The sequence below is a fragment of the Sinohyriopsis cumingii genome, chromosome 2, assembly GCF_028554795.1.
Source record: "Sinohyriopsis cumingii isolate HCF-2022 chromosome 2, ASM2855479v2, whole genome shotgun sequence".
NCBI classification, from domain to species: Eukaryota; Metazoa; Mollusca; class Bivalvia; order Unionida; family Unionidae; genus Sinohyriopsis; species Sinohyriopsis cumingii.
This window is the reverse complement of record NC_142962.1, coordinates 44,879,669-44,951,757: the sequence shown is the minus strand read 5'-3', so window position 1 is coordinate 44,951,757 and position 72,089 is coordinate 44,879,669. Positions and strand designations below refer to the sequence as shown.

At 36.7% G+C, this 72,089-nt stretch overlaps 1 protein-coding gene across 2 annotated transcripts; it reads right to left on the bottom strand.

Annotated features, from left to right (window-relative positions):
* Nucleotides 1–30,577: 30,577 nt before the first annotated feature.
* LOC149804750 (uncharacterized) lies at nt 30,578–58,629 on the bottom strand. 2 transcript variants are annotated; one of them, XM_089943899.1, is made up of 2 exons: nt 58,467–58,555; nt 30,578–39,774 (listed from the first exon to the last, which is right to left on the bottom strand). In XM_089943899.1, exon 2 carries the CDS (start codon nt 39,725–39,727, stop codon nt 37,190–37,192), a length of 2,538 nt encoding a protein of 845 aa, XP_089800025.1. In that variant the 5' UTR covers nt 39,728–39,774; nt 58,467–58,555; the 3' UTR covers nt 30,578–37,189. The 2 variants fall into 2 exon arrangements, 1 of the variants encoding a protein (XP_089800025.1); XR_016416557.1 differs by lacking the exon at nt 30,578–39,774 and adding an exon at nt 43,569–43,700 and having other exon boundaries at nt 58,467–58,629.
* Between the last annotated feature and the right edge of the window lie 13,460 nt (nt 58,630–72,089).

Below are 72,089 nucleotides of genomic sequence, written 5' to 3'. Positions count from 1 at the left end.
CATACGACGCGTGGAAGTGAAAACCTTCACCATTCCCAAGGGACAGCGATCCATGATCGAAGATCATCTGTTCCAAGGACAGTTACCCAAACGTTTGATCGTTGGTATCGTCGAGAATACAGCCTTCAACGGAGCTGCCGAAAAAAATCCTTTCTACTTTCAACACTTTGGCGTGTCCAAAATCGAAGTCAGTCGCGATGGCAAGACCTTGTGTACCCGACCTTTCGAACCTGACTTTACCAAGAAGAATTACTTGAGATCGTACTTGTCCCTGTACGAAGCCACCGGACAGTTAGGAACCAATACCAGTCACGGTGTTGCGTACGAGGATTATGCAGGAGGCTACGCTTTGTGGGCTTTCGATTTCACTCCAGACCAAGGCAGCGACGAGGGACATTTCCACCCTATAAAATCCGGCCAGATTCGTGTGGAAATTCAGTTTAAAGACCGAGACCCTGATGAAACGGTGAACGTCATCCTATATGCAGAATTCGATAATACCATAGAAATCAACAGTTTGAGAGAAGTCATCCTAGATTACTAGAAACCATGGAAGACTGTTATCCCTCTTTACCTAGTGGAGAAACTTTAAAGATGGAATGTGAGGAGACTGTGGAAAAAATGTTGTGTTTTGAGAAAAAAAATTGTTTGATGTTATGATGTTGGATTATTGTTAAAAATGTTAGAGTTGTTGTTTAGTGTTAAGTGATTTTTGAATAAAAAATGTTGTGTTTTGAAAAAAATTGTTTGATGTTATCATGTTGGATTATTGTTAAAAATGTTAGAGTTGTTGTTTAGTGTTAAGTGATTTTTGAATAAAAAATGTTGTGTTTTGAAAAAAATGCTTTTGTGGTTTGTTTAGCTATAAGAATGTTGGATTGATGCTCTTTCATTTCTTACTATCCCTCGCATGACACTCACTGAACGTTGCGGCTCGAAAACCGTGTGGGGGATGTTTTCCTTCACGTCCGCGCTTTGACTTTAAGAACCGGGGTTGTTTCCAGTCTAACCATCCATTGTCGACTCATCCTCCTAAGAAGATGTGTTCCAAACTAGCTAAACTCAACGAAGCCTACGTGAATTTGCATAGGGTCAGACACAGTCTGATACCGAAGCCAGAAGAAATAGAGAATGTGAGAATGTTAAAAATCACTGAAGACCTGATAGAAGAGCTCTTCAGAGAAGAAATGAACAGGGAGAAAGAAGAATGGACGGAGAAGTACAGACTTCAGAGACAGCAGCAACAGCAGCAACAACAACAACAGCAGCAGCAACCTGAAGCTGACAGAGGCTTTGTCGATTGTCGGATCGACACCAAAGAGTTCTTCTTCTCTTTTCGAAGAAGCAGACCTATCGTCAGAAAGTCTATCCTCAGAGGACATCGCATTCTTAGAAACTAAAAAAAGAATGCCATAGCAAACAAAAAAAAACAGCCCTTTTCAGGGCTACCCAATACTCTAGAAAAGAAATAACGATCGATTTGCCAATGTGTGTAGGTAGAGTAGTGTGAAAATAAACACTAACTCTTTTTTAAAAATGTGAGGGTATGTGTTTGTGTGTTTGTGTTTGTAAGTGCTTAAGTAAGTTGGTATGGATAGTAGATTAAAATGATGTCTTTTTTTTGGTGTTTGAGGTGTAAATTTGGGGTTAGATTGGATTGCTTTGAGTATGTGGATAGTCTATTGAAGTGAGTTATAAAAAAATTTTAAAATAGTGATGGGTAGCATAAAAAAGTGAGTGAGTGTTTCTTTTAGGTCCGCGCGTTGTTGTTTTTTGGTTATGATCTAGGTAAGATCAATTTTATGTTTTTAGGGGGATGTTTTCCATCACGTCCGCGCTTTCACTATAAATTGAAACTCGCTGGGCAGTCTAGCTACCCTTGTTGATTGTTCAACACAAGAATGAATAGCAGAATAAGCAAACTTCTTGAACTCCAGATACATCTGGAATATGTCAGGCGCCTTTTAAATGAACTGGCCGCGGAGGCTATAGTAGAAGAGGAAAGAATGAAGAACGAAGAGGAGGAGAGAAGACAGAGGGAAGAGGAGGAAAAGAAACTAGAAGAGAGGATGTCGTACAATATTCCCGAGACAGAGGATTGGGGTGTTGAAGCGAATCATCCTCCCTCTGCGCTCCCCAGAAGAAAGGTGAAAGGAGACTGGGGAAGAAGATGCGTGTGTGGCGCCAGGCCAGGAAGGTGCAACCATTAGATAGGTGCATCTGGAGTTAAAAAAAAAACAGCCCTTTTAAGGGCTACCCAATACTCTAGAAAAGAAATAACTATCGATTTGCCATTGTATGTGTGTGTGTGTGTGTGTGTAGGTAGAGTAGTGTGATTATAAACACTAACTCTTTTTTCATAGTGCGAGGGTATGTGTTTGTGTGTTTGTGTTTGTAACTGCTCACGTACGATTGTGTGGATAGCAGATTATGGATTTTGTTTATTGTTTCTTAGCGTATGTGGAGAGTATAGTTTGGGTTTTGTAACCGCTCACGTAAGATTGTGTGGATAGTAGATTATGGATTTTGTTTATTGTTTCTTAGCGTATGTGGAGAGTATAGTTTGGGTTTTGTAACCGCTCACGTACGATTGTGTGGATAGTAGATTATGGATTTTGTTTATTGTTTCTTAGCGTATGTGGAGAGTATAGTTTGGGTTTTATTATATGAAATGAGAAAAGTAGGGGGATGTTTTCCTTCACGTCCGCGCTTTCACTATAAGAACCCACAGTATTCGTCGTTCAAACCATTCTACAAAGAAGATGGCTTCTAACCAAATGGACAAAATACAAACATTGCAAGACGTTTTAGACAACTTAGGAATGATGGAACAGATGTTAATAAGACTCGTTGAAGACCATTATTCCTATAGTCCCCATCGTGTAAAGATGGAAATTAATAACTTAAAAAAGGTAAAGGACAAGATTAGTGGTGTCATGAAAGAGATAAAGGAGGAGAAGGAGGATGAAGAGGAAAGAATAAGAATAAGCAAATGGAACGAATAAATTGAAAAAGAAGAAGAAAATGAGAAGAGGAAGAAAGAAGAGGAGGAAGAGAAGAAGAAAGAAGAGCAGGAGAAAAAAAAGAAAGAGAAGAAGAGAAAGAGTGTAGGAGATAAAATAAGAACTTGGTGGAGAAAAAGAAGAAATTAGAAGCAGAAGAAGAAGAAGAAGAAAACCCAAAGGCCCTTTTCAGGGCCAGCCATATTTCTCGAAAAGAGATAGCCTTTCCATTGCCTACCCTTTTTTAAATTTAAATTTAAATTTAAATTTAAAAAACTTTTTTAAAAAAAAAAAAAATCCCAAAAGCCCAAACTCTATTCCCCATGTTAATTTCCCCTTGTCGCTAGACAGACCCACACTATAGTTCCATGTTAAATTCCCCTTGTCGCTAGAGTGACCCACGATTTATTCCCATGTTAATTTCCCTTGTCGCTAATCTGACCCACGATTTTTCGCCATGTTAAATTTCCATTGTCGCTAATCTGACCCAGGGGTCTCTGTAATGCTAATTCCCATTGTCGCTAATCTATCCCCATTTACTACTTACGAATACCGGGACCCATAAGGAGAAGTGCACACAGAGTGTAAAGTGAAAGGATTGACTCTGAATTATCGTACCAGTCGTGTGGTCAACTTTGGCGTATTGAAAGAAGCATTGCAGTCTGGAGAGGATGCAAACTTTAAAGTGACCACCTACCAGCCGAACAAGATTGTACGTTTACCCACTCACCACATCGTCAGTCGACCCTTGGAAAAAGTCTATCAAATCGTGTACCAGAAGCGAGTGCGACTTCCCAACCACTTTACTTTGCCGTACGGTCACATCAATATTGGTCAGCATATAAAAAAGGACAACGTCCAAGACCAACAGTTCATTGTCACTACTAAGACCAATTGAGAAAAAATGAATCCCTTCAAACAGCAAGTATAGAGCGTAAGACTCAAGTCCAACGAGAAACTCGGGTGTGATTCTTTGCCTCACTATCACATCACCAATGCAGTAACACATCTTAGTTATTTATGTACTAACGCCATGACAAACTACGTGCAGCTAGTGAAACTTCCAGACCACAAAACGTTACCTTATGGACATACTGATATCACCCAGTATAAAAAGGGACGACTTCCAAGAACGACACTTCATTGCGAGGACAAGCAACGAGAAAGATGAATCACTCTACGCAGATGAAAAAAGAGAAGGAACAAACATCACTGACCTCTTTCACTACCATACCGTCACAGCAAAGTGCGTCCAAGAAGGGAAAGGATTCAGTAGACCTACAGGAGTATTTTAGCATCCAAATGACTCAGACAGTGACCTCAAGAAAATTTAGAACGACAACTTACACCTACACGGTGAAATTTAGAGACTTCGCGTCTGACATTTCAGCCGAGGAAGTAGCAGGTTTCATTACGGACCTACTTGACTCACTGTTAGAGGAACTCAAATGTCATTGCCAAGTCAAAGATCGAAGTCGTTTGAGCCTATCTATGTATCGCGACAGTTTGAACTCACCTGTATGTCTCGGATTTAGCACACCTGCAGAAATAACTTCGTCCAAACTTTTTAGGGCTAATGAAGACGTGCAGTCGATGAGAGGAAAATTTGACATCAACGAAGGAAAAGTAACCATTCATATGGTATACATTGTACCTCCATGGGAAGAAGACGATGACTGCACTTGATCTGCTTACTGATAAGTGTACCTAGCACGATGGATATAACAGCCGATTTATGAATGAAACGGATTAAGTGATGGGAAATATCTACGCTGGGACACAAGTGCTAGCTGACCAGATTTTTAACAACGTGTGAGACGAATAGAGAGAGAGAAACATGAACTTTGTCCTATTTGATTGCATGTTACTTGTTTTGTGTTAGCTTTTTCTTATAAATGAACATTAAATGTAAACAGGTTTACTAGAGCCAAGAACTAAATAACTAGTAAATAGGTTTGTTTGATGTAGAAATGTTTATGTATTAAATGGATAGTGCTTAGACCAAAGCACAGGCCAGAGAGCCCATGTATATACTTGAATAAATGTTTTGAACCCATACAATAGACTTTTCTTTTTTGAGCCTCTATTCTCTCTGTGAGGTTTGTTTCAGAACATTTCTGTCGTCTTTTCTGTGTGTTTAAATGTGTATTTGTATGTTTGTCCCTATCTACCCTTTGTCCTTACAAATACATTAAAATCCCTATAAAATGTTTTGACCCTATAAACCTCATGACGTCACCCAAAGTTCAATTCCCATTGACATCCAGGTTCAATTTCCATTTACGACAAAGTGCAAACCCCATATTTTAACGTTAAAGTCCCATTGACGTTAAAGTACCGGTCCTGTTCAATTTCCATGTTCAATTCCCCTTGACGCTCTACAGTTCCATCCATGTTAAAATTTCCCATGTTAAATTCCCCTTGACGCCAGAGTGAATCGACTGTTTTTGCATGGTAAGTCCACTTGACACTAGGGTGACCCCATATACTACTATGGCATGAGACCATCGTGTGTATTTTACAGTATTCGTAATGATATCTTCTGCCGCACAGTTCGTTTTTTCCAAGACAGACAGCTTTGCACTTATTACGTCTCAATGTCGTTGGGCTTTATATACATGCACGCAAACGTTTATCAAATTGTTAGAAACAAATGCGTCCGTGTGTGAGCACATAGTGGTCTTCATAGCTTTTTCCACTTTCTTCAACCAGTCTAAGTATGAATGACGCTCGCTGATCTAATATCTCCTTCTCTGAATCAGGCTGAGCACTGATTTCAAAGCTAGGCGGAAAACAACTTCACAGAGTATTTCACGAGACAATATGGCAACTTGAAACTTTAAATCAGGTTTTCTCATCAATAATGCCGCGTTCTTTCCTATATCTCGTTATGAAAGTTTGTTCTATAGCTGTAAAGTGCTCTGCAAAGTCGTATAAGATCAATTTCAACTTAGCAACAGTCCAAATGAGCTAAAAGGGTTCATCAATAAATACTGTACCAACTCGAACACGACCAGAGTTTGAACGTTTGTATCTAATTTCAAATGTCCTGTAACGCTGGCAATTTACTCAACAGTTTTAAGCGACAGCTTCATAAAATTCTTCTCAATGCGTGCCTGCTCTTCTTCTTCGTCCTCATAATACTTGTTGTATATCCACTGAGTACGGATGCCATTCTTATTTTTACGGCCCAGAAGCATTTAATTAGCCTGCTCTTGGATACATTCATCACTAACATCATCAAAATGATCACTCGCATTAGACGCAGTGGGCGATCTATTTCTCTTTTGTGATTGTACTTTTTCATGCAAATAATCTGCAGATTCTTTTTAGATTAGTTTGCATCAATACTCTGCCCAAGTTTGCAAAAGTCACTGCCAGATTACTCAATTATCAGTATGTTCCGTCTATGGTTCCAAGAACGCATCGAACATTTGTGTGCCTTCCTTGGTAAAACTATATGATACATTCAAGCGTTACAGCTATTTCAGCTTATTCGTTACAGCTTAACGTTCCGATCATTTGGTAAGTTAATGACGTTGTTTGAGACCTAAACAAATTCGCTCAAAATATTTAAGAAGAAAATAAATTGTATGACAAATTTAATTGATAATCGCATATGGGCTAAGTAAGTCATGGGGGTAGAGGCTACAACGGGTGGCAGGGACACAAAGAGGAATAAATAAATGCAAAAAAAAAACACTTTAGGGAATAATGCATTATGATTTTTTGTAATGAAAACCTAAACATACAGAGTGTAAAAGCGCTGTAAATTAACAGATTTTCTGTATAACTATATTATTTAATAATTGTTACTCTATTAAAATTGTCCAAAAATTTGCCGGGAAGTGCAGTTTGCTTGTGTATTTAGTAAGTAGGGCAAGGAAATGGTTTACTTACAGGTCCAAAACCTCTGTTCAATTTGCAAAATAAGGAAAATTCAAATTGTCCGTGATTGCAGTTTCAATTCATAAATACAAAACTACATAAGTATTTCGTTCCTATTTGGAGTAAAGAATGTGTTGGATACGGCGAAGGAATATTTGTCTCAACCGACACGTAGGAGTATACGTCTCAACCCGACGGCATCAAGGTATTCCTGCGCCGTATCGAACTCGTTCTTTCCGTCACCCAAGAACGAAATATATGTCACTATGTATGTTATTCAAATCTGTATGGCCATATTTAGGACAATATTTTGGAGGGGTGGGGGTGGGTTGGCTAAATGGACTAATGCGGACGTCTTTACAGATCACTAGCACATCCCACCGCTGTCTGACAGAGTTCCAGTCTCGTAGATATTTCAGAAATCTTGCCAATAGCTTCATGTGGGGATGGTGGTTCTTCCTGGGTTCTTCCCCCACCAAATATATTGACCGAAATTTTTAGCCTATCACGTGCTGAATAAATAGCGTTAAACCCCACAAAACCAAAACCAAAAACTTGTTTCTTATTTTTCACCTTCTCTCTCTCTCTCTCTCTCTCTCTCTCTCTCCATCAGGATGTACGGATCTTAAAATGTGTAATGCCTGTAGACCCTCTAGTATAAATTTATGTAACCAATGAGGGGGCTACCCACATTGCATAAAACGAATTCCAACCAACCAAAGGTTGGCTTCAATTATTAGTTCGAATCATCATACTTGTCAGTTCGTGAACTTACATAACTTTTTTCTATTCAATACTCCCTGTCTCTTATGCAGTATAGTATACATGTAACACTCTACGGCAACTTTTACACGTTTTTCAAGAGAACAAACTGTTAATTAAACATAGTAAAAAAATTATTTAAGTATCGTGTTTAACTCTCAGCAAACATACAGATCATATCAAAAGAGGGATCAATCAAGTATTGAAACGTATTGATTGCAAACAATATTTAAGCGACAATAAAAATTTGTGTGCAGCGTCAGTTGCAAATACAGAAACTGCAAGCTTGCCAACAACAAAAAAAAAAACAGTTTACGTTTTAATGCAAAACTAAAAAATATATAATCCAAATCCTTACAAGTCAACTCACAACCATTCAAATATATTGTTTAATTGTGTTCTGTCGTGTTTCTATAGTATAACACCCTAGTAATGCTCACTATATTAGCCCATTCAATAAACATGCTAACGTAACTCAGATAGTCATTAAAACGGTAAAATAGTAACTAATTTGACAAAATACTGTATTTAAAGGATTATACATACAGTCGTTGTGTTAAGATTATTGTTAAACTTCCGCACTTATATACATTGAGGAAGAAATACAACCGTAAATATCATTCACCTTGAATGAAGAAAAAAATTCAAGCACATCGACGTTTTTGCGTTTAAAATATATAATTGAAAGAAAATCTATATATATCCCTCAAAACAAGGAAAAACTTAAAATCTAACTGAAGCAGATTACTCACGCTCTCCTTCTCTCCATGACCAGCAGGTGCGTGTCACAAGATGTATATAAAATAAGGACTGTTCATAGCAAGTAATATATGGACTGTTCATGGCCAGTAATATATGGACTGTACACGGCCAGTAATGTATGACTGCTCATGGACAATAAATATATGACTATTCATGGCCAATTATACATATATCTTGGGTTTTAAAACCGATGAGGAAAACTTGGTGAGACAGATACAAAGAAATCATCAGCTTGGCAAAGACTGAGGAAAGAAACAAAAGAAAGGAGGAGAAAAGATTCAAGAAAGAAATTAGGAAATTAAATTGAAATGATAAAAATTAATTTCATCGACTTACCTCAAATACGTGCCATTGTTTTACTTTAATAGTCGAGGCGCTCTGATAGAAACTGATAAACTGTCATGTACTTCCAGAATAAACTTCCTTATATGTGTTTATTCACGCAACGTGAGTAGTGAACAAGTGGGAGGTTTGAGATTTTAATTACGAATCCTCTTAAGCACCCTCTACCGCCACAACCCTTGATCTTACTGTACCTTCAAACATCAGTGTAGAGCGTACGATTGCCTCGAGCGCATAAAAGCAGCAGCGGCAATTGGATATCGAAAATCAAAACTCGCATGTTTTTGAAACCCCAGCCATTTTAAACCTCAACACCGCGTCATACATATATTCAGCTCGTATGATAGCTACCGTTATTAGCTTGAAAACTCCTATTGTTTCATCAAAAATGCGTATGATTTTCAAATGTGTATCTAAAGCACCATGAAAAATTAACTGGGTTTGCATTTTCTTTGGAGCGAGCACGTCAAAAACGTGGAAGGGAATATACAAAAAAGTAAACCGGTGAAAACATCAAATTCACTGACGTTGAGAATGTTACCCAGCGATTACACTGAAATTAGTAGTGAAGTTTGTGAGTTTTCGCAGCACGGCAGCGATATCACCGCCAAACGTTTATTTTAGACCCTGTGCGCCATAGGCGTTCGAGTCCACCACGAAAGTTAAACATTATTGCTCCACATCGGGAAACTATGTTTTCGCGATTGCCTCTGCTATTGTGCATCTGAAACCGATTGAATTTCCGGCACTTGTTTTTGTTCGTTATCGCGCGTAAAATGAAGATATGATGATAAGTATACAACCACTGAGGCTCAATATGTCATCAATGCGAAGAAGAAAAAAAAATCAAATTTCTCCCTCATTGACTTTTTAACGTCTGCAAAACCTCAGCCGCTCAAGCACAGAGACGTGTTTCCAAATTCAGTTCTAACGTTGATCATTGTCCGATTTGGATCATTGAAAACTGTTTACTATTCGTAGGATGAATTTCAGAATAAGTTCGAGAAAGTCACCCGTGTTTCACATAGTTTCCTTACATTCGAATTCATTGGTGTGGAAAATATATCGCGCGAGTCTTTAGATGGATATGAACTTGTCTCACGCGAATTCATCTGGTAAAGTAATTAAACAACCATGATAAATATATTAATGACGACCACCGTCAGCGATACGAAAGCAGAAACTGCTGATCCACTTAACAAAACTTCTTGCGAACACCTGGAACTTATCATTGATTACACATATGTTTGTCATCCATTAAAAACCGTGCGGACGCTCTCAACAGACCCTTGAGCTGGACAAAACTCATGCCTAAATCACCAAAGATGAAGAAGGTCATGAAATGGGGGGGGGGACTTTCCAGTAGGGTGGGTATCGTCTACTAAATATGGAAAAGCGGAAGAAGTCACATTGTGTCATTGCCATTAATAATTGCAGTGCGTTCGTGGACGAAATTTAATTTACTCGCGATGACAAATCCAATCGATTGCGAGCGTTGGAAACCGGCATCGTCAACTTGGATTCGTCACCATTATCTGGAACTGATTGCGTGGCAAACATGGTGACACCTCGACAGCTTTTGTATTTTGATTATCACGGACTTGCACCGACACTTGAAGTTGTTAATTATTTACACAGTGGATGAGCCACATGATTATAGGGCCTTCATAATGTTTTAAGTATAAAACGATCAAATCGACACGATGGTTTAGTTTCTTTCTCATTTTGATCATACCCATTTCATGACCTTCTTCTTCATTGGGTTCTTTCTCGTATTTTTGAAAATAAGAATGATGATCTACTTTGCATCTTGGCCCCAAATACATCAACGTTAGTAGTTAATGGAGGCGATATAAGGACAATGAGACTTTTACCATTAAAATACAGCCGGGGTGGGATATACGGACAAGGGGAAATTTAACATTATGGGCCACTATATGGACAAGGGAAATTGACCAGGGTGGACCAATATACGGACAGGAGAAGTTGAATATGGGTCTGTCTAGGGACAAGGAAAATTTAACATAGGTTGGGAATATTGAAGGACAAAGAGAAATGTATAGAGACATAGAGAGACATATATAAACAAACAAATATACAAATATGGCAATAGCGAATAGACGTCTTTTCTATACATAAGAGTGGTCCTGAAAAGGGCCTTTGGTTTTTTTTGTTAACATCGTCGAGCTAACATATAAAAGATCGCACTGGTAATTCTTCTCTTCCTCAAACTTCGTCTGACTTTTGGACCGTAGTTAAGATTCGCTTCTGGTAACCTTGCCTCTCCACATAGATCATTCGTTTACAAATGGCCGTATATGTGATCTTCTTGATAGCCCATGATGATTTGACATAAATAAGATAGTCCGGGTTGAACAACATTCCCGATATGAGGGTATACGACTCTACGTTAGTCCACATCTTGTCGTGAGAACAAGTGAATATAATGAGATGATTTGCGAATATCTGGAGCGGAAGAGTGGATCGAAACGGATTGACTTCTTTCATCAATCTCAGCAAGCGTTACAAAGTACAGTCACAGCTTAGAGTCTCTCTTCCAATAAGATGAGAGCTACCTATGACGTCGTATTCCCTATATAGGTGCGCTATCGTCAGTTAGCAGTGACTCGATGCGACAGGGTTAGAACATGACGGAAACTAAGAAGACGATGAATTGTAGTACACCGGACGTGGAGACCAGGAGTGATGGCATATCAGCGGCTACTAAAGCAAACACAGTCATACTTCCAGAAGAGAGCGATTTTAATTGGGATTTAGTGGATTTTCTCTCTTCACAAGAATTTATACCGGTACCAGCATCTTCGCCGCCTTCTCCTTCCTTACCGCATGTCGAGGATTCTAGACAGAGCCAGAAAGAACAAGAACAAGCCTTTATCAATTTATCAATCAACAGCAACAGCGAGAAGAAGAGGTAAGAAGGAAATCACAGGAAGAAGAAGAAGCAGAAAAGAATCTAGGTCTAGGAGAGAAGGAGGACAGTGAAAATCAAATGGTGACGGTACTCTTAGACATTTTGGCAGAGTTAAGGAGTCTGAAACAAATGTATTAGACTTCTTTAATACTACCCAAGAGAAAAAGACCTACCCGAGCCAAACAGACAAACTCCATCAACATACTCACTACTCCTGAGATTCTAACACTAGTGATCTCTACCAAATCATTGACAGTAGCAGGTCAAAAGTTAGGTCTTGGCCGTGACTAACGGATAAGGCAGTTAAAGCCATTAATTCCGTTTCTGAGTTAATTTTCAATATAAAAAAGCCAAACAAAAACACTAGTGTCAAACTCTCGAAGACCAAAAGAATTTGAAAGAGAAATACTTGGATCAGGAAGGCATCACTGTAGACCAAGTCGAGTTAAGCGACGGAAGGCGATATTTTGTCAACATAATGTTGAATTGTTTGTGGGGAATGCTGACACAACGACCTTGTTTACCCAAGATGGAGTATTTGTCAGAACCTTTCCGCTACGTCCAGATGAATCACGGCAAAAATAACACATGAAACATGTGGATGTCCTTCGTGAAGACTTGATATTAGCCAATTACGAAGAAGAACTGGAGTTTGTACAGGCCGACAAATTTGGAACTGTCATCATTGTGGCCTGCGTAACAGCCTAAGCTCGTTTAAAATTGTACTTAGCTTTCCACTTCTTAGGAGATCGTGTGCTGTACGGACAGTTGCATCTACTTCGATCGCCTTGGCCACCGTCACCCTGAAATCAAAGGAGATCGTTTGCTAGCCTGTACGGATGAGCACCGCGATAACAAGATTCTAAGTTTAACTAGCGAAGGTCCCAAAAATTACGGTTACGAATACAGGGACCAACGCGGAGAAGTGTACACCAAGTGTAAAGTGAACGTTAGACTCTAAATCATCGCACCAGTCTAGTGGTGAACTTTGGTGTGCTGAAAGAAGCATGTGATCTAGAGAGGATGACAACTTTAAAGTGACAACTTACGAACCTTACATGATTTTACGTTTACCCACACATCAAATCGTCAGTCGACCTTTGGAAAAACTGTATCAATTCGTGTACTAGAAGCGAGTATGACTTCCAAATTACTTCACTTTACCGTAAGGATAGGTCGATGTTGACCATCGTATAAAGTGGAAAACGTCCTAGACCAGTAGTTCATTGTGACTGTCAAATTCAGACGTGAACGATGAAATCTATCAGACAGACACAATTCAAGTTCAGTAATTCTCAAGTCGAGTGCGATGCTGTGCCTTTATCCTCAACGTTATACTACCGTGCAGCTACCACCCTAAGGATGTCATCCATACCTAAGCAAATTACTTTATGTATCACCACTAACTCATTGAAATGAGACAGTGAAAGAAGAATATTCTTTACCTGTACGCTTGTTTGGATACTGCGACTTTGAAAGTCCAAACCTTCCAAGGAATGTGGCCTAATTATCTGGGAGAACCTACCTCCGAAGAATTAGCAAGAGCTGGATTTATCTATTTGCGTTAGGGTGATAAAGTTAAGTGCTTCAGTTGCGGTGTGTCCCTTCACGAGCATGAGCAGAAAGGCGCGGCTTACCTGGAACATGCTCGATAGTTGCCACACTGTCACTACCTACCTTTAGAGGGATCTCAGTAATTGAAGTGTCTGCAGCAAGCGGGATAACATGTTGTTTAAAATTCCAGATTCAATGCTCATTACGTAGTGTTGTTTAAAAGTCCCAAAGATAAATCGCAAGTGTAAGTCTTAGCCAAACAGCTTGGAACTTCGTGGATGACTCATGACTACGACGATGCCAATCAAACCCCTCACGCCTATTTACTCGTGGATTTGAAACCCACCACTCCAAGACGGAGGACCTGTCGTGTAATTTTCCAAAACTTTTGGTATGTCTCACACATCGTCAACATGACGTCCTTTCAGTCTCATCTTCTCATCAAAATGAATCATGACTTAAACAGCATCAGTTGCAAAAAATCCACAAATATATGTCTTAGAAGCCAGGTTCAGAGACGTTGTCGGTGACAGCACGTCAATTACTTCAAGGCGTCACTCACATCCCTCATCGAACCAAGCACTGTTTGGCAAACAAAGTAGCCTTCATGCAATTGACAGATCACCGAATTCACACTCAAACCTGGATATATCGGTTCTCTAAGAAGTGCCATCATTCGCTTCCTCTTAAAATGGAATCCTAATGACTCAGCAGTGACCCCCCCCCCCAAGAAAAAAGCTCCTCCCAAACCAAAATGTTTCAAGAAGAAGAGTAGTGGTGTTAAGACTAGGTCACAGTCACAGACAAAGAAAAGTCCCAACAAAAAAAGTCACCTGAAAGTGAAATGTCTCCTGAAAACACCTTCAACCAACCGCAGAAGACGCACTGCAACCAGGACTCAGCCCTGCTTTCCCAAAATAACAACCTTCGGTACACTTGCCTCCAGCAATAGCATCAGCAGCTTCTTTCTCGTTGTTAGTGATGCCACATAAATCCAATTTGACACCCGTCCTTCCCCATTTAAAGAAAAAAATGGAAACCTGTGTCTCAAGGAACTTCTTCTTCGACCACAGCGACGGCCACCACCTCCAAATCCTCTTTAGCGTCAGCGGCATCTGCTAACAAAGTACCTTCCCCCAAAATCAAGGTCCAAGAGAGATCTGAAATGTTACTGAGTTTACTGGATTTATCCAAGCAAGAACTGACCCGATTTAGTCCTTTGAGAACGCCTCACCGTCGAGTGTTGCCTGTCGTAATGTTGATATTACGTACCGACAATCAGTGGCGATGCATTCCACTATAAAAGTCATCGTGGCAGACATGGGGAATCATTGTTTTTGTGCTCCTAAACGACAAATTATGTCACTAGAAAGAAGTGCACACCACCACCATCGCCATTCACTTGTCAAAAAATGAAAAAGAAAGGAACAGTCTCATCGTCTGATTCAACATCTAAAAAAACGCTTATTCATGCATCGATGTCCACCTAAAAAATACCCAACCGTCCAAAGAAACAGATTAGTACAAAGGGGAGAATTTTTTATATCCATTTTGTTACCATAGTTTATCAAAACATTTGATCTACTACCAGGGGTCAAAAATAAGATAAAAGGACGCGTGTCTAGCGATGGACTTCAGTGTATTATTGCTCCTGAACGATAAAAATGCACACCACCACTCTCTTGACAAAAAAGGAAAGAAAAGGAGAGGACTCCCTTCTCGTTTAGCTTAACATTCGGACGTGTTGTCAATTCTATCCAAAGCCCCTCTACCGATGCGAAAACAATTCATTCAAACAGTTTCGAAAGACATTATCGATACCGTGTGCGAATCTTTTCTGAATGTCTTGAAAGGAACGATAACTTTGTCTAAACACTAGAAAGAACGCTTCATCCAAACATCGACACGTTCTTCGCCAAATGGTCCTACAGAAAATCCGCCATCCGTCAAAAGAAACAGATGTTGGTGCAATGCGGATGATTTTTACCCCTGATACGATCCTTGGTAAAAGAAATAGCGGGAGCAATGCTCGGAGTACTCCTGAAATATGTTTTACCCATGGTTCCATTCTAAAAAGGACCAAGAAGATAAAATATACCTCTGGGGTCAAAAGATCTCATACATGTATTTTTTAATCTCATGGAAGGACGAAAGCTATCGTTATTTCCTTACAAACAATGGATCGAACAACGCAACCCGCATTTACCTCCCAATCCTCATCTGACTTAGATGGACCAGTTACAACACGAATTTCAATCGTCGATGGATCTCAGCAATTGGTCATAAACGGAGAAATCGCTACTGTACGGCCAATTGTTACAACGTCTTCGACTCTTTCACCAGAAAGCTTTTGACGAAATAGCTCAACCGACTCTGAAAGATTGAATGGACCTGATGAAGAGTCATTCACCACCACCACCACCACCCCAGTGACCAAGATCATTTCAGCCACACTAGTTCCAGAAGAAGAAGACGCACGAGAAGTCTTTCAAATACCGTCAGCGGCTCCCATCCTTAGTAAGATTGCAGCGTCCTTGTTGACCCCTTCCCCCACACCTCAACGAGACGACATCAAAGCTTGGGTTAAAAAGATGATGTCCACTCAACCTTCGACAAGAGTGAAAAAGAAAGAAGGGAAACCAGAAGTGAAAAAAGACTGCAAGAAAAAATCCATCACATTGCCACCACCACTGCCTTCGACTTCTACTCCCGTGGAACGTAAGACACGCCAAGCCGTTTCCAAACTACCTCACCCTAGCCAGAGTGGCATCAATGAACAGTGGGCGACTTATAGAAAAAAAGAGTCCTAAAGGAGAATTTGTTAGCCAACATTTACTACGATCCAGCCCATCCTGTAGTTACGGAGGAGTTCAGAAATCGTATTGTGCTGCTAAAACCCGACTGAATAGTGTCAGAAAAACGAAGGTTACAAGAACAAGCAACGTACACTTTACACAAACCCATTCCACGAACATTTGCCAGAAATCGCACCCGAGTGGAGGGCATCGATCGTCCATGGCAAGCCAATTTAGCCTATGTTTCGCCTTTGGCCACCAACAATAGTGGCTACAAATATTTGCTTTGTGTCTAAATTTGCTGGGTGATACTTTGACTTTCAGATTAAGAACTTAGTGCGAGCCCTAAAACTGGTGTTGAAACAAAGCGGTCGTCACCCTCTTCGATGTCAAACTGACAAAGGTACCGACTTTCTGAACCAAGCTTTCCAAAAAGAATTGATTAAACGAGACATTCATATTTTCACCGTCAACAATGCCGAAAACAGCATCGTGGAACGTTTACAACGTACCTTGAAAGAACGCATGTGGAAATATTTTACGCATCAACGCACTCTCAAGTACATTGACGTCTTACTGAACCTGGTCAAAGCCTACAACCAATCTTACCATCGGAGCATCGGATGAGCCCCCGAAGAAGTGACTTCCGACAACAAAGTGATCGTCTTTGAGCGCCTGTTTGGTAGTCCCCGACAACTGCTTTCTCCTAAGAGGGGTGGCATTTATAACATCGAGAGATCATATGCCCACTGGTACAACCAAATGAGCTTTCAACAAAGGTTACTTACCCAACTGGACCACCGAATTCTTTCGTGTCACTGGACGAATGTATGGTCGTCATTCTGCCGTCTATAAATTGGAAGACATGAACTGGAAAATGTTAAAAGGAACAATCTACTTGCCCGAGTTAGAACGAGCGACCAAAACCGAAGACTAGATTTACGACATCGAAATCATTCTCATTCTAAGAACCCCATAAGTTTGAATTCGTGAATCGACTCTTCGCAAGTCAGCGACTATAGAAAGAAGTGTCCATCATGTCATTCAACACAGCCTCAACAACATCAGTGACCGCTCCTTCACCGAGTTCTTCTCTACAAGATCTACAAAAGCAACACTTGTGGGCTTGGTATGGAGAACGTGTACGTAAAACGCAAATCGTCATTTTCTGCCAGATCTTTTTGGTGTATTGTGTCATCGATGTGCCATCGCCAATATGAGTTTGCAACAAGGTGACAACCAATTGTTGACCGTTTTATTGTGAAGTTGCATCTTTTACCTTCAACCCAGTCCTTCCCTGAAATATTCCTGTAACAATGGGAGCCTTGCGGCCAGCATCAGTCGTCACCCTCCCAACAGTCACCACCACCACCACAACAACAACAACCTTCTTTTAGACACTCCACTGACCTCGAATGACCCCTCCGGAAAGCAGAACTCTGGAATTATGAATGACCAATTTTACTTAGCTTTACCCAGCGACAGTTTCATGGATGTGTTTCCTTACAATACCTTGTGATGTTACTTGGCCAAATTACATAAGGCCATCCAACTGGATCAGGAAGCGCATTGGGAATTGGCTTTAGTCGAAATAATTCATCCCACACAAATAAAAAAACATGACTGAAATCCAAACACTTTCGACGTCGAATTTCTGAACGAACAGGTGCAACAACTCATGAATGTGATCGGGTTTCCAGGTATAAAAAATTCAGCAAGCAATCCATTATTCGCCATCTATACTGTGAAAATTTCGGTAAGCTATTATTAAAATATTACCATTTGGTGGACACGATTGCTTTCAGGCAAACGAAGTGACACCATTGAGTACCATACAGTTGTTATTCGCCTGCTGATGAAATTTAAGCCGATCAGTTTTAATCGTAGTTTGTTTGACATTTTGGGTGGAGACACAAACATAACTCTGAATTTCATCCCGAAGATCAACATCAATACGGAATTTTACAAGTATTTTCGTTACGCTGTAGAACTAAACGAAGGACAAAATTTGACCTTTGTGTACTCCGATCTGATGGAGTACAACTTGAGGGTTTCATAGCCGCCTCGTTACTGAGAGTCATTCCGTTCAAAGTGGATTCTGCCACAATGAATGACCAGGAAGATGGAAACACCTATCACGTTCACCGCATATTTGTAGATCCTCACTATTTGCCCGTCAATAAGTCGTATTTCGACACTGTCAACATTGGTATGAAAGGATAAAAGGAAAAGTAACGGTGAAACTCCATTTTCGAAAAAGATTCTCTAGCGACTTGTAAGTCATGTATCCAGTGTACCGAGGAGTTGCTAGACAGCGAGGTCATGTTTTAGGACATATGTTGAGATCTGCGTTTAGTTCGGTGGCACCTGTTTTGAATCTGATGGTTACACGAGGACTGAACGACTTGAAAGATGCCGCTTTGACGCAAGGAAAAGAATTTCTCCAAAATGTCATCATCTACAAACAAAATCCCAAAGAAACATTCTTCAGAACAGCCAAAAAATGTGTTGCTCCAAACTGGAGAAGACATTTTGGGCCAACGAGAAATTCCTATAAATGCGCTAATCGCTTCCGGGCCAGGCATTCCTTCTTCCCTCACGTCACTGGAAGGACAAGGCAGAAAGAGACGACGAAGACATCCCTTCAGAGGAGTTCATAAACATGTTGCCAGAAAGATGACGAAACGAAAGACCGTCAGATTAGTTAAACGTTTCTTTATTATTAAAGAACAGAGAGGAAATATGGTGCACCGAGAATCTTGTGAATGTTCCAAGATGGAACTGGATATGTTAGCCATGCCATCCACCATGATGACGATGCATAAATCCCAATGGGTAGGATTTCATCGTGTCTCCTCTGTAAAAGACTTGGGATCAGCCCCCATTAAATTTGAAATCAAATGGCAGCCTGAAGATTACATCGATCTGAATAGTTGTTACTTGTACAAGAGAGTCAATGTGTCCGACGCGGACGGTACCGATCTAGAGGCCGATGAGTCAGTAGCCCCCGTCAACAACTTCACGCATTCCATGTTCAGTTCAGTGGAAACCTGGCACGCCGGGAAAGTTCAACAGCCTAGATGCCAATTATGTAGGGTTAAGATACCATCAAAGCAAAATTTAACAACGCCGTAGTTTAGAACTGATGGATCCCTTTCATTTGGACATGTGGTTGCAAGACAAGTATTTGCTGAACGTAGTGGATGTTTGCCTAAGATTGAATCAAAGATGTGCTGCTTTCTGTTTGAAGGCTCAGCTGATGCCACTTATAAAATTCTCATCCAAGAATCCCGACTCTACGTAAGTCGCCTAGACGTATTACATAAAGTGGGAAACGAGATCAGTCACACTTTGAGTAGAATTACTGCTAATCATTGGTATCATCGAGAATTCCGCCGTCAATGATGAAAATCTTTTCAAGTTCAGCACTTTGATGTATCCAAGATCGATGTCAGTCGAGATGGCAAGACTTTGGGTACCAGACCTTTCGAACCTAACTTTGAGGAAAAGAATTACTTGACGTCGTACTTGTCCCTGTACGAAGCCACCGGATAGTCAGGGACCAACCGCAGCCACATTATTTCGTACGACGATTATGAAGGAGGTTACGCTTTATGGGATTTTGATTTAATGCCTGACCACGGCTGCGACAAGAAATATTTCCACCATATAACTTCCGGCCAACTTCGAGTGGAACTTCAGTTTAAATGTCAACTAAAGGAGACGGTGAATGTCAGCTTGTATGCATAATTTGATAATACGACAAAAATCAACAGTTAGCGGGAAGTTATTCTAGACTATTAGAAGGTATGGAATACTCTTCGTACAGTGTGGTCTCTTTGGAAATAGAGAACCGGAACAATCCACCAGAAATGGAAACAAGCCATCGTAATCCCAGTTCTAAAACAAAGAGCAAAGATCCAACAGAAATAACTTCAAACAGGCCAACATCCCTCACAGAAAACATATTTAAAGTGATATAAACGATCAATAACAGGCTTAAATATCACCCTTAGAGTGATGACCTGATTTCCAAATATCAAAGCGGCTTTCGCAGTAAAACATCCACCCAACATCAATTATGTAGGCTAGAATCATGCATCAAATTATCATTTAACGCTAAGGGAACATGCGACTTCAACCTCATTGCAATCTTTCTCGACCTATAGAAAGCCTTTGATCTGTAGTGGACCATCTTCCTAATTGCGAAATTAAGCCACTACGGTATCAATGGCCACATGCAATCAAAATTTAAACCTTCTCCGAAATATTAAAGGATTTAACGGGGGAACCGACCACGATACGCTTATGACAATATATAGATCACTGATAAGGTCTAAGTTGGATTATTGGTGTCTAGTTTATGCGTCAGCTAAGCCAGACTTACTAACAATATTGGATATTATTCATTGCAAGACATTACGTGTATGTACAGAAACGTATAAAAATACACTTAAAGAAGAACTTCAGATACTTGCATAGAACCACTACTAACACTTAGAAGAGAAGAGATAACACGTATATATGCGGAAAGAATCTCGATACATGAAGATTCTCACCCCACCAAGTCAATTATCAGAAGATGCATCACTGCATTCAGCCGCAAAATTATTACCGAATCCATTAAGAGGAAAGAAGATCCACGAATTAAGCAATGCTCTAGACTTACAAAGCCTACAAGCAGACCAAATTAAATTTCCTGATCCAATACCATGGACATGTAAAACACCCAAAGTCAACTTACAAGCGATAAAATCTGGAACCAAACATGAACAGCCGCTAAAAATAAGATAAAGAATCTTAACAGATATTAACGTGTCATACAGTGACTACATCAGAATCTATACTGACGGTCCAAAACCAATAATCCCGACAGAACAGCAGTCGCTGTAGTTATACCAGATAAATACAGATCCAGGTAACGGACTCCCAAACAAGTGCTCCATTTATACAGCAGAATTCTGGGCAGTAATGGAAGCACTCAAATGGGTTAAATCAAATAATATCCGCAAATCTGTAATTATTAGTGATTCACTAAGCGTTCTAAAATCACTAGAAACAGGACACTTTGACAGCCGAGACAATTTCATGAAATATACTAATCTTCTCTTAAAGAACTTTGAATGTGACAACCAAATCATATAATTTGTGTGGGTACCCTCTCACAGCGACATCCCTGGAAATGAAAAAGCGGATCTAGCAGCAAAGCTCAAACGCAAAGAAATTGAACCTAATAAACTAAACTCTAGCACCAAGGAAATGTATAGCATCATAGGCAGAAGAATTATAGAGAATGGCAACACTAATGGGACAAATAACCAAAGGGACGTACACTGTACTCTATCCAAACAAACAAAAAACAGTGAGCAGGAACGTCAGAACACCAAAAGCTGATAATAAACATTATCCAAAAATCATGAACAGAATTAGAACTGGAAGAACCCTATTAGCCAGCAGCTTTGGAAAATACCTACCGATCAACAGGGATTGGCTTCCCAATTGCCCTCACTGCCCAACCCCTGCAAAATATACAGGACGTCCTTAATGTGTGCAATAAATACCAGACACATCGGGAAATACGTACAACCCTAAAAAAGTCCATAGGGTCTCCATCAGTATACCCGGAGTTTTTGGAACAGACCAATCCCAATCTAAACTTGACATGCAAAAACATTTTGTATTTCCTCAAAGCCATAGGTAAACAGGCAAGAATTTGACTGTAGCTTTACCGCCCTCCATTATAACAGCCTTCATTGTTGCTAGAAGACCTCATTAGCTTTAGCTTTACCACCATCTAACACCCGTAACAGGTTACCAAAAGCAATGCAACTAGTCAACAATCTCCATGCAATGGAATTAATATTAGGAACGAACTATCATGATCAACAGTCCCACTAGTGAAGGGTGAGGGTATTTAGGTCGCATAGGGTTTGGCTACGCATGTGCGCGTACATAGACCCAACACTTGCAGGACTAGTTCCTCCTGTCTTTATAAGTCTGACCCATGTCCCCCAGATTCAAAACCTGAAACATACGGTATCCTAAATCCATAAATTAAACAATGCAATAGAACTACCCAATTGTATACAACCAATTCTAAGCCATTATTCTAGCAATGTCAATACAGATAGGTCACCATATTACCTCTACTATCCTCTATTCTACCACTAAGATGAAGTGTGGAAAGAACTATCAATTTACTGCAACTCATCAAAGTGTCCATCAAAATAGCATTTGTAAGGTGGCTAAAAACTGCAGCGATCAGGTCCAGCCGCACAATGTAACAAGGATTGGAAAAATACAAAATTAGCTAATTATTAAGGACCCCAATTTAAACAATAAGGTGGTCACAAACACAAGACCACCAGGCCAAACTTAATTAAAATCCAAATATTAACGTCTAAATAAATCACTCTAAATCATATAATCTATCCCACTTCATCTAAACTTAAACTCAACAGCAAAGAGTATCATTATTCAAAATTGCGATATCTTTAATTTTCTGAAAAATGGGAACAAAAACAATCCAGGATGTTTAAAAGTGGCTCCTTTTCCGTCACCATCCCTCCTACCTTTCCTCGTCCGGACATTCAAATCAATCAGTGAGACATGTACACTATAAAGCTTTCAGAGGGTGAGGCACCATACCGCCTCCCCCCACGAATAAGTAATCAACCCTCGTATGATGGTATTAAATGGTCGCGCATGCTTTAGGGCGCATGCGACCTTAACACAACAGTAGTAGTAGAAATCGTACCATTGATTCATTCCATTCAAGATTCGGGTCAGAAACGTCTTCCAGAGAACATTGGAGTGCTTGTTTCAAAGAGACAAGGGTGGATGACGAAAGCAGGATTGACGTGCTCCCATGTGCAGCCAACGACTAGGCAAGAAAAGCAATTGAGCGTAACTGCGATAACGTTCACAGCATGTCCATAAGCCTCTTGTAGGGTCCTTCTCTTCATCTGCCTCACTCATTTACACTAAGATGACAAAATGTGGAACTATTTCCACTCGTTCAAATTAACGATGAGGGTGTCACCACGGAACCGGGTGGCGCTATGAATGGGTGGTTTTCAATAAGCGTCTTACTGTAGAAACATACTAAATTTTAAAAAATGAGTGTGTGTTGCGTCTGTTCCCACTCATGGCAGCCTTGCATACAGGTCGTTTGGGATTTAATGTCCCAAGACCTGTCGGCTAAATTAACCAGCACTCTTTGATAGCATAAATGCATGGGGAATGATGATCTTTTTCTTCCCTCACGATTAATTAAATAGCCAGCGGTGCAGGCATAAAACCATCGTACAGGCCCTATTGGACGCAAGCGACGTTAATGTAAGATCAAATCAAATAAAATCGTACCATTCATCATTGAAAAGTTAACGATGGCAACTAACCGAATAGGTAAAATGCAAACGTTGCAATATGTGGTAGACGATCTAGGTATGGTGAAAAGATGCTAGTAAAGGTGAAGACGGCCATGTGCATTACTATAAGAGTAAAGATGGAAATTAATAACCTAAGGAAAGCCAAATAAATGTTAAAAGATATAATAAAAAAGAAAAAGGGCAAAAGGAGGACAAAGAAGAAAAGGAACAGATCAAGGCATATATTGATAAATTGATAAAACAGGAAGAAAATAAGAAGAAAAAAGAGGAGGAGAATGAGAAGAAGAAGAATGGGAGAAAAGAGAATAAAAATGTACTGGACAATATGAGGAGCTGGTGGAGAAGAAGAAGGGAGGAGAGAAAACAGAAGAAACCCTAAAGCCCCTTTCAGGGCCTCTCGTATGTCTAGAAAAGATGTATATTCTCTATTGCCATATGTGTGTATTTGTTTGTTTGTATATGTCTACGTCTATGTCTCTATACATTTCCCTTGTCCCTAGATAGTCCCAACCTATGTTAAATTTCCTTTGTCACTAGATAGTCCCAACCTATGTTAAATTTCCTTTGTCCCTAGATAGTCTCAACTTATGTTAAATTTCCCTTGTCCCTAGATAGTCCCAACCTATGTTAAATTTCCCTTGTCCCTAGATAGTCCCAACCTATGATAAATTTCCCTTGTCGCTAGATAGTCCCAACCAATGTTAAATTTCCCTTGTCCCTAGATAGACCCATGTTTGTTTTCCCCTTGTCCGTATACTGGCTCACCATGTTAAATTTCCCCTTGTCCGTATATCCTTCCAGCCTGTATTTTAATGGTATGTCTCATTGTCCGTATATCGCCCACATTAACTACTGTCGTTTCTTCCCTGCACAAACATGTGACATTTTGTTACTGATAAGAAGATGATGTCCACAGATGTGACACGCTATCATTACATCGCAAGCACTTTTCTGTTGTTTGAACTGCTTTGCGATTCGCTCGTAACATTCTGGACTCATTAAAGTTCATCCCAAGATAGCCATTTAGAAATATTAGGTCTCAACGCTGAACAGCCATGACATTTCGCTCCATAATTAATATGTTCCACACGATTACTGAAAATGTGCCATAGTATTAGCCGTATCCCCGAATTATTAAATTGTAGAAACTATTTTGGTAATGATAGACGTGAGTGTATTTTCTTTCTGGAAAATTCGGTCCTCGAAATAGGAGATCTCTACAAACGACATAAGTTAAGGGTTTTATACTGTCTCAATACATTTGAAAGTCAAAGAAGATTAAACATACGGCATAACAACAAACTTGCAACATTCCAAATATGAACCTAATGGAGTAGTCTCCAAATTGCCAAAGTGACAACGCCACATAGTGACAAGACGACAAAACACCAAGACGTCTCAGGGTGCTATAATCAGACTGGTATTTGCATCGAATTATATAATAATGTTCCTTTGTTGCTGGAGTCAAATAAGTCATAATCCTAATATGTAATATAGTATTCTCATCAAATTTCCAAACATATACTGGATTTAAACCTGTAACACCCATCTAATGCAGGACTTTATAATACGTTCTTACATTGTGCTACTTTGTTGCAGTTGGTGGTAATCTCTGTGACTGAACAGAAGTTCTCCGGTTGCATCGTTTTTACAAAACGTGTCATTACTCTAGTCATCTTTATTTTCTATTGGATAAGTAAACAAAAGACTGTTTCCCAGAAGCAATAACGTCATCTGCGTTATCATGTGGCACGGTGAAGGTAGGAATGGGAACTTCTTTTATGCTATTTGTACACATTTATATATTCCAAATATACCGGATGTTGACTCAGCTCTAACGAGTGTGTGGATTAGGACCATCAAGACGCACATGATATGCTCAGGTGTTCAAGAGTTTTGCTTATCTTAATGAACTTTGTTGGTTTATGTGTTACGCAGATCCTCCGAGCGGTAAGGTCAGCATGAAGCACAAGAAGTACTAGTAGATCTGTATCTTCTCCTACAGGAACAGTTTTCTTCACATAGTAATTTCTACTGCAGTGAACACTATAAGAAGACTAGCATCTCCCTTTTCATGATGAATAACGCAGCCACTCTTTTGTAATGTATCAATAGGCAAGTTAATGAAGCGTTGCTTGTATTCTTGTTAATAAGAAACTCGTCTTTCTTGCTTCTTACCATCATTTATGCTGAGAAGTTGCCTGGAATCTGTTTTGCCATTTGTCCTTCAGTTGTGTTTCACATCTGTCTCTAACGTGTATGACCATGACAGGTGTCTTTCTAAACGCTGTAGTATATTGTATGTTTACTGCAGGGAAGTGTTGTTGCCATGACTGTGTTTTATCCACTTAATACAGCTTATATCATTCTACAGGGCATATTGTAACTTTCTCATATACATTATAAATTATATAAATAGATCCCGTTTATGTTGAGAATGCATTTAGCAGTTAGTGAGGCAAGCATATTATGTTTTCTTTTGTCAAGGTGGCAGTAATGGCCCATTATCTTCACATGTGATGCATCCAGAATACCAGAATTTTCGTTTACGATTTGACAAAATATTTAGGGTGATTTTTGTAAAATTTTATGGGATCTTCTTTTGTTCTCACTGTCATATATCTGTACTTATGTAATGTGCGAACAAATTGTCCTGAGAGTTCAATTTTACCATATTCGAATAAGTAGATAATTGTGTGGAATATTCACAAAGTAATGATTGATCCGTGTTTCTTCACTTCGGTAGATGATTGTGTGGAATATTCACACAATAATGACTGATCCGTGTTTCTTCACTTCGTGCACATGTATATATTCTAGTTATGATGTGCAGCTGAAGTCTATTAAAGCTAACCATCTTACGTGTCGACCTGTGTTTTAGCAAGAATGAATGAAAATTCAGCAAATGCGCACACACAGATCTCCCTTGCGATAATGTGGTATCTAGGGTCTAACACTGCCGAGCCTGTTATGTATCTAACTATGGTATTAAAAGAACGATTAATAGTTGGTGCCTCATCTATAAGTTATGCCACCACTGTAGAAACGGATATGTTTCGCCCAACTGCATGCATGTCCATTGAAGTCACTTGGACCATTGGGGATATATCTTTTACTTTTTGTCTCTGGTGTTATGGCTGCAGTAACGCTCATATCATGGAACGTGTTCGTACCATCAAATGTTAAGTCATTATGGTCCACTGTATTGACTTTAAACTCTGCAGAATGCAGTCGTGTGTATCAAGCACTGTGAGAAATGTCTGCAGTACTTGCATACCTTTAAACTTCTGTATAGGAACAGCTGTATATTTGGCTGTGCAATTGAAAGACGTGACAAATACAAGGAAACAATCATCACTGGAAACATTTTAGTGGAGTTTTAAGATTTAAAACATTAAAAATAACAGTTGACATGACTGTGACTATTGGAGTGATATAAACATTAACTGGATTATGGAGTCAACGAAATGCGACTTGAGATGATGCGTCTCACAATATGTCACAAAATTAAATTTTGATATGACTGATAATTTATTAGTTAATTACTTATTACTAATATATATATTCCCCCCCCCCCCCTGAAGCTTTGGGGGACTTTCTATATGTGACTCCATTCAACCTTTCGACTTAAACCCTGCTGATCTCATTTCTGTACCAATTGCTATGGGTCAAACCACTATTTTGAGTGGATTGTTTGGGTGATCTGTAAAGGTGAGCGCCTTAGACCACTGGCATATCCAGAACCACCACTTGAGCATTAAGTGCTGTTTGTTTCACAACTGGTTTTTATATAGTTTTCTCTCTTCTCGATTTCCTTTGAAGTTCTACATGTTTCATATGCATAAATGATCTATTTATTTTAAATCAATTTATCATTTGTCTGTACTCCTACATATTAATTTGTTTGTTCCTACTTAAAAACTCCCAACCGTAACCCTCAGTACAGACAATACGTAATTCAGAGATGTTTGTACAATACTTAATGTCTACTTATAATTCTTATGTTACTCGTTTAAGCTCGAATCAACAGTAACACAAGAAAGAGTGAAAACAACAAGCTTTGAAAAATATAACAAATAATTTATTTCCCAGGAAAAATTCTGTAAACATGAAAATATATAAACTTACTATTTCCAGAATCAATTCAAAAAATAATCCAAGAATAATCCACGAATAAAATTTTTGAAGTCCTAATACTGAAATGTTCTAATGATTCTAAGTTCGAGTTCCGATGAAGAATCCAAGATGGAAGGTGATGACGTATGTCGTAACTTGTACTGTGTTGAAGTCTACAGTTCCTTGTAGAAGCACAATAATTAATCCTTTGGTCTTGGAAATTTAAAAAAAAAAAAAAAAAAAAAAAAAAAAAAATTCAAGAAAGGTCCTTGTTCAAGAATTCTGTGTGAATACAATAATATTTCCAGAGAAACAAATTAATCTTGTAGAGTTCAAATAATCTAAGGACAAATTAACAAATAACTCAAAAACTCAAAAATTCAATATTGGTCACAACAGAAGAAAACAACTTGACATCAAGTGTTTTAAAAGCCCGGACTCTGAGATCTCTAGCTCTCTCTAAACATCACCATTAATACTAAGTATTTCGCAATTTTGGAAATGCCTAATTGCGAAATAGAGGATCACGTGATCATGTTTACATATAAAAATCACATAGCTCCTGTATGTCCTTGATGAGAACCAATCATTTTACTCCGAGAAAAAGTTGTTTACTTGACCCTCAATCAAGGCCAGGAACTAAGTCAAAAATAAAAACAAGTGTTTCTATTATTAGGTATCTAAGAAAAAATTCAGGTCAAACTGACTTTTCTGGAAAATATCAAATTTCTAAAAAACAAAATTACATTTCGTTGACATGTAAAGAAAATAAAAAGATTCCAAAACCCGCAGAAAATCAAATCAACACAAACACAAATTAAATCAAATATAAATGAAATCAAATATACGTAACATAATATTGTATTCTTTAGAAGTTATTTATCCAATTCAGATTACTTCTGCCAAATCTCCTTCATAATAAAAATCATGGTAAGGTTCAATAAGACCGATACAGAGTGATAAGACCGATACAGTGCATACTAGTAGCTAAATGCTGCTTGGATTCAGCAGCTTTTCTTACTGATCTCGCCTCTTTTATTTACTGTATATATGGTATAATTGTTAGTATAATTATTTCCCATAGGACAAGCATCGAGCTAAAGGCCTGCATATGAAGAAAATGTTGAGCTTTAAAGATACCTTATTTGTTAGTGTTCCACTCGTTATGCCTAGAATCATCTACAGTTAGACCATTATGTACAATGTTAGATTATAAATATCCGCATTAGGTGGACCATCTGCAACTTTCATTTATCAGTTGTGTTTATGTGCCTTGATCAGTCCACTGGTATTAGCAGTTGCCATCTTTGCAATGTAACTCTTAACTTCTAATAACAATTTCATAAGTTGAGAATTTGTAGCGTTACTCTATCTGCTGAAAATATGGCAAATCAATGTTTAAACCAGACAGTATATGTTACATTTGATTATATATCGTTCTATTTATTTACAAGTCATCTTGTAGACTGTATTACGTATCTTGTAAACCTTTAAAGATATTTAAAACATAAGATATCTGTTGGATTACCCTGTTTATAAGATATCGCATCCATGTATGATATGTCAATTACCCTGTTAATAAGATACACATTTATGATGTGCTAATTACAACGTTTATAAGATATTTAATTGATTTTAATAAGATATAGTATGATCTATATTAGATACCATATACACTTTATTATATATCCTATACACTTTTAAAGATATTTCATTTAATGCATATTATACGTTATGGCACTGTTAATATTTAATGCATAAAACATCTTATAACAGTGTTAATTCATAGTTAATGCAATATATGAATATAGTTTTTCACTGCCCTCGGTTCTATCGTCAGGTGGGAATCCCCTTTCCTCGAGCGTTGCGGCACATACTGTACTTATAACAGCGTTACTTCATATTTAATGTATAACACATCTTATAACAGGGTTAACTCATATTTAGTTCATTATATATTTTATAACAGGGTTAACTCATATTTAGTTCATTATATATTTTATAACAGGGTTAACTCATATTTAGTTCATTATATATTTTATAACAGGGTTAACTCATATTTAGTTCATTATATATTTTATAACAGGGTTAACTCATATTTAGTTCATTATATATTTTATAACAGTGTTAACTCATAGATCTCATAACTTTATTAGAGAGCTATCATAAGGCTTTTAATAACAAATAGCTATTACAGTTTACAATATTTTGTATCATTATTATTATTATTATTATTATTATTATTATTCACAGTTACAGTTTGTCCAATGAAGTTTTCATTGTGCATTAGCATGTATTGTATAAAAAAGAGACATTAAAACTTTACACAATTAAACTTTGATTATCTGCAATATTGTGCATTCTTTGTCCAAAATAGAATTTTCTTCAGTCGGAGAGTTATCCAGTTTTAATTAGTTTCAATTTGTGTCCTCCATTCCTGGAGTCAACATCTAGACCAGAGGTCAACTTGCGGGCCACAGGATACCGCTTGGAGGGGCGCAAGCGAACCGAGTCCCGAGTGATTGAGACCCCTGATCTAGACCGAACACTTCGTTGATCTAGCAGAACTGTATACATTTCCACTAGATTATCTAAAATGTTGTCTAGTTATGTCTTTCAAAAGTCATGAGACATGTAAATTATTAAAAATCATCCTGAATTTAGTGACCCCAATCTCCACTTGCTTCATGTCATGTTCATAATATAATTTTTCATCTTTGAATAAAGTGTTCCGTGTGCTGTAGAACAAGAAGAGCCGTTATATTGGATGTCTTTGTCTTCCTACAAAATGCTTTAACTAAAACCTTAACTCATTATTATCCTTTCCAACACTATTCGGAGACTTTCGAGTCAGATGTTAGAAGGATATCAAGTTCCTTTTATTTACCGTGAATCAGCTACAAAGCTTTTCCATATTCTTGTCAACATTGCAGCCACACAGTAGAACTTGTTTTTAAAATTTAATCTATGCAAATTCCCTCCTGTTACGGCTCTATTGTCTCAAACAAAGTAACAGAAATAAGCAAAACCACGTTTTGTCAACCGTAACAATTTAATTTGTTAAGTTATAAAATGAACATTTGAAAGGAATACAGCATTATTATTAATCCAAACAAGTTCTACACAAGTCCAAAATAATAGTATCTTCAGAATGAATTCAAGACCCTTGAGTGAACTGATGTGCCAGCAGTTTTGATGTGTTCACAATGTCACTGTCCTGAACTTATTTGAATACATTCACAATGATCCCATAAAAATATGTTAGTCCAAACAGTAATAAGTGCGCATTGGAAATTCAATTAATAATACAAATACATTTTTAATCTCAAATTATATCTAAACACAACAGTAAACACATCTGCAGACTCATATTAAAACAATTTCATAGAGAATAAGAATGAAATAATAATGAACTAATTGTCCACCTCTTTGTCTTTATATACATCCATACGGATCAACATAGCAATATCTCGCAATACCTGCTACGCGGCCTTTTCGCAACAGAACTCATTTGACTCAATCATCAAGTGGGAAATTCACCCAAGCATTGGTACACCTTAATTATTACGACTAATTGTAAAGCTTGTAGTAGTAGTTGTTGTTGTTGTAGGGTTTAACGCCATTTTGCAGCACACGATAGGCTATACATGGCGGCCAGTATTAATGGTGGAGGAAGAACCCGGAAAAAAACCGGAAAGAACCACCGACCCACGACAAGCTACTGGCCAGCTTTCTCAGAAAGCCACATTAGTCGAATCCGAGACTCGAACCAACGCAGACAGAGGTGAGATGGCAGTGATCCGTAACGGAGAGCGCCTTATACCACTCGGCCACTAAAGGCCCCGTATAGCTTGTATACATCTATTTACAAACCATATGCAATCTACAGACATATATTAAAGGTAAAAGACAACCCATACATACATAAAGCCTTCCCTCATACAGATTTATGCAATAACAGTTTCCTTTACATATTATTCAAAAATACAAATGATAATATAATAATAAAATTAAACAGGAAGATCTTTAAGGTTGTCACAAAAATATATATAAAATAAACAAAATAAAGCAACCAAGAACCTTTCTACACGTTAAAATGATTTGCAGTAAAGTTACTTTTCCCTTGATGTACATAATATCGTTGTTGTAATTCTGCAACATCTAACCCTATCTTAAAAATCTCTGAATTTTGTTTTACCTTTTGCTGATGAAGGTAAATGGGGATGTTATCACTGAATACAATGATAGGAGAAGGAGCTAAATTAACACACACTTTAAAGTGTTGCAAATGTAAAGCCACCACTACAGGCAAGAACTCCTTCTTTATTGTGGACTAATTTTTCTGATGCTTCTTTAGCCGTTTATATAAATAGCACACTGGATGATCCACACTTGTCTTCATGAATTAATACGCCAGTAACCGTTACATCACTTGAATCAACGGACATTTTAAATGATTGGCTGAAATCTGGAGCAGAACATTCAATTTATTAAAAGACAAACATAAATTTGTCAGAATAAAAACACTTGGTACTCTTACAAAACAAATTGCTCAGGTTTCAGCTATTTATGGAAAAATTGAAGCAAAACTTTCGATAATATCAAGCCATACCCAAATATCTCATAATTTGTTTTTTTACTGATAAACACTGGAATTCAGAGAGAGCATTTACCTTAACTTCTATATGTTTATTTTAACTATGCCCCATAATATGTCTTCGAAAACGTAACACATGCACAGCAAAACTTACTTTCACTGAAATTGTTTGTCAAATTTGCATCACTCAGTCGACCAAAGAATTTCTGGATGGTTTCCAGGTGATCTATCCAAGTCTTGTTGTATATAATAACGTCATTAATGTACGCATCACAATCGTGTATATTAGATGTTATAAAGTTCACTTAACTTTGGAATGACGGAGAATTCTTCATACCGAATGGCATCACTTTATATTGATCAAGTCCATCTGGAGATGTAAATGCCGAGATTTTGCTTGCTCTTTCTGTAAGCGGATTCTGCCAGAATCCTTTTAAAGGTAGAATTTCTTGGTATTGGAAATGAATCTGTTTTGGCGACACATTTCACTTTTCTGTAATCAGTGCACATACGGAAGGTATCATCTGGGTTAGGCAAAGGAATATATGGCGGACTCGAATTACTTTCACTTGGTTCAATAAAATTATTCTCCATCAAATATTGAATTTCCTTTTACTGCTTGAGAAGATGCATCCTGTAAAGATGTTTTTTCACAGGTGTAAAATCTGCTATTTCTGCGTCATGATAGATTGTATTTGTTTGTGTTGGAACATCTGGAAACTGGTGCTTATATTATACCTGTTTCAAAACATTCTTCTCTTGTGCCTGTGGATGCAAAAGTGTTTGGTCCAGATTCTCTACTATTTGAATTCCGAAGACTGGTTAACCCAAAGTCACTACAGTCCAATTTTCATGCCATCATTTAAATCCGCGATGTGTTGGGCAGGTACAATTAAACTCATTAATAATAATTAACAATGATATTTGTATCAACATACTCCTTCAACATACTTATATGGCAGAGTTTTTTTTCGTTTCTGCCTCACAGAAGTGTTGATGATATAATTTATGTTACTTACTTTTATTTCAACTTTATGAAGACCATAATACATAGTTTAAAGAGGATTTTGAGATATGGTTAAGAGAGCCAGAACTCTATCACCAGGCTTGAAACTCCTTTTTTTGTGTTTCTCTCATACCTTAACTTAATTTTGATTGAGTAGATTGAGGATTAGTTCTTTACTTCATCACAAGCCTTTGACAACATCTATTTGACATAAGGGACATGACTAATGTCTGAATCTTCGGTTGAAAGGAGTTTCTCTTTTCATAACTTCAATGGTTCACGGATGGTACGTCCAAAACCTAGTTCAAAAGGAACAAATCCTACTATTTAATTTTCGTCCAATGAAAATTAAAGATCTTGTGATTAGTCTTTCTGACTCCGAAATGACTCGCAAATAAAATAATCTCAATCCTCGTTTCTTATACAGTGGCTTCTTTTCAGTTTGTATCAATTTCTGAAACAGTGGTTAAATTTCATTTGGAATCAGCAATTAATATTCTATACATGACTTTTGAAACACTGCATCACGCTTCATTATTATCACAGCTTCGGAACTTCCCAGAACTTTCAACATGTTAAACATGTTGGTATTGACTTATAGAATCCAATCTAGAACGTTAACACCTCTGGTATGAAAGGAAGCATGTTGATTCAAGAAAGCGTTCATTACAGTACCAAGAAAGCAAGACTGGGTTAAGATGATGTGTCCAAAATATTTCAGTTAATATTTTTAAGTTGCAAGCATCTATTACAACGAGTTATACTGTGTGACAACAAATTTAAACAATTATATCCTATATCCTAGTTTTGCTTATACAAGGCAGAAAACAGCAAGATGAGTGGTTATGGTGACATACTCTTGCGAAGGTTAGTTTCTGTGTCTTGACCTTGAGCAATATAAACTCCTCACCCAATAAACTTTTAAACCCAAATTCTAATTAAATCTCAATAGTCTCATTTTAATTTAAAATACCAAACTCTAGTACATATTCCAACATTTATATTGCGTTCTACCTTGTGTACATTGTTTATTATAGAAATTCGTAGTAATGTTATTGCTTGAAGTATCTGTAACACCAGTAATACCAGATTTGTATAACTCAACAGGTACAACCATGTTCAAATATTGGTATTTCAAACTCCGTTAATTAGCAAAGAATACACCACTGATTCATAAGCTTTGTAAAGTCAAGACTGAATATTTGGAGTTTTGTGTGTTTTTGCGCGGAGAGGCAGAAGTGGCAGACGGTCGATGCATTATTTTTATATGATGCGAACTTCACCGAATTTGCAATGCAATTTGTCCATGGGTTTACGAAATTGAGATACTTATGAAGGCTATTCATACGCTCTTTCTATGCACAAACAAGACATTTGTATAACAATCGAATCATTTTTCGAATGCCGATCAGCTAGTAATAAAGATCAAGACATTTTTTCAAATGAAAGTTTTAGCAACTGCAATTGACTGAATTACGTTTTTCTCAGCATCAAAGTGGGTAATAATTTTATGCAACAATTAAACTGTTGTGCTTTTAGCGTACCGAATAATGTTTAATTACTTTTTACAAAGAGTAAATAAACATTCTTCTCTTGCAAGCAGTTTATAGAGATGAAATTTGAGACAGTTGAGACAGTTGATTATTTATAACCTCGTGCATGTTGCTATCCCTAAACGCGATGAGTTTAGAAAGTCTGTTAGGGATAGTACCACTTACCGGTTTCCCAAAGAAATCAATGTTTGAAAAATAGTTTGTGCATTATATTAGCAAACAACAATCACAAGTTTTCTGCCATTTATAAGAGTTAGTTAATTTTTGTTTCAGCCCCGGAAAACGGGTCAATTTCATGAAATAATTAATGCAAAAAGTTAAATATATTTACTAGCAAATGGGCTTAGTACCCTGGTTTATAATCCTCCCCATTAGTAGACTGATTCTTTCCGTGTACAATAATTAGTGGTCCAGTGCTTTACACGGTAGACCGCTCCGGTGGCCTAGTGGTTAGAGCGTCCGTCCCGGATGCAGGAGGTTGTGGGTTCGAACCCCAGCCGAGTCATATCAAAAACTTATAAAAATGGCACTAACAGCTGCCTCGCTAGGCGCTCAGCATTAAGAGGTTAGTGTTAGGACTGGTCGGCCTGGTGTCATGATAATGTGACTCGGTGGGACATCATGCCACATGTATGCGGCATGATGCCCCAGTGCTAGACATCACTTTAAATAGCTACACTGCAGACATCGTAGCGATATGACTGGAAAATTGTTAAAGCTACGTTAAAAATGTAAATCACATCATATCACATCACTTTACACAGTACATGTCTGCCTTTAATTCACAATAAACCGTTACAATGATATACTACCCTCTGGAAAATGGAGAAAAGGAAGACAAAAAAAACTAAGCCAAACAAAGCAATACAGAATACAAAGAAAAAACACAAGTATTATTACAAATTAATGAAAAATTCCATCTAAATAGTTTGACTAAATCCGGAAGTAACGGTCAACAAAACTGTGTACTATGTCAATACGTGAGTAAAGTTTTGCGACTTGAAACGTTATAAGCAATGTAGCAATCATGTAACTGTACGCAGACGCCTAACTTAATGCCATCGAGCCACAATATTGCCACTTTATTAGGATGACTCACAAATGCTCAATGGGCATGTCCTAAACTCCTGTTTTATTGTTAGCAATAGTTTAGTAAAAGCATGATAATTAACTATCATGTGAAATTAGTTTTGAAGGTGGGAGATAATGACATATTTTCTTCCACAGTGTGACTTCTAATTTATGCAGTACAAAAAGGAAATAAATTCACAATTCAATTGACAATGAGAATAGTGTTTATCAAATAACCATAAAATTACATCAAATAAGCTGTGGAGAAAGGAAGAACCGTTACATTAGCTTTCTCTTCATTTATTAAAATTGTACATGCTTTGCAATAAAACAAAGTAAAATTGAAAAATGCATCACAATATTTTGTGACAAGAAAGAACACCATCTGAACAGACAAAAAGAATACTCAAGAACCAGCAAGAGTTTGTACATGTTCATTTTCGTTTTCTGTTTATTTTTAAAAAAATAACAATAATATTTGTAACTGAAACACTTGCATGCATAGGTGGATCACAAAAGTTAAAAAAGAAACTGTTTCAGGGAATCAGTGACTTGACTTCTGTATCCTCGTACAAAGTATTAGAAAGATTCCAGAATGTTCATAGATATTGTATGGAATACTATTTACAGAAAGGAACATCTCAATTTCTTCCTTTGCTCATCTAAGATGTTAAGTTTTTTTAACTGCCTAAAACCAGAGAAAGTAAACGATAGTGAAGAAAACTAGAGTTGTTTTTACCAATTGGCCTTAAAGCCGGCATGTTTTATTTGGAGTGCAAAGATTATTTATTAATCACTTTGGGAGTCAACTATGCGTAGATATGCATATGAGTGATACTATTATGTTCTTTTAAGTATTAAAATACTGGGACTCAGTTTCTCGAAACGCTGTCTGCAAACACATGTGACTTTAGACTTTTTAATTCTACCTCGGCGAACACCATGTTCTGCCAATTTGCGATTGCACACTTAAGTTAACAGTTAATATATACAATTGAAACTTAAGAACCTGAAGTAACTCGTCAAAACTGCAAACTATGAACGAACTAACGAAATAGCTTGTACGAGATAGCACTGAAATGACTGAATGACGCTTACATCCAACACCAAGGTAGTGACACAAGAGTCATACAGAAAATCAGTCATATATATATATATATATATATATATATATATATATATATATATATATATATATATATATATATATATATATATATATATATATATCTGTGTGTGTGTGTTGTTATACATGGTTTATACATACCCTCTAAATTAGAGTCATGAATCAGTTTGATTCTCTTTCCAAGCAGAGCATAAAATATCAATTACTACATCAATATAACTTTAATTAACTATATTCTTCCAAGTGACTGTATACCAAACCATTAATCACTGATCAAAATGTATTCTGGTTATTAATGGCTATCTGCATTGCCAAAGTTTAATGGGAGGGTATCATGACGTAAAGGAACAAGAGGGTCACGAAATAATGGTGTATCACTGTCGTCTTCTTCATCACCACATTCGTAGTTTGCAGGAATATATCCAAGGTAGTTTCGCACTGTTTTCAAAACTTTCTGTACGTGTCTTTTTGATTTTATTCGGCGATCAGAACTGCTGCACATAGATCCAAGAATCTTGGGAAACGCGCAGATGAAAAGAGCAGTGCCCACGTGCATGACAACATGTAGCTCTTTAAACTGATCTGTTTTCATGAGGAGATTCACGGAGAGACCAAGGATAACAAGAATTATGATGACCTTTAAAAACGACACAAAAATCTGCTTTCTACGAGGACAGTGCCGTTCAATCACGTGCTCAAACATGTTCCCACTTATTCCTTCAGTCCCATTTTGTGAGACAACCAGACGCTGTCCCCGTTTAGTTTTTTCCAGCGCTTTACATACTCTGATGACAACTTTCAACAACCTTTGATATTTTTCACTGTACTCTTTGACACTGTCCCAAAGGTAGTAGATTATCGTGAAGGAAAATATGAGGTATCCATACGATATTTTGGGATACACAATGATTCCAGTGTAGGTAAAAATACAAACACGACTGAAGAAGAGGCAGGCGTCCAGAAAAATCGTGCAGAACATATAAACAAAGAACAATACAGCTCCCGTCACTATAAACAACAATACGTATCCAATGTATCTAAAAATAGCGAGTCTGAAGTTCTTAACTACCTTCAACAGGTGTCCACAATACGCTCTAATAACAGTCACTGTGAATGGCAGAATGGGTAGGCCGTAGTAGAGGATACAAGCAATTAGCTCCATGACACATACAAGGACATACGGGAAGAACAGAAGATATCTCCTCCGGACGTAGACTTTGTTCCACCGTTGCCGTTGCATTTCAATGGCTTCTTTCCAGAATTTTATATTAATCAGCATGTAAAACTGTGCCAAAAATAATCTGTAAATTTTTTTATATCCTTTTCTATTACAAAATGAAACTGATCCCAGTCTTTCAATCGATCGGAAGTCAATCTTGATTGCAGAGGTAGGGACGTCATGAGTATTCGTTAATCCTCTTTCAAGAAAGAGAGATAAGTCAGGTGGCAGAGCCAAAAAGAGGCAGGTGATGAAAAGATACAGCCCACATGCAATGTACGGTCCACCAACAAAGCGAAGAAAATTCCGTTTGCTATCGTTAAATCCGGCAATCATTGAACGAAAACCCATTGGAACACCTTTCTGGACTCCCTCAATGACAAAATCTCGAAGATAAATCGAATCAAGGATAATCTGCAAGCCGATGACACTTAGGCTGAATATCGGAACGAGAACTCGAAAGACGATCGATACTTTAGGCCCATGTCCCATAAGATGTCGTCCTATCGGTAGGAACAAAGAGGAGAATATAGTCACCGCTTTTTGTTCAGAGTAGAATACCCATTCTTCGTCACTTTCAGATTTATTTCCATCTCCATCACCGATTTCTTCGTACGATTTGTCAGACGCATTCCCTTTCACTCTGAACGATTCTGTCAACTTGCAAACTTTACAAGCCATGTTCATAAGTAACAGCGGAGAAAAAGCAAATAATAATACGGCTAGAACTGTTGGAAATACCCACCATAGTACATCGTATGTAAATGTTAAACTGTTTTTATCTTCTCCAGGACAGCTAACATCCCTCTTCAGTGTTCTTGTGTTAAAAAAGTTCGAGCAACATTGATATTTTAAGGCCTCAACTGGACATACCATATGAAGACACATATAATATATGAAGTCAGGGTTGATGAAAATTCTTCTTTTGAAACACCAAAAGCTCGGTGCGTAGATCTCACTCACGTTTGAAATTTCGTCAACGGCCTCCTTAAGTGCGATGCTTATTGCATAATTGGTTTTGTTCTCTCCAACAACCATATTCGAACAGTTACCCGTAACATTAAGTCTGAAGTTCGGTAAATCTCCTGAGTTCGCATTTAAAAATCCCATCGACCAAATCCCAAACTCTATCGGCCAACTTAGGAACTCTAGGGCGCCTTTATTGCCGTAGAATGTCCAAATCCAAACCAAAGGTCCAACTACACCTGTATTACCCTGGACCTCAATTCCGTCCGGAAAGGTGAGATGTAGTGATACAAAGTTCCATTCATTGTACCAAACCTCATGTCTGAATTTGGAGATGGAAGATTTGTATAAGCTAATAATACAATCCGAAGACTCGGGTAATCCATTTACACCACTACCCGTAATTCCTTTACTGGACATATAGATTTTCTGAGAGTCTGATATGAATGGCACAAGATTTTCATTTTCTGGAAGCAAGTAACGCAAAGAGGCGCTTATACGGGTGAGGTCGTTACCCTCAAAAACAGCAGCTGCAGGTAGAGACTGGAGTTCAGATTCCGATAACAGGGATGCTGGTTCGTGGGACGCTGCTGCCACCTGTCGCAGCTGAATGAAAATTGTCCCAATAAGTACTACTGTCAGCATTTTGAGTTGCCCTTCTTTATACCTTGGGGGGGGGGGTAAACATATCTCTGAAAGTATATAAACGTTGTTGATTATTTAAGAATACATATTTCAGTCATCTCTCTCTGTCTCAGAATATATGATAAAATATTTAAAGCTTGCTTGTCTTTTATTATTTCTTGAATATTTATATCACTTACGTGAATTCTAGTTATTCTAATTCACTTCCTATACTTATAGCCTCTTCATCATACATCCAAGATCAAAATCCTTCAAGACTCTCTCTCTCTCTCTCTCTCCATTTGTACTGTTTTCCTGTTCTTGTGCAGTTTTCCTGTTCTTTTTGTGTTATTAGTATATGCTCTTAAAATACGTAACAGAAAAGAGTGAAGACAACAAGTTTTGCAAAATTTAACAAATAATTTATTTCCCTAGAATACAAAGTGAAAAATGAGGTGAAAAACAGAACTTATGGTATTGCGAAATAAATCCAAAAATAATCCAAGAATTAAAAACACATATCCTAGCAATAACAAGTCCTGAATAAAATTCTGTTCAAGTCTAGAACAGACCAGTTTGGGCTAAATTTTATTTTCTTAAAATTATTGACTTCAAGTGATTGTTTTCCCTGGAAATACAAAAGTGCTCCGATAATTCTTGGACAAAAACATTTACTGGAATTTGTACGAAATTCAAAAACTGGAATAATATTTTCTGTGATTCAACAAGAGACTATTGACACATCAGTACAACGCTGACTATTACAGACGTCATCTCCTTCCATCTTGAATTTCATCGAAATTTGAACTGAGATTTACTTAGAACTTGTGATTTAAAGATAGGATTTGTGTTTTAATTTCTGGACTACAATTTGGATTTAATTTGCAATACCGTAAGGTCATTTTTCTTATTTTTTAATACCTTGCTAGTCTAGTGAAATGAATTATTTATTAATTTTTACAACGACTGTTGTCTTCATTATTTTCTGTTACTTATTATAAGAGCATAGTGTCGTAACAACTTAGAGTGCCAGATGTTAAAGCACAACTGGTAAAATCCTCAGTCACAAGATAATATTGTTCTCTGCTTGACCTCAGGTCACGTTAGCATTTTCTAAAAACAACCATTACCTAATGGAAAATAGCCTTCTAGAATGATCTAATGAGTCTTGTTTATTTACAACACAATAACCTATAAAATTCACTTAGGAATCTCCGAAACCTTGACCCTGATCAACATATTGACTCCTTCTTGTTTACCTGAATAATAATTCGGTTAATAAGCTCATACACATATAGAATAATGAAGCCTTTATTAATTGTTTATATAAATGAAATTTAAAAAATCTTTATAAAGTCAATCAAGTCAAGCAGAAATAAACTCAGTTTTGGACAAGGTCAAGTCCAGCAAACAATGCTACATTACAATAACATGTAATGAAATAAAACAAATTAAAACTAACAGACGAACAATTAAATTAAATATACATAACACCTGCTTTACTTGAAAAAGCAAGTTAAGATTTAAACTGAAGGTGAAAATAATTTCAGTCTTACGGGCAGAGGTACACGTTTATATTAGACTGTACCTAAGAGCAATGGTACACCTTTGTATCAGACTGTACCTACGGGCAATGGTACATATTTGTATCAGACTGAACCTAGACGCTATTTGTTCTGATTAACGCAATTCATTTCCTTAAACAAATGCAATATCAGCAAATGAAGGAATAATAATATATATGTGTTTAATTTATTTACCCTCGAGTGTTCGTCAAGTCCTTTCATTTATTGTTATTATTATTTTGAAAGTTTTCTAGATGGAAATGTGGAGGTGAGGCGAAGATTGAAAAGATAAAAGAAAACTGGAGAAAACATAATCAAAAAACCACTGGTAATAGACAGGCCACAGATAGCCCTATTTAAGTTGGGTTCGGAAAACGAGACCTTAACTGTACATACATAAATTGGGTGTCGTCATGAGTAATCAAAGCACATTCTAGGTTGGAAAAAGATAGTGTAAGATTAAATTATTAAGTAGATTAGAAAAAAACAAACTAAAAAATATAAAAGTCGTAAGGGCGATGTTTAAAATACAGAATTCGGAAAACTAAATTTATATTCTTTTGCTGTTCTGTGATAACATCTGAATTAATCTCGTTTGTCGTTCATACGCAGTGATAGTGGGTACAATAAAATGGAAATCTTGTTAAAGGCTAAAATTATTACATGTGTCAAAATTAATTATACATCTTTCATATTTTCCCCATATGCATACATTTTATTTGCAAACACGATTCTTGTATAATGTATAATGATAAGGCGGTTGGGTTTTAATGTGCTAAATTGAATTTAAAATTAAAACTGACAAAACTAATATTATTGGAATGGTGGTAAATAATGACAAAGGAATTACTGGTCCACATACATGGTCAACTAAGTATATTCAGACTAAGAAATGTTTATATTCGCAATAGCGATACGATTGAAAGTATTTACTGTATTCACATGTATTTATTCAATAATTGCATTTTAAATAATATTCCAAAAATCTATATGAAACTTGAAATACAAATTTTGTTTGATACACTTTGGGTAAATAAAAGTTATGTGAATTTGGTATGACCTTTCTTAGTCTACAGAAATATATTTATACTGAAAAGTACTAGTACGAGCTCTGCCAATAAATAAGCGATAGGTTTTACAACGCACACACACACATACACACACACAGATACATACATACATACATACATACATACATACATACATACATATATGTTTGTTAATAAGTATTATATAATGAAACCCATTAAGTTTAAGCTTTATGGTGTGTGTATTTATGTCCTTGGCTTACTGCTTTAACGTAATCTTTATCCATGATCCAAATATTCCAAAACAAAAACGGATTTACTTAGATCCAAAATGTGTGTGTGTGTGTGTGTGTGTGTGCGTGTGTGTCTACAGTGTGACAGTTTTAATGATGTCTAGCACCGGGGCGTCATGCCGCAGACATGTAGCATCATGTCCCACCCAGTCACATTATCCTGACACCAGGCCAATCAGTCCTAACACTAACCTCTTAATGCTGAGCGCCAAGCGAGGCAGCTCCGGGGTTCGAATCCACAACCCCCGCATAAGAGGTAGATGCTCTAACCACTAGGCCACCGGAGCGAACTGATCCCAAATGTAACTGAAGATGACTAACATTTATTTTAGAATATTAAAATGTTAAGTAATTTTGCTAAATGTACACCAGATTATGTTATTGATAATGTGAAAATGAAGAGTAATTATGCTAAATATACACCAGACCATGTTATTCAGAATGTGAAAATGAAGAGTAATTATGCTAAATATACACCAGACCATGTTATTCAGAATGTGAAAATGAAGAGTAATTATGCTAAATATACACCAGACCAAGTTATTGATAATGTGAAAATGAAGAGTAATTATGTTAAATATACACCAGACCATGTTATTCAGAATGTGAAAATGAAGAATAATTATGCAAAACATGCACTAGACCTTATTATTAGGAAAACAACAACAAAACAAACCAGTGTATATAAAAGTATTTAAATTGTTGAATATAGAAAAATTTGAAACAACTAACCAATCTACGAAATCATCTATACGATCCGTGTCAAATAAGAACATGCATTTATCTCAGAATATCAGAAATAAAGTATTAAAAAACTCTTTATGCATGATCATATGTTTTCTGTAGAGTCTTTACAAATGATAGAAGTTCATATCTACGGGTAACTAGACCCACACACACATATGAATGTAGGATCTTGCCTATGATAACCGTTAGATACTGTTATATGTATGAACTCTCTAAACGTTATTCTAACATTATTTTGATATTTCATTCATCCTTGCCTTCATATATCTATGTCTTCTGAAACGTTGTTCATTATTGTCATTGTCATGGATATTTGCAGTCCCGACAAAGGAAACTTCCATGAACTCGAACTGATGAGTAACTATAAAAGAGCAATGATTTTACATTGTTTAGTAATAAATCATAAACAGAGTGTTTAAATACCAGAGTAACCGAATACCGACTATCTACTGTTTGAAAAGAACGTATAGGTTTTTTATCTTAATTTATTTTAGATGCTGAGTACAGAAACCACCTGAGATATTCTTGATAAAATCCAACAGGCCAAAATTTTAATAACAAACCCATTTTCGTACCGAATCTTTCTGTACGTATTATGTTCACAGGATACTTCTAAGTGCAGTATACAATTCTTTGTTATGACCTTTGATCTTTGGTCGGATATCATGGATAGAAAAATATCATTAAACTTAACTCTCCGACGAGTGTCAAGATAGTCATACATGCTAACTTTGCTAAAAATCTATAATAATAATTTTTGGGTAAACACTCAAATTATAAAACTTGCGTCATTCGACTTATATTTCGGATGTTTCTTTCAGACGAACACCAAAATTTCATTCACAAAAATCTACATCCTGCTACAATGTTTTAGCAACAAAAAAAAAAAAAAAAAAAATGACACGACGATCACTTCAAAAGAAAAGGCCATATAAACACTATTTTCGATTACCATCAAGGCAATCTCTTTGGAAGTTAGTTCAGCGTCATTTTAATACAACAAGAACAATTATATCTTGCAAGAACAAGGCGTTTGTTTCAATATAGGTATGTCAATTTATTTGTTTCAGTGTGGGTATGGCAATTTGTTTGTTTCAATATAGGTATGTCAGTATGTTCAGGAACAGTAGTAACTACCATCTCATCAAAATGAGTAGCGATAATAGGATGTTCACGATGGCCGCGATTCATCAATACCATTTTTACTTAGGACCAACCAAAGGTTGAAAGAAGTCTTTCAGTGAAATTGTCCATGACAATATATTCATAAAAAGAAGCAGCCATAGCTAGATTTGTCAAGGTTACCATGTCGATTATATTTCGGTAGTATCGACACTATTTATATTTGCCGACAAGATTATATTTTTTAAGTAGTCTTTAAGCGTAAGCTCAACGTGGCCATAAAGTTCTGTCGAAATAGTGATAGAAAGATTTTAATATAAAATTGGGGGATTGATTAGTACCATTTCAATTAAGGATCATCATAAAAATATGTCTGCCATATATACTGGATGTCATATTAAGACAGTTTTGATTAAAGGGCTTATTATTTGTCATAAAATATCTTTTGTTGAAAGCCTGATGTTGAAATGATATACCGTTCTGGAGAAGTGGTGATTTAAACAAATATTCAAGTTGGCGGACATATTGACTGTCTGTTTTCATTTAGAACCAAATAGACATCACAAAAAAAGAGTCTTTTTTGTGAAAACCTTATCGACACAACAATACGTACAAGGAGTAGCCATAACAACATTTTCGAGATGATAATCATGAAGACCACACTGCTAAGGAGATATTGCGAGAACAATACTTTAAACATGGCTACCAGAGCAGTCATATTGGTTCACCGAGAGACAATATTTAAACTTAGAACCAACTTGATATCGCGCTGAATCCTTTAGTGAAAGTATTATGTCAAAACGACGATCCATTCACGAGGAATAGTGATATATAATTTGTTCTCTGGCCGCCATGGCAATCATATTGGTTATTAGATCGGCAACACTTTTATTCAGGATTTACTAGGCAGCATAGTAACAGTGGTATCCTATAATTTGGGCCACTCACCCTCCTATCCTATAATTTTAAATTTATGTTTCCTTGACCTTTTCCTGGCGTAACAATTTATTTTTTTCCCAAGCAAGGGCTATCCATCCTCGTATTTTCAATACTTCTGGGAAAAATCTTAAGATAAATATGCTATTTTTAAATTATTTTTTCCAAAGTAATTGCCTTCTTATCCTCATTTAAAAAAAGCACCGAGGTCTCCCACGATCTTATCCTCCGTAAATCTTTGACCACCAAACCGCGTATCATATCTTAGTATGCATTAATAATCTCTGTTTACCACACGACTAAAATAAAATGTTTTATAAAAGCGTCTAGGCCTCCCACTCCCATTTACGCTACATTTTGAAGACAAGACCGTAGATCCCCAATACACACACTTTTCATAAACCAATAAATCACAAATACTCAAAATTTTAAAAAATAACACTAAACTCACAAACACAAATTTAAATAAAAAACAACACTAGAACGTCAAAAATCCAAAACAGATATCATACACTCCAACACAGGTATTCAAAATTAAAGGTTATTCTGTTAACACAGTGCAATCTTGGATAAGTTAATGGTCTGCTTTCTCCGCTCCTTACCATACCCTGTGGTAACTTGAACCAAACAAAGTCTGTAATTTCAAAATAAAACATCTGCAGGACTGGAATATGTATTTAGCTGAAGAAATAAACAGCCAAACATTAAAGTAAATAAATAACGCACGTCAGGTTTCAGAAACTAACAAGCAATGGATCTTTTTCTTGCCGTGCAGCTAAGAAATAGAAAAATAACTGCCAATCTGAAAAAGTCGAATACTGGGTCAAAATGCAAGTTAATGAGATACAACAGTATCGACAACGACAAGATCTTCAACAAGGCCTAGAGTTACAACCAATACCTACCACTTCCGCAACAAGACATACAACTCGACCAATAGCTACAACAGTGCCAATATTGACAAGACTTTAAATTATGCATACATTTAAAACAGTACCTATGGCTATAATGTCAAGGCCTTACAACTATGTTCACATTTACAACATTACCTACAACCAAAATGAAGAGAGCTAAAAATTGGCATACAACTGCAACAATAGCTACACAACTACGTTGACACGAATATACAACTAGGTAGACACCTTCAGCAGTACCTACAACAAGGCCCAGCAAACTAGGCATACAGCTACAGCAGTGCCGACAACTACAACGGCAAGAAAATTACATCCCGGCTTAGAGTCATAATAGTATTGACAACTACAATGACAGGACCAGACAACTAGGTCTACAACAACAGCGAAAAGGCCCAGCAATTAGGGATGCAGTTATAACAGTACATACAACTGTAAGACCCTACGTCTAGGCCTACAGATACAACAGTATCAACAACTACAGTGACAACTGCTTCAGCTAGACCTATAGTAACAATAGTAACTATAAATACAATGAAAAGACCCTGAAATAGGCTTAAAGTTACAACCGTATCTACAAGTACACTGTCATGACCTACGACAAGGCCTACAGCTATAACAGTTGCCACAACTACAACGAAAGCCGACAGTTACAACGGTAGCTACTAATACGGTGACAATATCATACAGACAGGCCTACAGTTACAATAGTTTCTACAGCTACAATGACAATATTATACAACGAGGCCTACATTTACGAGAGTATCTTGAGCTGCAAAGACAATATCATACAAACAGGCCAACAGTTACAATGGTATCTACAGCTACAATGACAATAGCATTACAACGAAGATTACAGTAACAGCAGCACATACAGCTACAGTGAAAATATCATACAACGATGCCTACAGTAACAATAGTAAAAAGAGCTACAATGGCAATATCATACAACGAGGCCTGCAGTTACAATACTATATATACACCTACGATGACAATATCATACAACGAAGCCTACAGTAACAATAGCATCTACAGCTACAATGACAATATCATACAACGGGGCATACAGTAACAACAGTATCTACAGCTGCAATGACAACATTGTACAATAGTATAACGAGGCCTACTGTAACAATGGTATCTACAGCTACAATGACAATATCATGCAACGAGGCATACTGTAACAATAGCATCTACAGCTGCAATAACAATATCGTACAATAACACAACGAGGCCTACTGTAACAATAGTATCTACAGCTACAATGATTATATCATGCAAGGAGGACTACAGTAACAATAGTATATACAGCTACAGTGACAATATCATACAACGATGCCTACAGTAACAATAGTAAAAAGAGCTACAATGGCAATATCATAAAACGAGGTCTGCAGTTACAATAGTATCTATAGCTACAACGACAATATCATACAACGAAGCCTACATTAACAATAGCATATACAGCTGCAATGACAATATCATACAACGGGGCTTACAGTAACAATAGCATCTACAACTGCAATGACAACATCGTACAATAGTACAACGAGGCCTACTGTAACAATATTATCTACAGCTACAATGACAATATCATACAACGAGGACTACATAATAATAATATCTACAGCTACATTGACAATATCATAAAACTGGGCTACAGTAACAATATTATCTACTACTACAATGGCAAGACCGTACAACTAGGCCTACAGTACCAACAGTATCTACAACTACAATGACAAGACCGTACAACTAGACCTACAGCAACAATAGTAACTACAGCTACAATGGCAAGACCGTATAACTAGGCCTATAGTAACAATAGTAACTACAGCTACAATATCAAGATCGTACAAAGAGGCATACAGTAATAATAGTATCTACAGCTACAATGAATAGACCGTACAACTAGACCCACAGTAGCAATAGTAACTACAGCTACAATGACAAGACCCTACAACTAGGCCTACAGTAACAATAGTAACTACAGCTACAATGACAAGACCGTACAACGATGCCTACAGCAACAATGACAATACCGTACAACGAGGCCTACAGTAATAATAGTATCTACAGCTACAGTGACAAGACCGTACAACTAGACCCAAAGTAACAATAGAAACTACAGCTACAATGACAAGACCGTACAACGAGGCCTACAGCAACAATATTAACTACAGCTACAATGACAAGACCGTACAACGAGGCTTACAAGTACAGCAGTACCTGCAGCTACAACAAAATGTACCTGATACCTATCAAATATGTGAAACAAATAAACAAGCAGTAGTAGTAGTTGTAGTTGTTGTTGTTGTTGTTGTTGTATTTCAAATACATTCATAGATAAGGTTTGAATTGAAAAGCTTTTATTTTCTCCTCGGAATTTATTTATGTTACTCAAAATAAACTTTTCAGCACAATCATTAAGAACAAATCAATAATTCAAAAATAAATATTTAAAAATGTTAAAAACACCGTCACATCTACCTACACTAATACAGCCAACACAAGCATTTCCTAACATTAAACTTTTAGAAAATTTGATATTGTTATACCAAGAATAGCTATTATGAAACCAAAAGATGTATTTAAAAAAATAGTAACATTTATTATCCTATTTTCTTTAAACATTTGCGCTAACCTTTTTCGAAATAATAATGTTTATTTAACTTTGAAATTTATTTTGTTGGTATTTCCTCTAATATTATTTTAAAGATATTAAATGTGAGCTTATTTGTTTTCAGTATTTAGCAAAAGTTCTTGCAATTTAGCTTTCCAGCTGGATTTGTTTAATTCATTAATGACTTTTTATTTCCTGTATATTTTCAGTATAGATTTTAAAGGCTGATTTCCTTGACACCATTTAACTACTACTACTACATTTACATAATCTGTTTGCTGTGCAAATAATCTAGAATGTGTATTACTTCCCTATGCGTTCGCAGTATTCATCTGTCATAGTTTCGGGATTTATTACTTGCTAAGTGGTTCAGTTGTGTCATTACGTGCATTTTAAATTCTTCTGAACTCTTATCGGTTTCGTAATAGTATGCGCTTGGTCCGCTTCTCTTTTTCCAAGTATCTTGCTGTGATATTGAAAGTTGCTATTCATAATTTGCCCATTGTCACGTGTTTGCTTATGTTTCCCAAAGTAATAAATACAACAAATCAATTACATCTCTTTGTAAGGCTATAGAGTCAAGTGCCGACATTATATTTGGTTTACCCAAGTTAGAATTGTATCGTATTTTTGCACATATATTTTTGCAAGCCACAGTTCTTTCTTAAATAATTACATTATATGGTGTATCATCTGTGTAAAACTTATTTAAAAACTTTTGTTTAATAAATTATTTGTATTTATCACCTTCTTGTGTAATTAATTATCCAGTTAATGAAGATGTGTTTATAATCTTAATTGTGATACTAATATATTACTGGAATTTGTGTATAAAGAATTTCGTCTATTAGCTTATCATCAAACTACTGATCAAAGCTATCCTCAGAAACAGATTTATCAAACCTTTCAAACATACACACTTTCTTACCATCGTTATGCTATTTAAATTGCTCAAAATGAACTTGAAAGATTAGGTTAATTAGAAGAAATAAACAAAAAACCGTAATATTGGCTGCCTGTGAAAACTACTTGAATGACTGCAAAGCCTACTTACAGGAAGAATAGAAGCAGGAATTATAAATTATCGCAGCAAAAAGTAAATACAATGAAATATCTGATAAACATATTACTAAGAAGGATTTGGATAAAATGGATTCGAAACAAATCAAAAGAATATATGACATTTTTGTACATGCTAGATCAAAACAAATACCACAGAATTCTTAAAGGTGGTAATACTAGATATAATATATTTAATTAGTTAAAGAAAAATTCAACTTGATAATTTAGATCAATTACAGACAGAGCTGACAGAACATTACTCAAGAAAAAACGGAGTATAGTTTACTGGGTTTTCATCTTTGGCAACAGTATTCAAGTTTTGGCATTAATTGTTTCATTTTGTTTTCAACACATTTTATTGTCACAATAAAAGACAGTGGGATTGGGGACAAATTCTAAATACAATAATTTGCCCTCTCCCTATATGACACAGGTATTGCAATTTGACAACAAATAATGAAACATAATTTGTTGGAGAGAGAGAGAGAGAGAGAGAGAGGAACAGTGACAGTAATCACGATTTGAGTAAGTCATTGAAATCGTCCGGTAGCGATTATATATAAATGTTGCATTTTATTATTTATTCACTTTGCCCTTTCCCCCAAAGCAGTCAGGGCTGGCAAGAGGGTGGGCAACTGGGGATATATTCCCGGGGTCCGAGCCCGTAAGGGGACAAGGGCCGAACAATACTTTTTAATTTTATAAAAGAAAAATTTTGTTTGAACAAAAACTAGGAGAGATCCGGGTGTTTCTTCCCCCAGGGCCCATCATCGCTCTCTACGGCACTGGAAGTATTAAATCTAAGCTAATAGTTTCTTATGATATGAAAAGTAAATTTCTCTTCGACTCGTCTCGTTGTCTACTGTACTTGGAACAGAACATGAAAAAGTGTGTGATGGTTTCGATCCCACCGCATGAACAAAATGGAGTGTCAGCAGGTTAAACAAGGTAAAGATTGGCTTTTCATGAACTTTTATTGTGTGCTAATCTAGTATAGATAATATCAAGGGTTCGATTAAAATCTTGGCCTTTTTATGTATACGATTTTTGGACATAGACACTTTTTCAAAGCACAATAAGACAATACATTGAATATCCTGTTCGAGATTGTTCCACAAAGATTATGTTGAAGGTATAAAAGATTATTTGATAGAATTTAGAATGAAACTGCAAATGGACATATTGTTAGAACGTGGAAGGTTATAATTTGTTTGTTCGGACACAGAGAGATGGAGTACTTTTGGAGTCTGGATCATTTTGATGTTGTAGAGTGTTAGTATCCTGTTTCAAAATAGAGAGATTGTCTGCTATTGTATTTTTAAAGTCCTGTAACTTTTCTTGCCGATCCTATTTGTTGTTTTTCCAACTTTTCTGAATCGATCAACAAGCATCCGTCCCAGACTACACTGGCATATTCCATGATTGGCTTGTTACAAGCTACATGTAGTTTTGATAAAAATTTGCCTATTTAGTTGTTTTAGTTTTCGTAGTTTAGCTATTCGACATGATGCTACTTTTAAAATACTATCAATGTGAAAAGTCTATTTTGGTATTTGATGAAAGTATTATTCCTAGATGGCGATGAGAATCCACGTATTTAAGTTCGATGTTATAAAAACAAGTTCAGGATTTTTTTTACGTTTTGTGCGTGAAATACATAGCCACTGTTTTTTTCTGGATTAAATTTTAAGAGCCATTTCGTGGACTAGTTATGCAGTTGTATTAGGTCGATATTCAATGCAAACTCTGTTTCAGCACAGTAAGGGGATGAATAATGCAGAAGAGGTGAGGCAGCTGCCAAACGACGAGTGAGAGAGATCATACCATCGGCAATACCATCGTTTACACAAATTAAAAACAAGAATGGCACAAGCATAGATCCTTTGAGCACGCCAAAATTTATAATCATTTCCCGTGAATAAGTATCATGCAAAACCACCGCTTGTTTTCTGTTACTTAAAGAACGTTCAAACCATCAGATTATCTGACACCCCGTATTCCATGAATTTAAATAATAAGCACATGTTGCAGACCAGATCGAAAGCTTTTGAACGATCACAAAATACAATAATACTACATTCGAGTACGGCACAAGCGATGAGTATGCTTTTTATCAGCTGACTAAGGAGGGAAGAATGGAGTAAACTCGAACTCATGATTTCTTTTCAACCATAACACAAGATGATTCATTTATTAAGAAAGATTGAATACAGTCACAGTTCATAACAATGACAATCTTGATGTTTTTATACTAAGCCAGAATACTACCATTGTCCTGAGGTACAGTTTGGCATATGATAATTTTACACAAGGTCAGGGTATATATTAGCACTATACAATTAATTGATTATAATATTACTTCTTTTGATGAATGAAATTTATATAAGATTTACCATATTTTGATTTAGTTGTAATAAAGTTTAATACAGAAGAGAAAATATGACTTAATTGTAAAATGTGAAAAGTAAAATCTACAAGGAAAACACTTTCTTGATTTTACACTTCCACTATAACATAATACTTATTCGAATTGAACTGATCTAAATGGAAATAAATTGGTTGTCAAGTCGGTGGGGAAAAACAGTCACAATGACTAAGACAACTAGTAAATAATAAAATAGAAACATAAATAAATTATGTTTTATAGATTGCTAGATTAATCAAGTATTGTTGAATTGAATTTAGAACGTCAAGTCGGTGAGAGGAAAGCACTCAAAATGACTTAGACAGCTAATAAATAATAAAACAGAAATATATAAAAATTATGTCTTTATATAGAAATAAATGCACTAATTTTTAAAATACATGATTCCTATAACATTCAAGTCAAATCAATTAATTCTCACAATGCGCATCAGAAGAAATACTTGACATTCCTACACTACATGATTTCTATTACATTCTAAACAGATGAATGTACGATTATTTTCTGAACACAAGGACACATGAAGCATGAATTTAAAACGAAAAAATTCAACGAATAATTACAAACTTATATCAGTGAACATATTGTATGCAATTGAAACTACCCTTGTGCTTTATAGAGTCTCGCTTTTACTATGAACTGATTTTATCTCTTTTCGTGTCCTCAACTTTCCAACAAACGTCCCTTGGATAATCTAATGAGGAATATATGTTATTTCCTGGCGCTAAATTCTGGCTCATTCAGAACATTAGACTGACTAATTTCGCCAGGGAGATTACATAAACCTTTGAATTTCGTCTGGGAAAACACCCACCCACGTTTAGCTTACTTTCTCTAATCGCCCAAAAATTGTTTGCTCTCCAATCGAAGTCAGAATAACTCTCTCTAGACTGCCTTTATTAATAACTATTCTGGAAAATACCATTTTATGACACATGTTTCAAATGGCAAAAGATTTCCCAAAATTTCGTCTCTGGTTTATGTTAGCTTTGTCATTTTCCGCCATATTACCTTGCGTTAACATATGTCTCATCATTATGGAATGAACTCTAAATAAATTTAAATTATGTCCAAACCCCAAACAAAAAATGTTAATCAATATAAGCTGCAATGTTATCCCCAACTTAGCCCATGCATCAATCTTAATGGTTACGTGTCACACTGACAACGACAGAATGTAACACAAAAACATATATAAACGTATATATATATATATATATATATATATATATATATATATATATATATATATATATATATATATATATATATATATATATACTATGTTTCTATTGTATGATTTACTAGTTGTCTAATTTCCTATTTCTTTAATTCAGTTTACAACTAATTATTTAATAACACTAGGGATACTACAAGACAGAAAAATGTGGACCTAAAGTAGTAAAACACACCACCCAATCCCATAAAATTAAAAGTAACAATGCCAGAAACAAACGTTTGAGCCTACTTACATGACGACAAAGCATACGCACATAAAAATAATATATTAGTTTTGCAAACACTAAATGAACGAAAAAGAACCAGAATATGACACTGTTGTATCAACTATTTTCTTCTCTACCTACTGACAACCAAACTAATTTTAGATTGAAAAAATAAACGAAATAAGAACAATTGATTTTATTAAAAAGATAAAATATTACAGAGGTTTATGAAACGAAAGTACAAAACGGTATATATTAAATATGGTTTATTGCGGTATTGGATATAACGCGTAAAATGTTATAACGTCTGAGTTTAAAGCCAACTTTATAGTTAATATGTATTACAAAGGATTTGTTATAAGGTTCCAATGTTATAACGTTTAACTAAATGTAACGTTTGGTTTATGTGGCCTATATGTGAAAATTAGCTTACTTATAACGTTTTTATCACCAGACTCACCGGGGGCCCCGAGTGGCCGAGTGGTCTAAAGCGCTCACCGTTCCGGATCATTGCCATCTCACCTCTGTCTGCATTTGTTCTAATCTCGGGTTCGGCCAATGTGGGTATGTGAGAAAACATGCCAGTAGCTTCTCGTGGATCGGTGGTTCTTTACGTGGTTTTCCCAGGTTCTTCCTCCACGATTTATACTGGCCGCCATGTATAGCCTATCTTGTGCTGAAAAATGGTGTTAAACCGTACAACAACAACAACAACCAGATTCACCGAAGACAGATAAACAATGACTGTGATTGCTAAAAAAAAAATCAGATAGTCTATGGCCCATCTAATTTCAGATTGGGCCCTATTTTTATTCTCAGAGAAGCGCCCATCAAGCTTGTGGAAATAAAATAATGTAATTATCTGAGGAAACTTTGATCGCGCTGATTTTAATTTCAAGTTAATGAAAGACTAACGAGTTAATAATAAGTGTCCCCATCTTTACCATTATGAAGGTCGTCCAGTTACCTGCATAAATTGTTCACCAGATGGTATGACCATAGCCGTCGACATGACAAAGACAAGACATCTTGAAAACAAACTAATATGGATATAAAGTTTCTCGATCATAACATTCCTGTATAGAGGTAAGCATGCACATAGCTCCAGGTGGGGTGGATATAGTAGATGTTAGTCATGAAATTGCCAGAAAACCTACAGATACAAGGAGATAACGATGTAATACGGATACAGTTTGTATCAGAGAAAGAGACAATATAAAAACAAGCTAAAGATAAAGAATAGATTTTAGAGAAATTTACAATAAGCTGGACTCTAAATCAGGACCTAAAGACTCCATGAAGGAATTTAATAATTGTTACAAAATAGTACTTATGAAACAGAATAGCGAACGAAGAAAACCAAGGGATATAATGTCAACGGAAAATCCGTATATATTGATTGTTTTGATGTTGACTGTTTTAATTATTCCTACATGGAGTCGTACGTTACATTAGAAAGGCAAGCTAAAAAATATATATATATATTTTTTCAAATCCATTCGACTGCATAGAATGCATGTCATTACAGAAAATAAATTTGCATATGCATATTACAATATTTCAGGTGATCAAAACAAAATATTTTGACAACGACACCAGTGACCTACTAAGGGTAAATTGAGCCGGGGCGACGATGACGGCCCAAAGAGGTTTATGGCGCCCAAAAATTTATGGAGCCTGGGGCAACCGCCCCGTCCGGTAACCCACCCCTACCCCGCCCCCGTTAGTACGATGTCGAACGTCACCAACGACATGAATGAAACCAAAACCATAGCAATACCTAATGCTCTCTACGATTAAGAAATGTATATAAATAAAGTCAACGAGGGAATGAATAAATTCTGATAATGACAGTGAAAAGAAGAATTGATTTAATAGCCAGAAACATAGCATCTAAGGTTGATTAACTCCGAGCAATATTTGCAACATTTTACATGACCACCTAAAATGCAAAGTTCTTTGGATTTAAAAGTCAGAGAGATGCATAGAGACAGCTGCCGAATCAAGTACAGTTAATGGTTTTGGTTATTTTCAGCCTAAACATTTTTGTTTTCTTCACCAACTAAATCACACAGAAAATTACGACAATGGATACTGCTAAACTATTTTAGGATTATTACCTGCTAAAGGTGTTGTTCATGGAGATTTTATGTTATACAACGTTAATAGTCCATATAATCAATTACATAGTGGAATCAGAAATTGATTAGATTTTAGTAATAAAAATAAAGAAGGAAAGGTAACAGAGTGTAACTGTATAACTGTGACTCGTCTATGTCGCCAATGTCATGTTGATTTTGTGAACAGCTTGTGTTTTTGCGAAGGGACAGGTGTCTTTCAATAAGCAAACCATGAAACAATAATTGGAACAAAAACCGATTAAAGGAAACGTGCAGACGCTCAAATTTATCATATGATATCAGAAGAAATTACAATTGCCAAACATATACTCGTAGATTTGTTATTAGAATTTAAAATGCTTTCAATTAATATAAATTTTATTCGTCTCCAAAGCGTTGATTTGAATACAAAAGAGTGTAAAGACTGGGTTAGAAGCTAAAGGCTGTGTCATTTGACTATGAAATCTGGTTATAAAGTTTGGAAAAATTAAAATCAACATAAAATTTTATAATTTAATTAACTTGAATATTTTAATACAGTCTGGGCTATAAAATTCTTACACTGTGCGTCACGTACTAACCTTTATCATCAGTCTGATATAAACCACGTTCTAAATTGTAACCTCAGACACAATACGTAATACCATATATAACTACTTGCTAGTGGGCGGCCCTATTCATTTTTTATTTATTTGAATTGGTTTGGTTTTTTTAGAAATGTCTGACGCTAAAGATTCAGTTCTGTCATGTACATGTATATGTGACGGTCTAGCATATGCGTTTTGAAATTCATGGCTTTTCTTGGTCTAAATTCTTGGTCTAAATTACTTGAGAACACGATGCAGCGCGAGCAGACGCAACGAAATAGATAATCAAAGCTCGGCTACAAACAAAGGATATCATTCGCAATACATGTGTCTGTTCGTAATATATTTGTATTATTGTTTGGTAATCCGAGCTTTTCTTAAACTGTTGAGCTGGTAGCCTAGTGTTTTCTTGCAAGTTTGAGTGTTTGTGGTTTAGTAGTTTTATTCAATTGTTGATCGTTTGGGTTGATATTGTTGTTGTACGGTTTAACGCCATTTTTTTAGCACAGGATGGGCTTTACATGGCGGCCAGTATGACTGGTGGAGAAAGAACCCTGGAAAACCCCGGGAAGAACCGCCGACCTACGAGAAGCTACTGACAGGCTTTCTCACGTACCCACGTTAGCCGAGCCTGAGACTCGAACCCACGCAGACAGAGGTGAGATGGCAGTGATCCGGAACGATGAGCGCTTTGGACCACTCGGCCACTCGGGCCCCGGGGGAGGGGGGTAAATGAAAATGTTTGCTGTTGCACAAACATTTTCATTTACGAGACAACATGCCATCGCCTAAGCTCGTCTGGCCTATGCCCAGTATAGTTAAAAGCCAGGATCAGAAGAAGGAACAACATCAGTAGTAGTAGTAGTAGCAGTAGTACAGGGCCGAATCAGGTCAAAGGGGGGGGCAAATTTTTTAAAGGACGCCAAGTCAAAAGTCTAGGTGTCTATTTACTAAAAGTCTGCATAATGCCTAATAAACGTGCACAAGAATAAAAAGATGGACACATTTCAACCGTCAAGTGACTGTACGTTTGTGTATATGTAATTGAGTCCGGACACCCTGGACCCCTCTTGCGCCCCCCCCCACCCCCCCGCCGATCTGACCCTGTACTACGGAAAAGCACATCACGCTTTTCTGACCATAAATTACACTCGAGGTCAAGTTAGAAATACACACACACACATATGTAGTGTATGTATGTATATATGTATATTGTTGTTCTTGTTGTTGTTTGAGTTTCAACGCTATTATTCAGCACACAATAGGCTATAAATGGCGGCAAGTATAACTCCCGATAAGAAACATTGACGCACAGGAAGCACTGGCAAGCTTTCGCACATACCCAAATTGGCCGAGCCCGAGATTCAAGCCCACGCGGAGAGAGGTGAAATGGCAGTGAAAAGGTAAATGGCGAAGAAGAAAAAAAGGCGATCGTTCTAGACCAATCGGCCACCCGGGGCTCCTTTAGCTGAATTTGCTGAAGATAAACATAGTAGATTTTTCAAAACAGTACACCAACATACATACAAAACGCGTATACCAGTTAATAACTGTTAATGAAGACATCATATAAATCGAAACGTTATGTACCTCTAGTCTATCCAGGTTTTCTACCGGGAATAATGGACTCGAAATGCAATCACCAAATGTATGCAGTTTGAATATGCTGTAATATACTTAAATGCAAATCGAAAGTAGCTCTAGTCTAGCCATGTTTTCTACCTGGAACCCCTGACATGCAGTGTGAATACAATAAGAACGTGAAAGCTCTCATGCTTACTAAACGTGAGAGGACTATTTATCATACGTTAACATGATGGTCAGCTTTACCAGTTACTAATACGGGACAAGAAGACAAATATTGGTTAAGTGTTTGAGGAAAGAAAACGAACTTACCGTGAAAACTCTATCGACTTTTTTAAAACAGCAGACGTGATGTGTCATAAACTGAAATAAGACTATGACGTAATTCCGGAATAAACTTCCCTATCGTTTTGTTTTCTGGCAACACAAATATCTTACTTAAAGTTGTTCATGAAACAGTATTATAAAAATGAAATTAAACAAATGCGTTTATCTATCATTACATTTACCCATCCTTTGATACGTCCTTCCACACACATTAGAATATGACTGAATGCATGTATTTGGTATCACTATTTATTTATATATTCACATTACAACTGTCTGTATGTTTATCTCTATCCATTTCTATTAATCTATTGATACGTCGTTCAATAAAGACGCAAAATGATATATGAACTGACTGGTAGGTATGCAGACACATACATACATATAGAAACACAGAAGAAACCGTTATACGTGTGTACATATACAGGAGACATATATGGGGGGGGGGGTGTTAGGGCGATAACCAGCTACATAAATATATGTCTTAGTTTGATTGGCGAATGGATTTGCATTAACTTCTTCTTACATTTTTTCCACTCTGATTAACAGCAGACAAATTACAAACCCACTTCTATTATTAAAACACAAAAGCAAGCACATCTGGGTAGTCCAGTAGTGCAATACCGTAATACCGTAGATCCCCGGAGCTGAAGTAACAATCATGTACTAAGTTAACCGGTCATGCTGTGGCGCACAGGGGTTCGTTACAAAGAATATTTGGAGTATCCGTCCATGAATCAAGGGATGGGGTTCTAACCTGTAACAATATAACACATGGGAAGACACCAGTCCGCACCCCTCAGTAGTTCCAACACAGCTAGTTTGTCCTAACTGCGTCTGCTAATTTCCAGCTTAAGCCAGTCGTAATTAAGAATAGTTCAATTTTCAAAACAGCTCGACACACTTCGTTCAGTTTGTGACATAATGGAGAAAATGCAATAATTGTTCGCCGATTTGGACGTCTGGACAAATGGAATCAAGTTACAATTAGTACTTCCAGTTCAGTGCCCACGAATGTAGTTCTAGTCTATTTTTAGAACATTTTTTCCTCTCTCATTTTGGTGGTGATAGAATAGTTAAATTTATGCGTTGTTGGTAGGGATTTAAAGGTAATTGTTTATTCTTGAGAATATGAGCTCAGGGTGTGGTTTTCCGTGTGTATTTCGGTGACAGAGCACAGTGAGTAATAAGGCCTTGGTGATGATCCAGAAGTGAAATCTGTGTTCTGTTTGCATGCTGCTCTGTTCACAGTCGAACCTCTCAAAAAAAATGCAGGTCAACCTTTGACAAGGACTTCACCGTGAAGTCATCTTTGAAGGTATTTTAGATTAACATATGATTTGTACTGATTGTCACGCAGTGGAAAGGTCAGTACTAAGAAACATGTGTAGAGAACATATAGTAAAATTAATTGTGTTCTATGTCCAAATGCCGTCTAGAAGTGCCGTTATGCATTCGGATAGTCTTGGATTTCACCATTGACCGAAAGGTAAGATCCGAACAACCTCCAGTCCGCAGTAAATATCGTTAATGTACATTGTGATGCATTTTAATTTTGGTGGTAAAAACAAATATTGATTTTGGTAAATTTGGTACTGATTGCTGGTTACATTGTTGCACAGTCCGTCAAGTTTTGCCCCCCCCCCCCGAAAAAGTTGAAATGAAGTCCATGATTAATGGCAATCTCAATAATAATTATTTAAAAAAGAAAAATCGTGAGAAAAATTGTTACAGCCATGGTGGATGAATTGTAGAAGATTACTTGAATTTTTATCGAGCTAAAAGCATTGCGGGATTAAACTTTTCATGCATAAAAGATTTTCAGACATTAAAATAGATTGCATGGGTCAAAATTGGCTTGAAAAGTCAACAAAATGTCTTTTTTATAAGGAATACAAGTCATTATTATCGGTTGAGAAATATCTATGCAGAGGATTAACTTTTCCATTCCCCTGGACTTACATATCTTTCGATGCTTGATGTTCGAACCATAAACTTCATATTGAAGCAGGTAGTTATGAAGGTGACATCGCTTTAGAGTCTGTTTTTTTTTTTTTTTTTTTTAATTTCTGTTCCAGATATTATTTACTATTACTTCCTGACGAACACTGCACATTTTGCGTTTAAACGTACTAAGATATTACAAAAAAATATTAAAATAAACGTCAGTGTGATTGTCCATCTTGAGAAAAATTTTTAACCTTGATTTCATCTCAAAGTCCACAGTGTATGTACCATTTATTAGCTGGCCAAAAACCTGTACTTAGGTCTGACAGTTATACTACAGGAAGTGTACTGCGCTCCAGTATAGCGACTTTGTGTATGTATTGCAATAAATGTGGAGTATGCGCATTTGTTGCAGCACTCCGTTTTAAGGAATTCTTAGATTTTTGTGATTACTTGTTTAATTATGGGAACTCTGTCCTGTTGAAATATTCCTTAGCCCGAAATAATTAGCCAAGTACTAGGAGCAAACGTCACGGAGTGAGTTTCCATGATGCCATGGTTTAAGTTTGGTGAATTCAGGTTACAGCTGCATGAGTGTCTGTCGTTCCATAGTCCCTATTAAAATCTAGTTCTGTACACTGGTTGTGTGACTCCAGGTGCAGTATTTATGTTTGGAGACTGGTAAATTACACAATGGAATAAACGATAAGGAACTGTTCCGTCGTCGGCAGGTACCGTTTTTATTGCCATGGTGGCAAATGTGATGCAGTTTTACAGGCGAAATGTGGCTTAAAACCATGATCTGACTGGCCTAAGGCGACGTAGTAAAAGTATTTCCCTGTGTAAGGGAGAGTAGTAGAGTTTTACGGCTTGCAATGCTGACAAGGTAAGGAAAGTTAATGAAGAGAAACCATGCAGATGTGCGGTTGATAGACAATTAGAAAGCTGTGAGATCTGTGGTTTTGTATTAATTAGAGTAAATTATTAATAGAATTGACACGTTGGGCTTTCTTATTGACAACAGAAGTTATATGGAAGTCTTTGGAATTAGGGGAAACTTATGACTTCTAGCGGAATCGCGCTAGGGTTTGACATCGCTCGGTCAAGTAAAAGCCATGGATTCTAACAATATTATAGAAAAATAGCCTATATTACTGACATTAAGAATATAAATTTACTTTGATTTCCACTTGTGGAGAGATGACAATGAAACCACCCTTTAACTTGGATAACATAGTGACTTTCTATAAGTTGTAAGGTTATTTCGCCCCCGGGACATCGTCATCGGTTAACGCTAAATACTAACACTTAGCCGCCGTGTTACAAAACTAGTCTTTGCATTTTACGACACTACCCATACGAGCAATTTCAGTCATGAATTAGCGCTACGTCTCATAAACCTAATTCGTAGCCAGCCCTATCGATTAATATCCCACATCCTGTACAGGATAAGGAATGCTACATATATTGCAACGCCATGTATTGTAGACAGTGGCGTAATGAGAGCAAACAGCGACCGGATCCAGTGGTGTAAATGGCGCCCAGGGCGATGATGAAGGCCCAAAGGGCCAGAATACGAGACCCGAAGGGCCGAAGCCGGGGAGGGTTCTTGGGAGGGTCTAGAGTCCCATGGTGCCCCTCCCAATAACTAGGGTGTTTGGGGAGCGCTGTGAGCTCCCCTAGCGGGTCGGGGGTGGAGACCTGGCCACCAATTCCTGCAATTTAATATCAATTGGAGGCTTTTCCTGGCACCTAAATTCTACCATTCACACAAGATAATCAAGCACTATTTTATGCATGTCTGTCATTTCCACATTATGCTCAAAAATTTTAACTCAAACATATTACTGTTAGGCATGTGCAGAAACCATACATTTTAACAAAATCGATTTATTTATGGGTTGTTTGTTTACAAAAATATATAAATGCTTTTATTTTAACTGATTTATGTCCAGGCGATAGTATTGATCGATGTATAGATCCCTCTCACTCGCTGTGAGTATAAGCGGGGTGGGGAGTGCCGATGGATAGAGTAGCAGTTTGTTCATGAAGCACACGCTGAAAGCAGAAATGAGTTTGCACATTCTTTTTATACCGCTGCGTTATGTACGTTGCTGAAAGGTCTTGATTTAGGAGTAGCAAATTTACAAACACACAATTTGGTCTTTTCGAACAAATATTGTATCAGCTGATTTGGCGCCCCAAGCCATCTGGCGCCCTGGGCAATCGCCCCGTCTGCCCCCGTTGGTGTCTTCCTGAGCAGCAGGGAGGGTGAACAGACCACTTGCTTTAAAATTCATTTATTAAAAAAATAAAATTTCATACGAAAAAAAAATGAAAAATGTAAGGTCAATAACGTCAAACCGAAGCCTTTAACCAAAATCGAGAGTTCTGTAATTGGGTTAGTTTTGTTGTTATTTCATTTTTGTCGTTTGTGTTTTTCAAAATTTGTAATGCGTGTTTTCGTTTACCGTCGGACACTTATTACTTGTCGCACCCTCCCTGCTGCTGTATGGGTGTGGAGTAAATAAATCATTATTATATCTGTCTCTCAACCAAATATTTTATCAAGACGAATACGATATCGCGATCGTGGATGATGTTAATTTATCGCGATAAATCCGTGTGGGGTGGATTGTGCTTTTGAAAAGAAGTTTTTAAACTTAATCATATCGAAATCCCCTGAACACCAAGTTCGATGAATATTTCGCAGAGTATGTGTATCAGCTACATTAAACACATCTAAAATATTACAGTTATATCTGATCACTTTAGCTATTTGTGTATATTGCTGAGTAACATAAACCACGTCAGTGTTTTTTATGCCTGCCTCGAGAAAATATCCGAGCTGGATTTGATTGTTTGTCCAGCATTACATCATCGTATAATACGAGATTATTAACAAATCCATCGAGGTCATCTACAGATGGGGCTTCATCAATATCAGTGATAAAATTAATAATGTCATCATCATCTTCGTCCAACAAATTTGCATTTTCATTAAAATCTTTAAGTATATCGTAACATATCTGATTATCAACTGACGGAGCCAATAAATACAACTTATCCCATCTGAGCCAACTCATTATCAAATTAAGCAGTAATTGTGTTTTACCCGATCCGGATGGACCTATTATTGTCATTCTGATGGAATTCGGTAATGCTGAAATATGCTTTACTAGCTCTTGCGTTCGTGTTGTACAAATATAATAAATAATATGAATTTATATTGCGTTCGATGCAAAGCACCCACCCCCACCAGTGGAATAACAATAATAATAACAAAAAATAAAAAGCGTGCACTTACAGGCTAATATGTGAAATGTTGTACAAAAAATTATAAATTTATTTCGTCTTGTATCGCTGCTTCTTTAGGAAAATTATCAGGAGCTCCATGGGCTAAATACTCAGGAGAAACTCATCTTCCTGGATATAATTATTGTGGTCCTGGAACTCGACTTGATATCCGACTTGACGAGCGAGATCAACCAAGACCTGGTGAGCATCCAATAAATGCGATTGATCAAGCATGTCACGTTCATGATGTAGCGTATAAAAATAAGTATTTACAACAACAACATATTGCAAATGTGAAGCTGATTCACCCGTTAAATTCAATAAAAAATAAATCTTTGAGAGAAAAACTTGCTAGCTTCCTAGTAAAATCTGTGACGAAAAGTAAACTAGTATATGGGGCCGGTAATTAATCAACCGATTATTATTATTATTATTATTATTATTATTATTATTATTATTGTTATTATTATTATTGAATCGATTTATTATAGCCCAAGAGGATATTGTAGGGGTAAAGCAGCGATTAGTAAACTTGCTTATGCAGCAAATGTCACACGTGCTGTTGCTGCAAAGTGGTTATCACGACAGGCAATATGGAAAATTTATCTAACACCACCCAAAAAATTCAGCATGCACACTTTGATGTCATCACCTCATATGAAGTTCATCAAGCAGATATTTTATTTTTTACCACACGATACCATGAAAATGTGTAGACGTCAATCACGTACATACAAATACGCATTAACTGTCTTTGACGTTGCAAGTAGATATAAAGAATCAGAACCACTATCAAATAAAACAGCAGCTGAAGTTGTATCTGCTTTCGAACGAATTTATCAACGAGGACTCTTGCGATGGCCACATTTACTACAGGATGATCCTAGCAAGGAATTTCTTGCTGCAGTATCATCTCTCATGACAAAACATAATGTCAAAATCAGACGATGACACACTGCAGTTCATCGTAATCAGGCAATTGTTGAAAGATTTAATAGAACTCTTGCTGAGAGATTGTTTGGATATCAGTATGCGAAGAAAATAATTCAGAAAGACAAAAGATTTCGTGAATGGGTTGCAAGACTACCAAGTGTGATAGCTGCGTTAAATAATGAAATTACTTGTGCGATTTCTATGAAACCTATCAATGCAATCACACAAAAAAACATATACCAATACAACGACATGACTCCTTTTCAAAACAACCAGTACATGGCAATGTGACTGTGAGGTATTTATATAAACCTGGTGAACTTGAAGGTGGTTTAAAAAAAAAAGAGCGACTGATCCTATTTGGAGTATTAGAACACAAAATTTCCAGGGTGTTAAGATCCACGGGAAGACCTGCGATCTACAGTTTAGATTCAACTGCTCATCAACGTGGATTTGTAAGCGAGCAATTACAAGTAATACCTGAAGACACACAATTACATCCGCATTCACTTTTGTAAACTAGCAACTCGATGTCGATTACATTCAAAACATGCCAGCATCACATTTTCGCATGTGTGACCAAAATTACTATTAATTCTATCTACGGTAAATTGTCTTGGATTATTATTTGAATACTGCGACAACATTACTGTGTTACAGCTTGCGCAATGATTATTTTACTGTTGTTTCAGCGTCATGATAGATTCAACATCGAGATTAAAGTCTAGAGTCTATAATAACCCTCCGCAGCTGAGATATTCTTCTGACTCGAGACATTGCGAGAGAAACTAAAGTTGACCATTCGATACGATCATCAATGATCCAAATATTAATATTAGAAATAGTTCATCCTTGTTACAAATGAATCGTTGTAGCGTATCCTAGAAGCCACGGAGTTTTGTTCATCGCTAACACGCTCTCAATAACACTGAGAGGAACTAAAACAATATCATTTAGTACAAGATTTTGTTTTTCTGACGATCCTGGTCTATCAACTTCAATATTTTGTCGTCGAGTATCTTTTGGTCGATAACACGATGGCACAGGTAGATTTGAATTTTTTTATGTAACATAAATAATTGTTGTTGAAGTGTATCACGAACTATCTTTCTACTTGCAACTATCAAATCATCTGGTCTCTATAAATTCCAAAAATTGTTAATAGAAGTTTCTGAAATTATCTCACGCATTATTTCACACAGAATTTTATTTGGTAGTAGTCTGATTAACTTCTTAAACTCTATTAATTCTGCATCAAGTGCTATATGATCATCGTTTATTTCCTCATAACAATCTACAACATTCCTCTGTCACTGATGTGGAGACAATCAAATGAAAGGTGGCGGTTGACCATGGTCGCCACACATTATTACAGCAGTATTTTTGTCAATAACCAATCAAGAAATATGTTTGATGTATCCAGTGAAGCTGCGCATATTTCATCCCAGATAATAATTTTTGGAATTTATTTTTCAAACATTCGATTAGGAGTCCATTTATCACCCTTCCACCAAGAGAAGCTACGATAAGTATTAGATCTTACCCCTCGCTCTTTGATTTCCCTAATGAGTCAATGTGTTAATGCAACCATATCAACAGAGTTTGAAGAACTCTGACGAAATAATTCGATCACAAGTGTTGTCTTTCCTGATCCATCTGGTCCGTTTAGATAAACTGTTTTATGTCTTGCAACATGATCATATACCGATGGTGATGATTTTGTTTTTTGAATATTTTTACAATAAGTATTTTTACACTCAACATCAACTCTTTCATCATAGCCGTGTAGTTGTTCTTTTTTCATTCTCCATCCACTCCATGATGATTCATTACCAAAATTTAGTTGTTTTCACAAATCTGGATGTTTCTTATGGATATAAAATGAATCCCTCGCTACTCTAACGGCTAACATAGGGAATCTGTTCACCATCGACATTAGATTTATTGAAACATACGCGAGCATCGAAGCTCTTAAATCCGTATACTGTGGTGAGTCGCCATCAGTGTAACTCACAATTGTGCCTAATTTAGTTCCATTTGACCGGAAAGCTGTTTCTCGGCTAATACATATATTTTCATTTATTGTATCGGCGATGATAAAATCTAATTCAGCATCGTCAACAATTAACCTACAAAAGCTTCGTTTATAAAAATGTAAACCACCTTGTGTAAACATTCCAATTATCTTTCTACTGAGATCCTTTGACTGTTTATTTTCATGATCAATCTTATCTGGATCCTCAACTGGATCTAAAATGTTTCTTTGGTCTGGTAATCAAATTTGTTTTTGTGGTGTGTGTGTGTGTGTGTGTGTGATTTGGATTTGTAACGCAGCTTCAACAATTTTTCAATCATGTCGCTATGATTTCTGCAGTGTGGCAGTTTATAATGATGCCTAGTACTGGGGCATCATGCCGCAGATATGTAGCATGATGTTCCACCCAATCACATTATCCTGACACCAGGCCGACCAGTCCTAACACTAACCTCTTAATGCTGAGCGCCAGGCGATGGATGCAGCTGTTAGTACCATTTTTTGTAAGTTTTTGGTATAAATCTGCCTGAGATCGAACCCACGACCTCTCGCATCTGAGGCGGATCCTCTAACCACTAGGCCACCGGACGACACGACATTAATATTCCACTCACTGTTAATAATAATAAAATTCCTGAATCAAGCATATTTCGTAACAATACTGTTGATGCCCCCATTTTCTCTGAAAAATGTTTAACAAACCAGACTTAACACATCGGATGAAGATTTTCAGGAAACTTAAATGATATAATTTGTGCAAACCCCGTTACATCAAAATCTGGTAGAAGTCCGTTTACAGAAACTCGAATCATTTCATGCGTTGGATGTCAAAATTTCTTAAAATATTCCGAATATTGTCCCATTCCAAGAAATCTTCCAGGATAACACACTGCTATATCAAATGATATCATATTTCTGTAATTGTATTTGGTATTCCATACTCCACCATGTCCATATTCGATACAACTTGATATTACATCATCGAGAAATTCAACCCGAGTCGGCTTCCACGAATATTTTTCTCTGGCGAAATGAGCTGCGACAGATGGAACAGCAAAGCAATTACAAAGTAACTTTTCATAGTCCCACGTATATTTTAACAGAAGATCTTTCATTTTCATGTGAAGAGACTTTGTTCGATAAATATCACCATTAGGTCTTACAAACTGATCAAATCTGTTTTTTTCTTCGATACAGAGACTTCCATCAGTCCTTTTCAGATCACCATCACCTTCAGAGCTTTGGGAACAACCATACAGATACAAAATCACTTATACTAATCTGATTAATAAACTCTAAAATATTTCCATGATAAAATTTAACTATTTTATCTCGAGGAAATATTGTCACCGCTCACGCATGCTCATTATGATCAATTATATTTATTGGAACTCCTTTCGATTTATATTTTGATTCGTACAAGACCTCTCCGGTTATTGTTTTTACTATAATTGGGAATTTTAGTTTCTTTCCAAGTTTTGATATTTTCCCGTGGGAATTCCAACAACTTAGCAATCGGGAGTTCCATAGGGTTTATTTCAATACGAAAATACCAGAGAAGTAATTGCTGGCAACCCACCGAATGAATTTGATCTAATATTTGGCTAACTATGATATACTGGTAATTGTGCTAGCGCTATTTATTTTCGCTGGAATTGCAGTTGGAAAGTTGGCGCTAAATTCAGGATTGGTTGAGCTTGCTGATATCATTTGTTTTTAACGGAGTTATATTTACGACAATCTGCTGTAGTAACTCGTTTGGTATTGACATTATTTATAACCCCTGATTTTAAATCTCGATTTTCTAAATCGGAAGTAGATTTTGACAGTCATTGCCTCGTTATAAATCTTAATAATTTCTGTGAACTCAGTATCTGATATTATTCCATCACAAAGATCTGATGATATCAACGAAGATAATTTGGTGTATGCTAGCTTCGCTGCATGTAACTTTATTGTATACTCATGTAGTTTTGTATTTACACACGTAGATAATTTTGCGATGATATTAGGAACACCAGTAATTGTTGTTGCAGCTGAAACACAAATTGTTATAACTGCTGGTGATGTCATTGTTAGTGTTGATAGCAATACGCCTGTTCGAGCGACAACAGCGGATGCCGAATACACAATTATGTCAACGGCAACTATACGTTTGCGATATTTTTTTACTTTTACTTTATACTCGTCAACAATATTTTTTAGTTTTGTTTGCCATTAACGTGCTTCATAATATCTAAAAAGGTTGAACGTTGATTGGGGAGTTCATTATATTTTAAGTAGGTGGTAGTTTAACGACTAATTCAAGACACCAATAGTACAACACGGGGTTTCCTTTTTCTTCAGGTTCCACCACGAATGTTCCCTCGTCATTTTGATCGAACATCACTGACATATATCCAGTAAATTCGTTAATTGGATAACGCCGTTTTATTGTGGTGGATATCTTAATTGTCGTAGTCACAAGTACTGATAATCTGTATAACCCGGTAACCTCAGCGCGATGTTTAATGGATTTATTAGGTGGTGACCATAATGTAAATCCAGATGCTACCGTATATACTACACTATCGGTAATTTTTGTTAATGTCAAAGAGCTTAATGTCGATGACTGGTGGACTTCCAAAAAATTCATTAATGGCTCTATTTATGTTTCTACGAAAATTTGAAAACGTGTGTACATGATTAGGATATTCAGATCTAAATGTGGTCATTCCATCATTGATTGTCACTAACGAGTTTATCATCGAAATGTTGCTGTCATCGACGTATTTCTTCGCTGCAGCATCATCGCTTGATTCTGGTTCTCCAAGACCAGCAATTTTATTATTAGTCATATTGAGAGAACCAGTCATTGTATCAACTGCGGTTAATAAACGATCATAGATCTCAGTTCTGATTGTGTTGTTGTTGCCGTCTACATATCATTTTGTTACCACATCATCGTTTGATTTTGGTTCTCTCACATTGATAATAGTATATTTACTCATATTGAGATCGCTGTACATAACATCCCCAATTCTTTTGATACTTCCAGCAATTTCTCCCATGACTGATATAACTGATTCCTCTGATTTTTTAATTTTACCGTTTTTTTTTTTTGTTAAAACCACTAAGTTATCTTCGATCGCATTTGGAACCCGCAGAATAATATCTGTCAACGGGATATTACTCGTCTTTAATCGTCCTTGTTTATCATGAAAAACAACGACTTCATTTTGGTCCACATTTGCAAAACTCAAAAGCTTAGCGAGTTCATCCTTGACTTCGTCAAGGGTTGCATATTTAGATAAGTCGCCTTGAGGTTTCCCCTGAGCCTACCTCAGAGAAGATCTTCCATAAATATCTACCATTATACTTTAAAATCTGTTTAAAACGACGGTGTACGGCTAAACCGTCTACTTTTATACTCGTGCACGACTTTATGAGGCGGTGATGTTAATGACTATACAGCATCGATAACAGCAATTACTTCACGTCCGTATATTGGCGGATCTGTTATCGTTTGTATTGGTAATGTTGATTACCAGACTGGAGTGTTTATCATGCTTATATATATTAAAAATTATTTTGGTGGAACCAGTCCAAACGAATCTAAATTAACAACTCCACGTGGATCCATCGCGTATGCAACCCAATGAGTACCTGGACCAATACTTTTATCAAGATTAATGATAACGGTTTCAACACGGTTTGGTTGTTTTCGTAATTGGTCACGCATAAAAACACTTCTGAAATTCTGATTTTTTTTTTAATATTTAATTTTTAGCAACATCAAGTAAATCAAAATTTGACATAGGAAGAATCAGAGAAGTGGTTCCTGGCAATCTTAGACCCTTTACTTTTTTTCGAAGTCTTTATTCTTTTTCCTGTTGCTTTCTTTAATGCCATTCCAGCAGCAGTTCCAACAGCAACAAGTTCAGATGCTTTTGCACAGCTGGAGCCTCAGCGACTATTAACGCTGGTATAGCTGCAAGAAGTGGAAATATACCGCCAGTCTTGATTTAATATTTAATGGCGCTCGCAGAATGATTAAGTTTAACGCCTTTTTTGGATTGTTTGGTGTCACTGAAATGCCTGAGTTGACGATCTGACAATGATAGTTTATTCTGACCACCTGTGATCTGATCTTTTATTAGTGATATTTTTATTGCACAGTTCTTTGCTGAATTTGATCGAAACTTTGTAATCTGTCCAGGAGTCAGACTGACACTAACATGATGATATGACATATATATCATGAGCGATTTAATTACATGTCTTCTACTGGAGCATCAATGACTCTCATTCGTCCACCAACACATTCAAGTAGCATTGTTTTGTCTGAGAGTATAACAGCGATTGCTCTGTACTCTGCAATAGCTCTTCTTGTCACACTTGTTCGAAAGTGTACATCAACAACAGATTGCCTGAGTAAGTCGGAATGTTCCAGAGAAAAGTAATCAATTTGGTTCAGCGTTGTAAAATCTAGATGTGATATTTGCAGACCAGAATCAACATTTTGATCACGTTCCTTGAATGTCATCAAACGATTATATGCGCGTGCAACATGATTATTCTCAAAGTCCAATATTAAATCCTCAGCTGGTTCTTGGTGCCTGTTTATCCTTAATGAAACTTCAGTAACACTAAGTTTGTCAAATATCATTGGACTGCGTGTTTGTGAGTTTACTCGTCTAGCATCTTGAAAAGCAATAAATATATGTCTTGGTGCAGAAACACATTGCTGTGATGTTATATGTCACGTAAATAAACCATTAATATTACTTTGAACACTATATGTGGTCATCGTCAGCCATGATAATGTTGATTTACCACCTTGACTCATTAAAGAGAGCAACCGTTGTTCTTCGTCTTTTGATAGAGTCATTACTGGCATCCATAACGAAAGTTTTGTCAATATTACTTTACCAGTATCACCGATAGGATGCCAGATTGTATCATCGTCAGTAGCTTTTCTTAGAAGTATTACTGTGTGCTTAGCTCCACAAATAATCTTTTTGACATTTCTGCGAAATACAAAGATATGTGACAGTGAAATTGCGCATGAAAATCTTCTACGACCATCTTTCAGCATTAATCGACGTGCTGCGTATCCTAAGTTGAATTCTGGATTAACGTTAGCAACCATATTTTCCACATCAGCGTCAGCAGCGCCGGCATTGTTTCTTAGTCGTCTTATATTATACTGTTGTCAGGTTGATCAAAATTATCCTTGACAAACATCATTGATGGACCAGATGACCTTGAATAATAATCTGAATATCTTGCTAGACCCAATATCGTCGTGGCAACGACGACGTCGTTCTGACATATTTCAATATTTCTTCCGTCAATCATGTATGTAGCACTGTTGAATAACGCCATAATACCATTATTAACAAAACCAACTCTAA

Excerpts from the sequence above, each read along its gene's own strand:
- LOC149804750 (XM_089943899.1), bottom strand. The coding sequence starts at position 39,727 with ATGCTGACAGTAGTACTTATTGGGACAATTTTCATTCAGCTGCGACAG.